Here is a 71,931-nt window from a genome sequence, read left to right on the forward strand (position 1 = left end):
CAGCAACACTGCCAAGATTACCTGGCAAGAGAAATTTTGCTAATATCCCAGTCGAGGAGGCTGGCTCCTGGGTTGGACACCTCATCAACCAGAGGCTATGATGTTCTGCTACATGGAGGCCCGTCCTGTCAGGGAAGAGCATAGTAGAGAGGCTCCTTGGAGACCCATGAAGAATTTACATGTGTGTCCAATGAAAAGATCAGTAATTTGGGCACTGCTACACAGATTGCATCTTCAGCCTGTCAGCATTAAAGAGGCAAGGTTAACCTCAGGGTTTAAGCTTTAAAGAGATTGAGGACAGAAGTATCTCAGAACCAGACCCTGCCTACACCTCCTAGCTCAAAACCCATAGTCAGCACTTCCACTCAAACCTCACCTGAGAATAAGGGAAAAAGATGAGATTTAAAAGAACTTTGAAATCTATACTTTAACTTGTACTAAACTTTAGTAACTAAACGTGGCCACAAAGCTATGGAGTCTTTATGGGATCATACTGCTCTACTGGAAAGGGAAGGTGCGTAAGAGAAGACAGTAATTGAAAACACTACAGCCACTTTAGATACCACCAAAGTCAAACTTTTCTATAAACAAGTTACATTATTCAACAAAGGATTGTCATTGTCTGCTAGGGCTGCCATTAAAAAATACCAAAGATTGGTTCACTTAAATAACAGAAATTTATTTTCTCACAGTCTTAAATGCTGGAAAGTTCAAGATTGAGGTTCTAGTAGGGTTCAGTTAATGCTGAGATATATCAGGAATTCCTGAGTCTTCACATACTGAAGAGAAAGAGAAAGTTAGGTGCGGGGATGGGGAGAAGGGATCTGTGGTGTTTCTCCCTCTTTTTTTTCTTAATTTAATTTTTTTTCAGTGTTCCAAAATTTGTTGTTTATGCACCACACCCAGTGCTCCATGCAATACGTACCCTCCTTAATACCCACCACCAGGCTCACCCAACGCCCCCTCTCCTCCAAAACCTTCAGTTTGTTTCTCAGAGTCCACAGTCTCTCATGGTTCATCTCCCTCTCCAATTTACCCCAAACCCCTTCTCCTCTCCATTTCCCCATGTCCTCCATATTATTCCTTATGCTCCACAAATAAGTGAAACCATGTGATAACTGACTATCTCTGCTTGACTTATTTCACTCAGCATAATCTCTTCCAGTCCTGTCCATGTTGATACAAAAGTTGGGTATTCATCCTTTCTGGTGGAGGCATAATACTCCATTGTATATATGCACCACACCTTCTTTACCCATTCGTCTGTTGAAGGGCATCTTGGTTCTTTCCACAGTTTGGCGACTGTGGCTGTTGCTGCTATGAACATTGGGGTACAGGTGGCCCTTCTTTTCACTACATCAGTATCTATGGGGTAAATACCCAGTAGTACAATTGCAGGGTCATAGGGTAGCTCTATTTTTTAATTTCTTAAGGAATCTCCACACTGTTTTCCAAAGTGGCTGTACCAACTTGCATTCCCACCAATAGTGTAAGAGGGTTCTCCTTTCTCCACATCCTCTCCAACACTTCGTGTTGACTGTCTTGTTGATTTTGGCCAGTCTAACTGGTATAAGGTGGTATCTCAATGTGGTTTTGATTTGAATCTCCCTGGTGGCTAATGATGATGAGCATGTTTTCATGTGTCTGTTAGCCATTTGTATGTCTTATTTGGAGAGGTGTCTGTTTATGTCTTCTGCCCATTTTTTGACATGATTATCTGTTTTCTGTGTGTTGAGTTTGAGGAGTTCTTTATAGATCTTGGATATCAGCCATTTGTCTGTAGTGTCATTTGCAAATATTTTCTCCCATTCCGTGGGTTGCCTCTTTGTTTTGTTGACTCTTTCCTTTGCTGCGCAGAAACCTTTAATCTTGATGAAGTCCCAAAAGTTCATTTTTGCTTTTGTTTCCTTTGCCTTTGGGGATATGTCTTGAAAGAAGTTGCTATGGCCAATGTCAAAGAGGTTACTGTCTATATTCTCTTCAAAAAAAGACTTTGAGGTCTTTTATCCATTTTGAGTTTATCTTTGTGTATGGTGTAAGAGAATGGTCAAGTTTCATTCTTCTCCACATAGCTGTCCAATTTTCCCAGCATCATTTATTGAAGAGACTGTCTTTTTTCCACTGTATATTTTTTCCGGCTTTGTTGAAGATTAGTTGACCATAGATTTGAGGGTCCATTTCTGGGCTCTCTATTCGTTCCACTGGTCTATGTGTCTGTTTCTATGCCAGTACCATGCTGTCTTGGTGATCACAGCTTTGTAGTAAAGCTTGAAATCAGGCAACGTGGTGCCCCCCATTGTGTTTTTCTTTTTCAACATTTCCTTAGCAATTCGGGATCTCTTCTGGTTCCATACAAATTTTAGGATTGTTTGTTCTAGCTCTTTGAAAAATGCTGGTGGAATTTTGATTGGGATGGCATTGAAAGCATAGATGGCTCTAGGCAATATAGACATTTTAACAATGTTTATCCTTCCGATCCATGAACAAGGAATGCTCTTCCATCCTTTTGTGTCTTCTTCGATTTCTTCCATGAGTGTTCTGTAGTTCCTCAAGTACAGATACTTTACCTCTTTGGTTAGGTTTATTCCCAGGTATCTTACAGTTCTTGGTGCTATAGTAAATGGAGTCGATTCTCTAATTTCCCTTTCTGTATTTTCATTGTTAGTGTATAAGTGTACAAGAAAGTGTATAGTGTATAAGAAAGCAACTGATTTCTGTACACTGACTTTGTATCCTGCCACATTACTGAATTGCTGTATGAGTTCTAGTAGTTTGGGGGTGGGGTCTGTTGGGTTTTCCATATATAGTACCATGTCACCTATGAAGAGAGAGAGTTTGACTTTTTCTTTGCCAAGTTAAAAACCTTTTATTTTTGTTGTTGTTGTCTGATTGCTGTTGCGAGGACTTCTAGTACTATGTTGAACAACAGTGGCAAGAGTGGACATCCTTGTGATGTTCCTGATCTCAAAGGGAAGGCTGTCAGCTTTTCCCCATTGAGGATAATATTTGCTGTGGGTTTTTCATAGATCGATTTTATGAAATTGAGGAATGTTCCCTCTATCCCTATACTTTGAATCATTTTAATCAGGACCGGATGCTGTATCTTCTCAAATGCTTTTTCTGCATCAATTGAGAGGACTGTGTGGTTCTTCTCTCTTCTCTTACGAGTTTGTTCTATCACATCGATTGATTTGCGAATGTTGAACCACCCTTGCATCCCAGGGATAAATCCCTCCTGGTCATGGTGGATAGTCTTTTTAATGTACTGTTGGATCCTATTAGCTAGGATCTTGTTGAGAATCCTGGCATCCATATTCATCAGGGTTATAGATCTGAAATTCTCCTTTTTGGTGGGGTCTTTGCTTGGTTTGGGGATCAGTGTAATGCTGGCTTCATAAAAGGAGTCTGGAAGTTTCCCTTCTGTTTTTATTTTTTGAAACAGCTTCAGGAGAATAGGTATTATTTCTTCTTTGAACGTTTTGTAGAATTCTCTGGGGAATCCATCAGGTCCTGGGCTCTTGTTTTTGGGGAGGTTTTTGATCACTGCTTCAATCTCGTTACTAGATGTTGGTCTATTAAGGTTGTCACTTTCTTCCTGATTCAGTTTTGGAAGCTTATAGGTTTCCAGAAATGCATCCATTTCTTCTAGGTTGCTTAACTTATTGGCTTGTAACTGTTGATAATAATTTCTGATGATTGTTTCTATTTCCTTGGTGTTAGTCATGATCTCTCCCTTTTCATTCATAATTTTATTAATTTGGGTCCTCTCTCTTTTCTTTTGGATTAGTTCGGCCAATGGTTTATCGATCTTATTGATTCTTTCAAAAAAACCAGTTTCTAGTTTCATTGATGTGTTCTACTGTATCTCTAGCTTCTATTTCATTGATCTCTGCTCTAATCTTGATTATTTCCCTTCTCGTGCGTGGGGTTGGCTTAATTTGTTGTTGATTTTCCAGTTCTTTAAGGTGTAAAGAGAGCTGTTGTATTCTGGATTTTTTCATTTTTTTGGAGTGAGGCTTGGATACCTATGTATTTCCCCCTTGGGACCACCTTTACCATATCACATAGGTTTGGGACTGAGGTGTCTTCATTATCATTGGTTTCCATGAATTGTTTAAGTTCTTTGATTTCCTGGTTAATCCAAACATTCTTAAGCAGGGTGGTCTTTAGCGTCCAAGTGTTTGAATTCCTTCCAAACTTTTTCTTGTGGTTGAGTTCCAGCTTCAAAGCATTGTGGTCTGAGAATATGCAGGGAATAATCTCAATCTTTTGGTATCGGTTGAGCCCTAATTTGTGACCCAGTATGTGGTCTATTCTGGAGAAAGTTCTAAAGTGTTTTTTTTTTAAATATATTTTTTATTTATTTGACAGAGTGAAATCACAACTAGGCAGAGAGGCAGGCAGAGAGAGAGGAGGAAGCAGGCTCCCTGCGGAGCAAAGAGCCTGATGTGGGGCTCGATCCCAGGACCCTGGGATCATGACCTGAGCAGAAGGCAGAGGCTTTAACCCACTGAGCCACCCAGGCACCCCAATTCTGGAGAAAGTTCTATGCACGCTTGAGAAGAATGAGTATTCTGTTGTTTTAGGGTGGAATGTTTTGTATATATCTATGAGGTGCATCTGGTCCAATGTGTCATTCAATGCTCTTGTTTCTTTATTGATTTTCTGCTTGGATGATCTGTCTATTACTGAGAGTGGCATGTTAAGATCCCCTACTATTCACGTATTCATATCAATATGACTCTTTATCTTGATTAACAGTTGTCTTATGTAGTTGGCTACTCCCGTATTGGGAGCATAAATATTTACAGTTGTTGGATCTTGGTGGATAGACACTTTAAGAATGATTTAGTATCCTTCTTTATCTCTGACTACAATCTTTAGTTTAAAATCTAATTTATCTGATATGAGAATCACTACCCCAGCTTTTTTTTGAGGCCCGTTGGCATGAAAGATGCTTCTCCATCCTTTCACTTTCAGTCTGGATGTATCTTTAGGTTCCAAATGGGTCTCTTATAGACAACATATGGACAGGTCCTGCCATTTTATGAGAGTGTTTAGGCTGTTCACCTTGAGAATGATTATTGAAAGATATGTTTTTATTGACATCATGTTGCCTGTGATGTCCTTGTTTCTATAGCTTGTCTCTGTAAATTTCTGTTCTATAACACTCTTGGGTTCTTTCTTCTTTTATAGACACCCTCCTTAATATTTCTTGTAGTGCTGGCTTGGTGGTCACATACTCTTTTAAACCTTGCTGACTCTCTTTATCTCTCCATCCATTTTGAATGTCAACCTTGATGCATAAAGTGTTTTTGGCTGCACGTTTTTCTCATTTATTGCCCTGAATATGTCTTGCCAGCTCTTTCTGGTTTGCCAGGTTTCTGTGGACATGTCTGACATTATTCTGATGGACCTCCCTCTATACATAAGGAATCTCTTCCCCCTAGCGGCCCTCAGAAGCTCTTGTCTAAAATTTTGATTCATCAGTCTCACAATCAAGTGTCTTGAAGTCTTTCTAGATTTGTTCATCTTGGGGGGTGTACTTTCTATCTCTAGGACATGAAGGCTTGTTCCATTCCCCAGACTGGGAAAATTTTCATCCAGAATTTGTTCATCTATATCTTCTATCCTTCTCTCTGTTTCCACCCCCTCAAGGATCCCAATAATTCTGACGTTGGAATGTTTCATGGCATAATTTTTTCCCTAATTCTGTTTTCATGGCTTCAAAGCTGTTTCTTCCATGCCTCCTCTTTATCCTTTTTCACTATCAGTTTGTCCTCTAGATCACTAAATCTATCTTCTGCCTTGGTTGCCCTAGCTGTTAGAGTATTTAGATTAGTTTGGATCTCATTGATAGCATTTTTAACTTCTTCCCAGGAGGCTTTCATTTCTACCCTTAGAGATTCTATGTTGTCACTAATCGTTTTCTCCAACCTAGCCATTGCCTGGATAATTGTTACCCTGAATTCCCTTTCTGACATACTATTTATGTCCATATCCAATAGTTCTGATGGAGAGGGCACAGTCTCTGAATTTTTCCTCTGTTGGGTGTTCCTCATCCTAGTTATTTTGGTGAGAGGTCATTGAGGGGCTGTATAGCTGAATATATCAGCCACAATCCAGGCAAGGTGCACCCAGGAATGCTTCTGAGCAATTGGAAGTCACCACCAAAAAGAAAAAAGAAAAAAGAGAGAAAAAAAATGAGAGGACTCAGCCAGAATGGGCCCAAAGTTAGATTTCTGAGGTATACAAACAAAAACAGACAAACAAAAAGACCAACTAAAGTAAATGACGAGAAAAAAAACCCAGCCAAAATGAACCCCAAGCATAACATTTATATAATACCAGAACAGAAACAAATACACAGAAACATGGACAGAAGAAAAAGATGGAAGGATGGTTATAAATCTTCGACATGGGTACGGAAGGTTATTTTGATGCTTCCTGGATGTATCTTGATATCTTTGTTAAAGGACTCAACTTTCCAGAGATACAGGAAGATTACAATTGGTTTATATATAGGGATAGTATTGATTAGGAAAGAGGATTACCTTGAATCTTATATCTATATGTATATTTTTAAAAATAGAAAAGAAAAATACAGGTATATGTATGAAAAAAACTTCAAGTTAAAAGATTATTATGGAGTATGTTGTATTAAACCTCTAGTTATACTGGTAAGTAGGTTAAAATATTAGAAAGAACAAGAATAGTGAGAACAAATTAAAAATAAAAGTTGTATCTATGAAATATACAGGTTTCAGGGCAATACAGGGAACTTAATATATTGTTTTCTCCTGATGTTGGGGTTTACAGTTTTATGGGGACCCTGTGGTGGTTGTCTTCTCATTCTTTTGGCTGGCTTTCTGGGCAAGGGGCCTGCCTCATTGTTTTTTAGTCAGTCTTGCTTGTGTTGAGTCCTCCTGCATCCTATCAAGGGGCTGGGCTCTGTGGAAACCAGTTTTTCAGGCTTTTGTTCTCTGGAGGTTTTTGTTCTTTGGGGGCTTTTTGCGGCTTTTGGGAGGTTTAGTGTAAAGCAAACTGCACCCACAGGCTCCGGGAACTCCATCTCAGAGAGAAGCCTTCCCTCTGGGTGGTCCAGACACACAGACTCCCCCTCTGCAAACTCCGCTGAGCTGTGCAACTTCCCACTGGCAGTGCATATCCCCCACCACTGTCTCAGGGGTTGCCCGAAGTGCCTGCTTGCCTCTGCACCCCCATGGCACTAAAACCACGAGCAATAGTGGTCCAGGGAGCCTGTTTCCAGTGGCTGCCTTTGCCATGACTGCTGCTTGGGGTCCAGACCTCACGGTTGCACAGGTTGCCACCTTGGGATCCCAACTGGAGATCGAGTGGAGTTCCTTTAGGCCAGGGTGGGAGAGTCCAGACCCTCAGCTGATCCTAGAGATCGCCAGCTAGCACCCGCAGGGAGCTTTCTCAGGCACGGCTGGGGAGTGGGTCAGACCCCGGTCACGCAGTGTATACAGAGTGCAAAAGTTCTAGGGAGTGCAGGCTGGCACCATCACCAGACTCCCTCATGCTGTGTCAGGAGTGCATCCAGCCGAGCGGTGGTGCAAGCCGTGAAACCCTGGGGACCCCAGGACCAGGAACTGGCAGCTCTGTCACACTCTCTCTGGCATGGGTGGTCACCGGTGGTGGCTGTCCTGGGTCCGTGGGCTTAGGCCTGTGCCCGTGACCACCCGATTCTACCAGCTGCCCCTTAAGATCTTTTGCTCTTTTTAAGTGCTTTTAACCAGACTCCAAGTTAGCACTGGTTCCCAACCACAGGGTACTTTCATGTTGGGGTATTACTTTCCACTGGGTTGGTTCTGGTGTCTCCCTCCCCCTTCTGTTTACCCTCCCATATCAGTCTGAGCACTCCCACTCCACTTTACCTCTCCACTGGTGTCTTCTGCCCCTGTAGAGATCCAGAAGTGTATAATCCCACATCTCAGGCTGATTTCATGGGTGTTTAGAGTGTTCTGGTAGATAATTAGCTCACTTTAGGGTACTGGTTGAAACAGGGTGTCCCCTACTTCTCTGCCATCTTGCCCATCTTCCTGGTGTTTCTCCCTCTTTTATAAGGACACCAGATCTGTCAGATGAGAGCTCCACCCTCACGACCTCATTTGATCTTAACTACCTTCTTAGGGGATTTATCTCCAATACAGTCACATGGGGATTAGGGCTTCAACATATGAATTTTCGGAGGGCACAGTTCAGTCCATAGTTAGGACCTCTTGACATGTGGCACAACTGTTTAGAGACATAATAGGATTGAGAAAACCAGGCTAGAAAATCATTGTTTTATGCCTCATTTTTTTTTGTCAGTCTTGCTTGTGTTGAGTCCTCCTGCACCCTATCAAGGGGCAGAGCATTGTAATTTCAAATGGAAGCAAGAACTTTTAGGCCTTCATTACATCTCAGTTGTAAGCAGAAGCCCACAGCTACAACCAGAATAGTAGGAAAACTTTAGATTGAACCTGATGAATTGGGGAAATTGGAGGGGGAGATGAACCATGAGAGACTGTGTACTCCAAGAAACAAACTGAGGGCTTTAGGGGAAAGGATGGGTTAGCCCAGTGATGGGTATTAAGAACAGCACGTATTGCATAGAGCCCTGGGTGTTATGAGTCATGGAACACTACATCAAAAACTAATGATGTAATGGCACCGCACGCTTCTCAGGCTGTAATGGCGCAGCACGGCGTGGGTCTAAGAGCAAGCATTGGGCTGGTGCCTGCCCGCACCTCTCTCAAGGGAGGGTGTGGGTTGCGCCGTCTCAGGCTGTACTGGTGGGGCCCGGTTCTGCCTTCTGGCGAGACTCCCAGCCCCTCACAAGAGCTGGACCCCATGCGTTCTCGGGCGCGCTGGCGGCTCAGGGACCAAGACCTGGTTTCTCCGCCGTACTCTCTCTGGCTCAGCACCAGGGGAGGCTGTCCTGGGTCCGGAGGCTTAGCCCCTGTCCCCAACCGCCCCGATTCCCACAATTTCCCTCTCCGATCCTTTGCTCTTTTTGAGTGCTTTCAACTAGACTCCAAGTAAATGCTGGTCCCCAGACGCAGGGCACTCTTGTATTGGGGTATTACTTTCCAACCAGTCACCTCTGGTGGCTCCCTCCCCCTTTTGTTTATCTTCCAATATCAGTCTGACGTTCCCACTCCGCTTTACCTGCCCACTGGTGTCTTCTGCTCCTGTAGAGATCCAGACGTGTGTAATTCTGCTCTCAGGCTGATTTCATGGGTGATCAGAGTTCTTTGGTAGGTAATCAGCTCACTTTAGGGTAGAGGTTGGAAACAACGCCTCCTCCTACTTCCCCGCCATCTCGTCTCCTCTCTGGGGGTTTGAAGGGGTGGGGGGTGGGAGGTTGGGGAACCAGGTGGTGGGTAATAGGGAGGGCACATATTGCATGGAGCACTGGGTGTTGTGCAAAAACAATAAATACTGTTATGCTGAAAAAAATAAAATCTTAAAAAAAATCAATTTGCATTATCAAAAAAAAGCTGAAAATGATAACAAAAGACTGTTTTTATTATTATAATAATACATTATTTGAAGTGCTTGAAATGAGCCTCAAGTAATACTAAAATTCATATTAAAGAAGATAATAGTTTAAAAAAACAAAAAAAATGGCAATATATGAACAAAAGCCACTATTCATCTAAAATGCAATGACTGCACTTTTCATATTGTCTATATGTTTCATGTAAAAAAAGGAGGGAATCTTTATTCGTTTACATCTCTTCATTAAAAAAATAATTTTGGGGGCACCTGGGTGGCTCAGTGGATTAAGCCGCTGCCTTTGGCTCGGGTCATGATCTCGGGGTCCTGGGATCGAGCCCCGTGTTGGGCTCTCTGCTCCACCGGGAGCCTGCTTCCTCCTCTCTCTCTGCCTGCCTCTCTGCCTACTTGTGATCTCTCTCTCTGTCAAATAAATAAAATAGAATCTTTAAAAAAATAATTTTGATCTTCTGCAAAAAAAAACCCAAAAAACAAAAAACCAATGATGTACTGTATGGTGACATAATAATAATAATAATAATAATAATAATAGAAACTGATGAATTGCTAGAGGCTCAGTGTAGAATAGTTTGAGAGAAACTCCAAAGGGGACTTTTCTTAGGAGCCTCCCCACCCTTTCCTGAGTTTTACCTCTAGGAGCCCTACCAAGTTCTCAGTGAAATCTCAGAAAAAATCCCTTCATACTTTAGGGAGAGAAAGAGAGGAAAGTAACACTTCTAAAACACCCCCAGAGCCCTCTGTTCTCCTTAACAAGGCCCTTTCTCAAGGGAAATTATTTCACTAGAGCTTAATCACCTAGAGTTATAACAAAGCCTAACTGACTTGGGGGAAGGGACATATGCAAGCCAACTCTCTCTAGCCTGCCATATGGTGGAAGGGTTCACTGAAAGGCTAAGACCTAACCACAGGACTATAGGATGCTTCCCCTCCCCCCACGCCTTACCACCATATCATTAGGGCTCATGTATAATAAGGAGGATTATAGCTAAAAGAACTGGATGCCTATTTAAGATGTTGCTAGGAAAACCCAAAGGAAATAAGGGAGAAAAAACAAGGACACTAAAGGAAATTACAGCCTCTGCCACCACAATTATAGCAAGCAGTAAACATAGTCTAACTCCTAGGCCGATAAACCTAAAACTCGCACTATCTCAGTTCCTTTTACCTGGTATATCATGTTTGGCTTTCAACAAAAAGTCTGTAAGGCATACTAAAAGACAAGAAGCACAGTCTGAATGGGCAAAGTAAGTATCAGAACCAGATTCATATATAGCAGAGATTGTGGAATTATCAGACTGGGAATTTAAAATAATTATGATTAATATGCTAAGGTCTCTGATGAGAAAAGTGAACAAAATGCAAGAAAAGATATGTAACATAGGCAGAGGAATAGAAACTCTGAGAAAGAATCAAAAGAAAATTCTAGAAATCAAAAACACCAAAAGAAATGAAAACTGTCCTTCATAGATTTATGTATAGACTGTAACCAGTCAAGGAAAAAAAGCAGTGAGCTTGAAGTTATATCAATAGAAACTTCCAAAACTGAAATACAAAGAGAAAAAATAGAATGAAAAAGGCTGAATAGAATATTCAAGAACTGTAGGACAATTACAAAAAGTGTAACATATATATAGTATCAGTATCAGAAGTAGAGGAAAGAGGAACAGAAGAAATATGTGAAGTTTTAATGGTAGCTAATTTTCCAAAATTAAACACAGACACCAAGCGACAGGTTCAGGAAGCTCAGAGCAGAAGCAGGATAAATACCAGAAAAATCGACATCTAGGCATATCCAAACTGTAGAAAACTCAAAAACAAGAGAAAAAATCCTAAAATAAGCCAGTGGAAAAAAAATGCTTGCCTATAAAAGATCAAGGATCAGAATTAGATAGGCCTTCTTTTCAGAAACCATGCAAACAAGAAGAGAATGAAGTGAAATATTTAGAGTATTGGAAAAAAAAAACAAACCACTAACCTAGAATTCTGTATCTAGCAAAAATCCTTCAAAAGTGAAGGAGAAATAAGGACTTTCTCAGACAAACAAAAATTGAGGAAATTTGTCAACAGTTGACCTGCTTGCAAGAAATGTTAAAAGTTTTTCAGAGAAAAGGAAAATGATGGGGGTCAGAAACTTGGATCTACACAAAGGAAGAAGGACTGTTAGAGAAGGAACAAAAAAAGTAAAATAAATTCTTTTATTTTTCTTATTTTTAATTGATCTAACAGATAATTTTTTCAAGATAGTATTAGCAACAGTGTTTTCAATGTGAAACCATTCAATAGTGAAACCATGAATGACAGCTATGTAGTAAAAATGGAAGAAGGAGCTGAGAATACTCTGTTATAGGGCACATGCTCTACCTGTGAGGGCATATTATGTTATTTGAATGTGCACTTGGATTAGCTGTAAATGTATATTTCAAACTGGAGGGCAATTACTGAAAAGTTTAAAATTTTTTTAGGTATAACTGATGACACTAAGGAGAGAAAATGGAATCATATAAAATGTTTAGTTAAAACCAGAGAAGGCAGAAAAAGAGTGGAAGACAAAAATAGAAGCAAACGAAAAAGGGCAATGAGTAGAAAACAATTACAAATACAATAGATATTAATCCAAATATATCAGTAATCACTTTCAATGTGAATGTTCTAAATATACTAATTAAAAGAGACTTTAAGGGGCACCTGAATGGCTTAGATGGTTGAGATTGTTGACCATCTGCCTTCGGCTCTGGTCATGATCTTGAGGTACTGGAATCCAGCCCCACATCAGGCTCCCAACTCAGCAGGGAGTCTGCTTCTCCCTCTCCCTCTGCCTGCCACTCCCCGTTCTTCTGCTCTCTCTCTCAAATGAATAAATAAAATCTTTAAAAATATATTTAATAAATAAATAGATAAAGAAGACTTTAAGAGTAAATAAAAACAAGGCCAAACTAAATGTTGTGTGCAACATTTGTGTGTCTTTATGTTAAACATAAAGACAGATGAATTTATTGTAAAGGGTTGGAGAAAGACATACCTGACTGGCACCCATCAAAAGAAAGCTGGAGTAGCTATAGTAATTTTAGGCAGAGCAGAATTTGTAGCAAGGAAAGCTACCACTGATAAAGAGGTGCATTACATAATGATAAAAGGGTTGATTTTTCCAATAAAACATAACAATATTTAATGTGTCTGTACTTACTAACAGAGCATCAAAATACGTGAGGCAGAAACTGATAAAATGCAGGGAAAAATAGGTAAATCTGCTACTATAATTGGAGGCTTCAATACCTATCAGTAGTTGACAGATATAACAGGCAGAAAATCAGTAAGGACAGAGCTGAACTGAATAGTACCATCAATCACTGTAATTGACATTTATAAAACACTTGGTCCAACAATGGTAGAATATACATTCTTCTCAAGTGCACATGAGACATTCACCAAGGTAGACCACATTCTGGGTCATAAAACACACTTTAACAAGTATGAAAGAATAGATACCATGAAAGTGTGCTCTCAGACCACAGTGGAATTAAAATAGAAATCAATGATAGATGACTGGGAAGTCACAAAATATTTAGAGTAAGAAATACAATTCTAAATAGATAAATCAAAGAACTCAAGAAGAAATTAAAATATTGTAACTAAATGAAAATGAAAATAAAGACCCTCAAAATTAGTGAGATGTGAAAAACCCAATGTTAGAGGGAAATTCATAGCATTGAATGCATATATTAAAAAAAAGATGATCCGGGGCGCCTGGGGGGCTCAGTGGGTTAAGCCGCTGCCTTCGGCTCAGGTCATGATCTCAGGGTCCTGGGATCGAGTCCCGCATCAGGCTCTCTGCTCAGCGGCGAGCCTGCTTCCCTCTCTCTCTCTCTGCCTGCCTCTCTGTTTACTTGTGATCTCTCTCTGTCAAATAAATAAATAAAATCTTTAAAAAAAAAAAGATGATCTAAAATCAATAATGTATCTTTCACCTTAGGAAAACTAGAATAATAAGGATAAAAGGTAAGCAGAAAACAATATAAAAATAAGAGGAAAAGTCTTTGAAATTGAAAAAAAGAAATCAAAATCAAGAAGTCAATGAAAATAAAATATCAAAACATCCAGTCAGGCTAACCAAGAAAAAAGAGATAAAATACAAATTAATCATTTTAGACATGAAAGAGGAGCTATCACTACTGATGCCACAGATATTAAAAGAATAATAAAAGGCTATTTTGAGTAACTTCATACCCACAAAGTTGACAACTTAGATGAAATGGGCCAATTCTTTGAAAGATACATCTACTAAAACTCACACAGGGAGAAATAATCTGAATAGGCCTATAATATTAAAGAAATTGAAACCAGTAATTCATAACCTTCTAAAGCAGAAAGCACTAGGCCCAGATGGGTTCATTAGTGATTTTTACCAAGAATCTAAGGAACAAAGGACACCAATTCCTATAGTCTGTTCCAAAAAGTAGAAGTAAAGTAGATACGTACTAACTCATTCTCTGAGGCCAATGTTATTCTAGTACCCAAAGACGCAGACGTTATAAGAAAGGAAAACTACAAACCAGTACCTCTCAGGACCATAGATGTGAAAATTCTCAGTAAAATATTTGCAAGTCAAATCCAACAATCTATGCAAAGGATTATATACCACAACCAAATGTAATTTATTTCAGGTATGCAAGGGCAGTTCAAACTATGACAATCAATTAACGTAACCCATTATATCAATAGACTAAAGAAGAAAATAATCACACGATCATATCATAGATACAAAAAAAGCATCTGACAAGATCCAACACTCACTCAAAATAAACTCTCAGTAAACTAAAAATAGAGGGAAGTTTCTTCAGCTTGATAAAGAACATCTACAGAAATAATACAGCTAACAGCATTCTTAATGGTGGGAAACTAGATGCTTTCACCCTAAGTTGGGGAACAAGGCAAGGATGTCCCTTCTCACCAATCGCTAACAAAATTTTACTGGAACACCTATCTAATGCACTAAAGATGAGACAAGACAAGAAAACTGGATGCAGATTGGGAAGAAGGGAATAAAACTGTCTTTGTTCATCTGATAAAGTGTTGTTATCCAAAATATACAAAGAACATTCAGACCTCAACAACAAAATGAACAATCCAATTAAGATGTTGGCAAAAGATCTGAGCAGATACTTCACCAAAGAAGATACAGATGGCAAATAAACATAGGAAAAGATGCTCCACATCATATGTCATTAGGGAATTGCAAATGAAAACAAGGAGATACCAATACTATTAGATTGGCCAGCTATTAGACTGACCAAAATCTGAAAGATTTACAACACCAAATGCTGGTGAGGATGTGAAGCAATAGCTGCTCTCATTCATTGCTGGTGATGATGCAAAATTGTGTGACCCCTTTGGAAGACAAGTTGCAAGTTTCTTATAAAACTAAACATAGTCTTACCATACAATATAGCATTTTATGCTCTTTTAGTATTTATTCAGATGAGTTGAAAACATATGTCCATATAAAAACCTGCACAGGGATGTTTATAACAGATTTATTTATAATTGTCAAAATCTAGAAGCAATAAATATATCTTTCAATAGGTGAGTGGGTAAACAAATCGTGATACACTCATACAATGGAATATTATTCAGGGATAGCTAGACATGGGATACCAAGCCATGAAAAGATACAGAGGAAATTTAAATGCATAGTGGTACATGAAAGAAGTAAATCTGGAAAAGGCTACATTCTCTATATGATATCTTGGAAAAGGCAAAATTATGGAAACAGTAAAAAAAAAAAAAAATCAGTGGTTGCCAGGGGTTGAGGAAAAGGGGAACAACGAATAGGTGGAGCATAGAGGTTTTTGTGGAGCAGTTAAGCTCTTGTCCGATACTGTAATTGTGACATTATCCATTTGGTAAGCCCCATGAAACTACACAACACAGAACTTTTCCTTAATGTAAACTATGAACTTAATAAGTTATCTCCCATCCAAGTACTAACCAGGCATTTGAAGGGGCACATGCACCCCAATGTTTATAGCAGCAATGTCCACAATAGCCAAACTATGGAAAGAGCCCAGATGTCCAACAACAGATGACTAGATAAAGAAGATGTGGTATATATATATATATATATATATATATATATATATATATATATATATATATATATATACAGTGGAATACTACTCAGCCATCAAGAAATGAAATCTTGCCATTTGCAATGGTGTGGATGGAACTAGAGGGTATTATGCTACACGAAATAAGTCAGTCAAAGAAAAACAAATACCATATGATCTCGCTCATATGTGGATTATAAGAAACAAAACAGGTGAACATAGGTGAAGGGAGGGAAAACATAAGAGGAAAACAGGGAGACAAATCATAAGATCCTCGTAACTATAGGAAACAGAGGGTTGCTGGATGGGAGGTCAGTGGAAGATGGGATAATTGGGTGGTGGGCAGTAAGGAAGGCACATGATGTAATGAGCACTGGGTGTTATATGCAATGGATGAATCACAAATTCTACCCCTGAAACTAATACTACAGTGTACGTAATTTAAATGGAATTTAAATTTTAAAAGAATGTATTAGTATTAGTTCATCAATTATAATAAATGTGGCACATCAATGGAAGATGTTAATAATAAAGTAAACTTTAGCAGGGATGGGGTATATGGAGACTCTCTGTACTTTCTATTCTATTTAAAGTAAATACATCACCCATACAGAATAATTTCCATATAGGGAGGAGGGTAGTGCATGCCTAGAGTAGTCACTAGAGCTGCAAACCAGGATCAGAGATTTGGTAGCTGATTCATCTCCTTCGTTGTAACCAGCAAAGAGAATTCGTCTTTGACTTGTGGCATGTTCCAGAATACACCAGGGTCTTTCCTCTCTTTCTACCTTTGCTGTCCTCTTCTCTCAGAAGGGCCTTATTATAGTGGTTTCCAAGATTAAGCGCCACCTTCTCATTGAAACTTTCTCTGAACAGTCTGAGATCTCTCCATGCTTCCATTTGTTCTTCCACTGAATTGCCATGAAGGATTTATTATGTTGTGTTGTTGTTATTTGTATCTCTATTTCCCCAGTAGTCTATGAACTTCTTGCTGACAGGACTCAGATGTTTTTTAAAATACCATGTTAACTTAGTAAATGTTTGGATAAAAGTTTGAATGAACAAGAAAGACAACAAGAAAACCTAACTCATGTGCTCCATATTATGGGTAAACAAGAACATTTTTAAGGGTGATATCCTAAATATGTACCAGTCAGTGTAGCATAACTTTTCTGTAACTTAATACTAGTACTTGTCTGTAAACTGAGGATTTATGTAATTGGATAGCCCATCAAAAAGATTAGAATAGTTAACATATGTGAATTGTCAATATATTCAAAGCATTTATTGAATGAGTTTTTCTAATAAAAATAAGCTGTGCAGTCATTGCATTATGTGCACACCGAATAGTTTATTAGCTAGACCAATACCTCCTTGAGAGCAGGGATCATTATGCCCTTGACACCACCAGTAGAGCTCGAATATAAATGGTCTAGCCCATTAGAAGTTGTCTAAAATATACTTATTAAAAGAATGGTGAGGGGCGCCTGGGTGGATCAGTCAGTTAAGAGTGTGCCTTGGGCTCAGGTCATGATCCCAGGATGCTGGGATCGAGCGCCCTGGGGAGCTCCCTGTACTCTCTGTCCCTCCCTCTGCTAGTGCTCTCTTGTGCGTGCACGCTCGCTCTCTCTCTCTCAAATAAAATCTTTTTTAAAAATGGTGATTAATTGGAGGAAGGAAAGAAAGAAGGAAGGAAGGTAAAAGGATTTGTATAGATCACCACTGTCCAGTAGCATTTTTTTATTTTTATTTTTTTATTTTTTATTTTTTATTTTATTTTTTATTTTTATTTTATTTTATTTATTTGACAGAGAGAAATCAAACTAGGCAGAGAGGCAGGCAGAGAGAGAGGAGGAAGCGGGCTCCCCGCGGAGCAGAAAGCCCGATGTGGGGCTCGATCCCAGGACTCTGGGATCATGACCTGAGCCAAAGGCAGAGGCTTTAACCCACTGAGCCACCCAGGCGCCCCAGTAGCATTTTTTATACTGGCAGAAATGTGTTTTATCTGTGGTGTGCAGTCCAGTGTGCGAGCCATATATGACTGCTGAACACTTGAAATAGGGCATGGTGCAGCAAAAGAACTAGGTTGTTCATTTTGTTGAATTTTGATTCCTTCAGATTTAAATTCCAGTAACTAAGTGTGGCTGGTGGCTCCTGTTTTGAATAGCACAGGTAGGTACACTTTTTTTTTTAATTAAGAAAATTCAGTGCTTTAAAAAAAATCTGTTGTGTAAGTCATTATTGAGAGTCTACTACATTTAAGAAATAACTTTGAATATTCTGGGTATTAAAGAAGTAGAATCTGTGCCCCTCCTCTTGGAAATTCATTTGAGAGAGAAGAAAAATGTCTATTGAACAATTAATTAACAACTGAAATGTACCCCCTACGCATAACCTGTAGACAGGACTTGGAACTGTAAGTAAGGTTACTTTCAAATGCAAGTGGAAGGCAATAAAGAAAATTGTACATATAGAAATGAAAAGAAGTTAACAACTATGTGGAGAAGTCTTTAAAAGGCATGGAGAGAGAAAATTATATGTGACCTAAACTCTGTTTTTATTCTTACCTACCAAAAATTTTGAAATATTAATAGTGTCTTAGCAAGGTTTCAAGTAATATCTTGAGCTGTTCTTACTTTATCCATCCTGACAGAATCTGGACAGTTTGAGGCCTATATTTGAATAAATGTCCACAGCCAGTTAAAAAAGTTCATTACCTAAGGAGAACTCAGCAGTTGAAAAAAAAAAAAAAAGATCACCAGACATTTTCATGGAAGTTCCAGGGTATTAATGGACTTCCGATTGGTATATTTGAATTTAAATGGAAAACACTTTCTTTTGTCTTCTGAGAAAGCCTTATTTTCCAAGAGTTTAACACTTGTTAATGAAGTGCTAACCAGACATCAGTGCGGGTAACAGTGCAGTTCCCAATGCAGCTCCTCATCAGAATCACCTGAGGCTTCTTGTTTTTAAAAATCTAGATTATGAGGCTCTTCTTAATTCAGGGGTTGTGGTGGGCCTGGAAATATGTATTCTTCATAAAGTCCCCAAGTGATTTTTATTACCAGGGGGAATGGGACCCACGGCTTTTTAAGAATGCACAAGTTCCTCTGTCCATTGCTTTCCCTCACCTAGCACTGTGAGACTGGAATGAACCCACCACTTCCCCAGTGCGGAGTCATGTTCTCCCATTCCCAGGGTTTTCATTTCCCATCGCATTCCCTCCTATCATACACAGATCCACTTTCCCCCTGTATCATCTGTGCGACTCTCTGCAGCATGACTGTGTTCCCGGACATGGAAATGGACTCAGAATTTCACACAGATCTCCTCTGATTTAAACAGAGCTCTTTTAAGTTCAGCTACATTTAGTTCTTAATTTACATTATAATATCTTTTGTACCTTTTGTTGATTGTTTGATATTGTACTGGATTTTGACTGCTTAGTGGTTTTTGTCATTAAAGAAGGATGGTCTTGATTGCTCTGAGTGGAGAGTCCATTTTGTTCTCCAGATAGCAGAACTGGGTCATCTTCAGTCACTGAAAGCCAGGGAAGTCTTAGGTCTACCAATTTGGACTTGGAAACACAGTCGATATAATTCAGAACCTAAGGCCCCGATCTCTCTAGATCACAGATACTTGATCTAGACCTCTAGCTTGCAGTCCCAAATAGCCCATTAAATCCAACTCATTAAATAAGTATATAAGGCATGTAGGTCACTTGGTCATTCAGTGTTTTGTGGACTAAAGTTTGGAGGAAAATGACATTCTATATTATGTGTTCTCCGTGAATTACTGACAGAGCCTCTTCATCTCCCCTTATTCTTGCTCTCTGAATATCCTATGCAATTTTAAAGCTATTTTCTTCATAGGGTTCTTTTTTAAAAGAAAATCGTTGTCAACAGCTTAAGCAAAGCCCTGCAGTAATCAAAGCAGTATATAGTCACTGGATACAGAAAAGTAGGGAGGAATAATTTAAAGAGCAGTATTCTTTTCTTGGGGCTGAATTTCTTCACTCATCTGCAAACTGAAAAGAACTAACTAGGTGGTAGGATTCTGCCAGTGTTCACCAGGTGGTTTGTGTCAGCCAAGCTGAGATTTTTTTTTTTCCAGAGTCCTTCAAAATTGCCTAATAACAAATAAAAAAATAGTTTGACAACAGCAGATGTCCCTGAGTAGTGGAGATCATATTATTGTTGTTGTTTTCCCTGTGCTTTTCCTATTTTCCTACCTCTCTACAATGACCATTTTAAAGATTAAACACGAATATTTTTGAATAGGCTTTTATGATAAAATGTACAAACCAGTTAGAAGAAACATAAGAATGATTCTCTAAAACAAGACTAGCACTTTGAAAAGCTGATAGCCCGCTTAAATATTAAGATGTTTTTATCTTGTCATGGTTTCTTGTTCTACAATGTAAGAATGGTATGTGGTAGCACATAATTATAAAGCTTGAAGTAGTCTTTCAATATCAATGGCTACTCTAAGGATGTGTTTTCAACTGGAAAGATTTTTTGTGAAGTCACAAAGCCCTGCTCCAATTCCCTGATGAAGAAATTTATATTTTAAAATCATACACCTACCCAAATATCCTAAAGGGAAATATTAAATATTAAAATCCCATTGAAGACGCATTGCTAAAATATATGGAGGCATGGGTTTCAGAAACGGTTGTATTTCATATCTGTATTAATTAGCTAGTACATGACCAAAACAATATATTAATGGCATTCATGAGACTTGTTCCACTGGGAGATGAAGGCACTAATGAATACTAAAATTACCCAGGAGAAGCCATGAATACAGCTCTAAATCTGTTACTCATATGCTGTTTTTTAAAGGCCAGTTATCTTGAGCCACTACCTCGTGTCTCTCTTACTGGAAAATGCTTTGAAATACAGCATTTCAGAAACCAACTTGATCAAATCAACATACTTCTTAATTACCTGTGTATATTAAGTCCAAATCACAAGATAAAGGCTGGGTTTGCTTTCCTGTCTTGCCCAGGAAATGGCTTTAGTTTTAAGATTTATTTGAATTGTAAAGAGGAAAGTGGATGTGTGTTTTCAGCAGTAGCAATCTAGACTTCTACAGGCATCTCTGAGTCATTGCTCTGAGCCGCCATCTCCATTCGCTGCCTTTGTTTTTCCCAGGTACCTCTATGTATGTCCTCTACAGGAACACGGCTTGCTCCGGTTTCTGAACGAATCATTACCAGAGTGGCAGAAAGAATATCAATAACCTCAGTCCCAATATCCAGAGGGGCCCAGAATTAAGTCTTTTGAAAGATGCAGAATCCTGTACCACTTGGATGAAATTTCGGCTTCCATTTTACCACATTCCTATTCCACTCACATTGTGTAAAACCATTTCATAAGAGGATTTTCACCTCTGCTTTCTAGACATATCCCTTCACCACTGAGGCTGAACATGTGCCCTGTACTTAGACCTTTTTTGATGAGGTTCTTTACAATTGCCTCGCTCTAGCCTATTTCCCTCCGTGGAGGTTTTGGGGCTGAGAAAATACGCATCTGCTCTCCTTTCAGTAGCCCTAACACAGTATCATTCCCTGGGAAATTCAAGGGTGACCCATATTTAACACAACCCTTAGACCATCTCCAGATATCAGGCAGTTCAAGCAAGTTGTGAATGTGGTCGAGTCCTGTTAACTCTGAGTTGAAATTTTGGAAAAATACCTAAAGAGCTAATATTTTGTGTCACTTACTAAAAGCGATGTCCTTGCACTTTAGATGTCATCTTTATAGGTACTAAAGCAGATACTTTGGTTTGAAAATGTCCCTGGACTATGTTCTTGCCCCATCCAAGGACCACTGTACTTTTGCTGAAAACATTCAGGAAAATAAGCCGAGGGTCTCCTAAGAATATCATAGACAGAATCTCCAAAATGCTCAGTGTTGAAATCTTAAGATTCAGTGTGAAAAAAAAATGGCAGGAGGACATGCTTTCCATGGTCAAACATATTAGGAAAACTCATTATGTTATATTATCCCCCTTGGAGTCTCTCAGTACTTACTGGTATACTGACAGTTCTGGGAAGTCCTGTGGTGAAAACAAAACCAGAAACTAAGACCTATTGGACTTTGTTTAAGCCAGCTTACTCTAAAATATATTTTTTTTAAAATAACACCTAATATTACCTCATAGGCTCTATTTTTGGAATGCTGTTGCAAACACCATTGCAGCACGGATTTGATTTGGGAGGTCTGTTTGATTCCCTGTAACAAAATTCTTGTAAGACCTGCAGGGGCAGTCTGCTGTTCCACCCTTCACTGCTGTCATTCCCTTCTCAGGAGGTCCCTTGTAGGCCCTCACACCTGCTTTTATCTGAGTACAATGATTTTGCAGAGTACCTCCCATATGAACTGAGAATAATATAACTCCAGAGGAGAGGGACCTCAGAATCCTGCCCCACCCCTGCTGTGAGATCTGGGAGGTTCAGGAAGAATATCAAGCCAAGGCACTTTACTTCCCCCTCAAGTAGGTTTGCCAAGCATCCTGTATATAAAAGCAAACAAACAAAGCAGGTCCTGTATGTCTTTGTCTTATGCTATTTTCTCCTCAGGAGACTCGTGAGGTCCCTGGTCAGAAGGAGGTGATCCCAGCTTGGCAGATGGAGGAATTCTATACTCTGCTAGGAGTCAAGGTAAGGAATCAGTGAGGGGTGAGCAAACCACCCCAGGAAAGAGGGGTTCTGCTGTCAACCCTGGGAGGACCCAGATAAGGATTGTCATATGAGATGTCCCCTGACTTGCTCATAAGGGTCTCAGAGAGGTGAAGGCCTTGATGTAAAGGGAGATGGCCTCAAGCAAGCAGAGTGAGTGTGTAAGGAGGTGCGAGGAGGCTTTCCCCGGGGCGCCTGGGTGGCTCAGTCCTTTAAGTCTAGGACTCTTGATTTCAGCTCCGGTCATGATCTCAGGGTGGTGAGATCCAGCCCTGCATGGGGTTTTGCCCTGGGAACGGAGCCTGTTTAAGATGTTCTCTCTCCCACTCCCCATTCCCACCCCGTCCCCTCCCTCTGAAGAAAACAAAACAAACAAACAAAGCCCCAAAACCAAAATGCCTCCCAGAGCCCTGCTCCTGCTTTCAGGCTCCTGCGGCCCAGGAAGGAGTAGCCCCAAGGGAGCAGCGGGACCAGAAATTCCCCTCTAAGAACTCAGGAGGTCCTGGGGCTGGTGAGGCTGGGCTAGTAGAGGGAGGAGCCACAAGCGCTGGGGGTCCCACAGAGCCCCGCCCCTACTCATAGCCCTCAAAGACCCCGCCCCTGCCCCTCGTACCTCCCCCCCCCCCCCCCCGCCCCGGATGCAGATCATCCGACTTCCGTTGTGGGTGGGACTTCGACCACTGGGCACGGCTTTCCTTTGTTCGTCGGCGTCTGGTTTCCCGGGACTGGTGTAAAGTTAAGGTGAGGACCCTGAGTGGGAACTGGACAGACTATTACCCCGACATAATGAAGTTGGCCCCCCAGTTGGTCCTGGCCGACTGGCAGGCCAAATTTGGCCTAGAAAGTCTCGCAGAGAAGGCCTTGGTCTGTGGGAGTAGGCCCGATTCTCGGGGTGGAGAGCTAGATCTTAACTGGATTCATGATGAGGTCCCCGAGTGCTATGAGCAGACCTTTACCCAATAGAGGGGGCCACACTGGCAAGCCCCCCGTACTCTGCTCTAGGAGGCTCCAAGAAGGGTAGACACATGTTGAGAGAGCCGCTTTCCCCTCTGGCAACTAAGGGAATTGGGGGCTCAACCTGACAACTCCCAAACTCAGCAGACGAGGCCCCGGGCAGAGCTGGCAGCCTGAGGTGCCCCCTCATTTTATCTGGAGGTGATCTTGAAGGGGAGGGCCTTGGTCTAATGGAGCAAGCTCCTTTCAGCAAAATAGACCCATTCCTTAACAGGAGTCGAGGTTCTGTTATCCAGTGAGGATGAAGGACCCCTCCAAGAAAGAAGAGGGGGTACGTAAAGCTGTGTTTTCACACCTGGGAAACTTGGGCATGGTGACATGATGCCTTACACCTACTTCTTTCCAGAACATCTCAGGGAGGTGAGGGACCAGGTCAAAGTGGCAGTCTCAGGCAGCAGAGGGAGGATTTGAGATTATGCCACCATGTCATAGTGAAAACCTTGAGAACTGTGGACATGTCCCATGCCATATCAGTGGGGCCCCAAAGAATCCTGCCTGTTATCAGCCCTGGGAGACCTCAAGGATAGATGTCAGGCAGAAGTGTTCATCACCTCTCACTCCACGATAGCAGGACAGTGAGGGGGGTCTTTTGTCTGAGGGGAGAAGTTCTAGGTCAGCAGAGGAAGAAATCTGGACCAGATTTAGAGCTTGATTTGGGATCCTGTCAGGGACCACCTACCATAGGACACAAACCTGCCCGCAGTAGCTTTTACTCTTGAGGTACCATGTTTGGTCAGATAAGGTTGTCTTCACTTTTTCCTCTTGGGACTCAAGGAGGGTCACTCTTACCAGGACATAGGCATCCATTTGAGAAAAAGTGGAGCTTCTCTACTAGGAGCCAAATTGAGGAACTCGAGTGAGGAATCAAGGGGTCATCCAGTCCTGAATAAAGGGGACATCAAAACATCCATATTAACCCTTTGATTTCAGTCCAACAAATCACAGGGAAGGGCTGTCAGGTTGAGCATCCCCTTCACTTCTTTATATCAGGTCTGAAGGCTGTGATAGTCTTAGTCTGAACCTGCAGCCATCAGTCAGTAAAGTGAAGTGGTGCCGAGCCCTTCAAGTAGCCAAGATGAGGACCTTAAAGGAAGGCTGAGGAGCCCGATGAACTTAGGACAGAGAGGACCTTACTGAGGTCCAGCACTGGGTATTCCCTAGCAGGGAGGTAGACTGAGGCACCCCTTCAGTTCCTTCTCCTGGGTCCCAGGGAGTTTGAGGTGTCATCTTTAAAGTAGCAGAAGGGAGGGTGCCCCTAGCTTTGCCAAGAATTGACATGATAATACTTAAGATAAACTGAGAGGACCCAGAATGCCAGAACAGAAGGGACCTTACTGCAAACACCTGCTCTCAGCTGAGTAAACCCAAGGCAGGGCTAGCAGGATGCCAGTAAGACACACTCTAAGGGTTCCATGGTTCCTCTCTGGGATTCTTAGGGGACAGGCTGACCAAGAGAACAGGAGCCTTTGTGGGGTCCTAAGCAGTACCCTGAATGACCCTGCAGAGGTGGCCTTTGATAAAGTCAACGTGAAATCTACCTGTTGAAGGTGATAAAACCATCTTACTCTCCGTCCTGCAGGGGCTCAAATCACCTGTTCACTGACTCACACCCTTACCTGCTATCTCTGATCACAGCCATTATGCCTCGTGGTCAGAAGAGTAAGCTCCGTGCTCGTGAGAAACGCCGCCGTAACAGAGGTGAGACCCAAGGTCTTACAAGTGCTCAGGCCACCACAGGAGAGGAGGAAAAGACCACTCCTTCCTCCTCTCCTGTTTCTGGGAATGCTCCTTCAGGCGCCCCTGCTCCTGGCACTTCTCAGGAGCCTCAGGAAGGCTTGGCGACCGCCAGTGCTGCTGCGCATGTTTCACGCCCAAGATCTAATGCAGCTGCCAAACGCCAGGTTAAGGAAAGGAAAAATTCCTTCCAAGCCTCAACTTCCATTGAGAGTGTTCACAGAGATCCTCTAACCAAGAAGGTGGGGATGCTGGTGCAGTTCCTGCTGTATAAGTATAAATTGAAGGAGCCCATTAGAAAGGCAGACATGCTGAAGATCATCCACAAAAGGTACAGGGAGCACTTCCCTGAGATCCTCAGGAAAGCTTCTGAGCGCATGGAGCTGGTCTTTGGCCTGGAATTAAAGGAAGTCAAGCCTGGCGGTCACTCGTATACCCTGGTCAGCAGCCTAGACCTCACCACTGATGGCAGTGTGAGCAATGCCTGGGGCTTTCCTAAGCATGGGCTTCTCATGCCTCTCTTGGGTGTGATCTTCTTGAATGGCAACCGCACCTCTGAGGAGGAAATCTGGGAATTCCTGAATATTTTGGGCATCCATGATGGAAGGAGGCATTTCATCTTCGGGGAGCCCAGGAAGCTCATCACCCAAGATTTGGTGCAGGAAAAGTACCTGGAGTACCAGCAGGTGGCCAACAGTGATCCTCCACGCTACGAGTTCCTGTGGGGCCCGAGAGCCCACGCTGAGACCAGCAAGATGAGAGTCCTGGAGTTTTTGGCGAAGATCCATGATACCGTCCCCAGCGCCTTCCCCCCGCATTACGAAGAGGCTCTGCGAGATGAGGAAGAGCGAGCCCGAGCCAGAGCCACAGCTGGGGCTGCCTCTACTACCCAGGCCGGTGCGCGTTCCCAGGCCAAGTCCGGCCTCTCCTCTCCTCCCTAGAGAGGGCTGAGGCAGATTCTTTGCTTTCTAATTGGAAAGGCCTGTTAACTAGTGTTCCTGATATGCACGAATAACTAGCTATCTTTTTTTTTTTTTTACATTTTTCAAGCAGTGTCCCTTTCAACAGAAAGTTTATTTAGATTCAGAATATAAGTTTATGAATAACATGGATCACACATTTTTTGCTGTTTATCAGGCTTAGGAGTAAGAATTTTTGTTTTTGTTTTGTTTTGTTTTGTTTTTGAAATACAAATTGGAAATCCTTAAATCACTTTTGTGATCCAGAACATATATATAGCTTTAGGACAGGAATATCCTTGGAACTGTAAAAGAATTCCACACTAAAACAGTTGTGACCAGAAGGTACATAGGTAGATAGAGTGAGTGAGTAAAAATTGGTTAATTCTTGGTTTGTCTTACTTATTGCTAATTTAAAGATGCATACCTCAATTTGTTTATGTTTGTTAAGGATGTTTGAGAATATAAGTCATAATGAATCAGATCTCTTTATTCGTGTCTCTTATTTTACACAGACATTGAGCATCTGTTCTTGGGAAGTCTTCATGCTTGTACTGGGGATGTTTAGTCAAAGAAGACCCAGCCACTGCCCATGCAATTATAGATTCTAGGCGCAGCTGTCCTTATGGAAGAGGGTGAGATAGTACTTCACAAAGAACAAGTGAAAAGCATGGTAAAGAGGGGGCGGAGAGAACATATTACTTAGTTTTCATTCCTAAGCAGAATTTTGGCTGATTGGGAGGTTTTTCTTGGCCAGAGCACTGCATATTCTCTGACATGTCTTAGTTGTAAAAAACAAAACAAAACTCAGCTGCATAGATGGTAATGTCTGAGGTCAAGATAATCATAGTAATAACTGCCATTCCCTCATGTCTCAGTAGAAGACAGGCCCAGCAACAGATGTTTTCTGTACATTACACATACTCCGTCAGTCCTACAAGACAGAGCTTATCAAACTTACTTCATAGAGAAGAGTCTGAAGTTCCTAGGGTTAGAGTTCGGCAATGTGCCAGAACTGATAGGGCTAGTAAATGACAGGGCTGGGACTGGACTCCTGGTCTAAATTATTTTTTAAATATTTTATTTATTTATTTGAGCGAGAGAGAGAGAAAGAGACAGCGCATGAGAAGAGAAAGGTCAGCGAGAGAAACAGACTCCCTGCTGAGCAGGGAGCCCAATGTGGGACTTGATCTTGGGAGTCCAGGATCATTACCTGAGCCGAAGGCAGTCACTTAACCAACTGAGCCACCCAGGCACCCCTCCTGGTCTAAATTATTATAGAGCCCTCACTGTTTTACTCCTCCCACCCTGAGACACACCCTGTGTTTCTTATTTCAGTTTTCTCCTCAGTACTTCAAAATTTGCTCCTCCCTCAAGTTGGCACAGCTGAGCCTCAAGAGAGACTGTGACTTCTCCGTGTGGGGGAAAGAGATTGAGGTAATGCCATGTACTGTTAGATGCTAATACTGTTAGAGCTAATAATACTGTTAGAGCTAATAAATGTATTTAGTTGCAGGATGCAAAATCAAAACACAAAAATTGTCTTAGGTGATAAAAAGAATGGCTTTGTGTCCAAACCACTGGATTGGAATATATAGCCAGAGCAAGAAGAATACCAAAATAATTGAGAGGCATAAATAAATAAATGACAGGATTAGGTGACAATATGACCATCTACATTTGTAATATTAAAGAACCTCAAAAGATCAGGGGCTCTCAAAATCAGCCTGGACAGTCTGTTACCTGTAAAAAGGAAATCTCGCAGAACAGACGTTACATGAGAATCCACCTGGCTGCTGAACGGAAGGAAGAGATCAGTGTATTTTTTCCCCTGATGGCCCACCACTGGGCCATTCCTGCCTTGTGCTACAGCTTCCCCATTTCACAGGATAGAGGCGTGTTCTCCGCAAAGTTCACAAGGCAGAAGCTGCTCCAGAGTTCGCAGAGCTTTGGAATTTCCCAGGAAGCCTTACGTCCTAGAGACAGAAACCAAGGTGAGGGCCCCTTGTAGGAGGCTTGGGGAGACCCACACCGCAGAATACAGGCGATGCCAGGAACTTCAGTCACATGTGTTCTTCAGCACAGGTAGTCTCAGATGCCGTTGTCAGGCTGAACACACCCTCACTTAGTCTTAAGGCTTCTCACGGGCATAAAACCTTCATCTAAGGGCACAAAGGAATATCAGTCTCAGAAATCATGGAGATCCACCTGAACGAGGACAATGAAAGGGCCCAGCCAGCACAGTAGGATTCCATAAAAATGCTGTCCCAGTTTTCGGCTCTGTGAGTTCAGAACGGTCCTGGCTGCTTGTAGCTAACACTGACTTTAACTCGGGTCCCGGGAAGGTGAGGCCTTTGTCCGAAGGCTTTATCTTCAGATAAGCAGAGAGGGTAGAGTCCCAGGAAGGGTGCAGGGTCCAAGTGAATACACTGTGTGTGGACATGGGGAATCACCAAACCCACAGCTGAGGGGGCTACACCTAACACCTTCTCTACTGTTACCCTGGGAGGCACAGGCAAGAGCTGGCAGTCTCAAGTGCCCCGGGACTTCTACCTGGAAGCTCTCATGGAAACGAAGGCTTTGGCTTACATGCTGGCTGTTCAGAAGCGGAATCCCAGCCATGACAACGTCAAGGTAAGAGTCCTATATGAGGGGACACCTGGGTAACTCAATTGGTAAAGCATCCGACTCTTGGTTTTGGCTCAGGTCATGATCTCATGGGTGGTGGGATTGAGCCCTCAATCAGTAGGATTCATCTCAATCAGTAGGGAGTCATCTTGAAGATTCTCTCCCTCTTCCCTCCCCCTACTCACAGGCTCACACTCTTTCTAAAATAAGTAAATAGATCTTAAAAAAGAAATTCTGTATGAGGAATGAGGCAAGCAGCTACTCTATACCAGATGTATTATGATATGCCAGAGCAGTAATAGTACTAAAATGAATGTGAGGTATGAATAAAGGGGGAAAAAGATAATACTTGCAGGCTATAGGATCATCTACATATGTGATTTCAGATAACCTTAAAAGATCAGGGGCTCAAAAAGTTATCTGACTCAACCACTTCCTTATAAAAAATAAACATATTAGAACCGAGGTTACATGAGACGGTAAAAGCCTGACCAGGAAAGAGAAGGAATAGACCAACATATTTTGTTTTTCTTACAGCGTGCTTACATGGGCCCCCTGATTTGTGCTGTTGTGGATTTTGCATCTCTTATCACTCCTAGGACAAGGCCCCATTCTCTGCAAGGTCTGGGTAGGGAAACTGCTCAAGAATTTTCAGGGATGTGGCATTTCCCAAGAAGCCTTTAATGGAAGTGACAAGAGCCTTTAGGAGAATACCCACGAACCAGAACTGGAGAAAGGAGAAAGCAACTTCGCAGAATATTGGGTGTTACAGACAGAGTAGCCCCTGCATTTCCTCAAAGCTAGAAGGCTCCAGGCAGAGCTGTTAGGCTGAGAATCTCCTCAGTTTTTCATCGCAGTTGTCAGGGTCTTGAGAGCTTTGGTCTAAGAAAGGCAATCTCAGGTCGGAAGAGGAAGTTGTAAGATGTAAATGTGAATTCCCTTAAAAAGAATGAAGGAAGCACCCACCGAGAACGCTGGTGGCCCATAGAGTCTAGTTCCTGCCGTCCGCCCTTGGCGGTCCTGAATTCCAGCACATTATGAAGTGTAAAAAGACTTTGAGATGTGTGAGAGAACCCGAGCCAGGGTTGCAGCCAGGCCTGGCACTGCTGCCAGAGCCAGGGAGTGTGCTAGGGCCAAGACCAGCAGCAACGCCCACATCTAGTGAAGCTGGGGGTGGGGTGGGGGTGGGGTTCATCTATGGTAAAAAGAGGTCAACATCCTTTCGTAAGTAGTTAAGCGCCTAGGTGGAGCTGAAAGGAACACATTGTCTTCTTTTTGTTCTTGCTTTACTTGAGTAAAGGGGAGAATTATCTGTTTTTTTTTTGTTTTTTTTTTAAGATTTTTATTTTTTATTTATTTGACAGAGAGAGATCACAAGTAGATAGAGAGGCAGGCAGAGAGAGAGAGAGAGGGAAGCAGGCTCCCTGCTGAGCAGAGAGCCCGATGTGGGACTCGATCCCAGGACCCCGAGATCATGACCCGAGCCGAAGGCAGCGGCTTAACCCACTGAGCCACCCAGGCGCCCCGAGATTTATCTGTTTTTATCTTAGAATTTCTTTTTGGTACTTTTAAAGTACTGTTCCTTGAAATAGAAGGTTTATTTGACTTCAGTATCTATGTTTATGAATAATATGTATCACATATATTGCTATTGATCAGTATAAGTATAAACGTTCTGGTATATCAGTATAAGTATATACAACAAATAGAAAATACTTGCATCTCTCTCTCTCTCTCCCTCTCGGAGAGAGAGACAGTGTGCACATGAGCAGGGGTTGAGGGGTAGGGGGAGAGCGATCGAGAATCTTTAAGCAGGCTCTGCACCCAGGACAGTGCCCAAGGCAGGGCTCGATCTCAGGACCTGAGTTCTGGACCTGAGCTGAAATAAAGTCAGATGCTTAACTGACCGAGCCCCTGATGCTAAACTGAAAGAGCCCCACCTTGCACCTCTTTTTGTGATCTAGAGCAAAATAACATGTCATATGAATGGGGATTTTCTTGCAAATGTGAATGAACCTTGTGGTAGAATTGTTGGTATCAAGAAATTTTAAAAAATGTTTTGGTATCTGCAAGAGGGTAGAATAAGAATTTCCAGCACTTATTTGCCCACAGAAGTACAGTTAACTATGATATAAGTAACAAACTCTTTTATGAAAGGTCCAGAATCTATTTAAGAAAATGTGATACTACATGTGAGCATAAAACTGAGATGAGCCACACTTGAGATGGTTAGGAACGCAATTAGACTTCACTGGCATCAGCCCCTCCCTCAAGTTGGCACAGCTGAGCCCCAAGAGAGACTGTGACTTCTCTCCGTGTGGGGGAAAGAGATTGAGGTAATGCCATGTACTGTTAGATGCTAATACTGTTAGAGCTAATAAATGTATTTAGTTGCAGGATGCAAAATCAAAACACAAAAATCAGTTGTGTTTCTATATACTAACAACAAACTATTTGAAAAAGAAATGAAAATAATTCTATTTAAAATAGTGTCAAAAAATAAAATCGGAATCAGTTTAACCAAGGAGGCAAAAGATCTATACACTGAAAACAATAAGACATTGATGGAAGAAATTGAAGAACGCACAAATAAAAGGAAAGCTATCCCATGTTCATTTATGGAAAGAATAAATATTTTTAAAAATCATACTACTCAGAATCCTAGAGGAGAACATAGGCAGTAACCTCTTCGATATCAGCCACAGCAACTTCTTTCAAGATATGTCTCCAAAGGCCAAGGAAACAAAAGCAAAAATGAACTTTTGGGACTTCATCAAGATCAAAAGCTTCTGCACAGCAAAGGAAACAGTCAACAAAACAAAGAGGCAACCCACGGAATGGGAGAAGATATTTGCAAATGACAGTACAGACAAAAGGTTGATATCCAGGATCTATAAAGAACTTCTCAAACTCAACACACACAAAACAGATAATCATATCAAAAAATGGGCAGAAGATATGAACAGACACTTCTCCAACGAAGACATACAAATGGCTATCAGACACATGAAAAAATGTTCATCATCACTAGCCATCAGGGAGATTCAAATTAAAACCACATTGAGATACCACCTGACACCAGTTAGAATGGCCAAAATTAGCAAGACAGGAAACAACGTGTGTTGGAGAGGATGTGGAGAAAGAGGAACCCTCTTACACTGTTGGTGGGAATGCAAGTTAGTGCAGCCACTTTGGAGAACAGTGTGGAGATTCCTGAAGAAATTAAAAATAGAGCTTCCCTATGACCCTGCAATTGCACTGCTGGGTATTTACCCCAAAGATACAGATGTAGTGAAAAGAAGGGCCATTTGTACCCCAATGTTTATTGCAGCAATGGCTACGGTCGCCAAACTGTGGAAAGAACCATGCCCTTCAACGGATGAATGGATAAGGAAGATGTGGTCCATATACACAATGGAGTATTATGCCTCCATCAGAAAGGACGAATACCCAACTTTTGTAGCAACATGGACGGGACTGGAAGAAATTATGCTGAGCGAAATAAGTCAAGCAGAGAGAGTCAAGTATCATATGGTCTCACTTATTTGTGGAGCATAACAAATAACATGGAGGACATGGGGAGATGGAGAGGAGAGGGAGTTGAGGGAAACTGGAAGGGGAGATGAACCATGAGAGACTATGGACTCTGAAAAATAACTAGAGGGTTATGAAGGGGCGGCGGGGGGGTGGGGGGGTTGGGAGGTTGAGGGACCAGGTGGTGGGTAATGGGGAGGGCACGTACTGCATGGAGCACTGGGTGTGATGCCAAAACAATGAACACTGTTATGCTGTAAATAAACAAATAAAAATAAATAAATTAAAAAAAAAATCATACTACTCAAAGTGATCTACAGATTAAGTGCAATAACATAATTCCAATGGAATTTTTTCATAGAAATAGAAAAAAAACCCTGAATTTCATATGAAATCATAAGAGGCCCTGAATACCAAAGTGATGTTGAGAAAAAGGAACAAAGATGGAGGTGTCATACCTCTTGAGTTCGAACTTTATTACAAAGCTATATTAATGAAGACAGTGTTGGGATGCCTGGGTGGCTCAGTCAGTTAAGCAAGCAACTCTTGATTTTTGGCTCAGGTCATGATCTCAGGATTGTGAGATCAAGCCCCACATCCGGCTCTATCTTGGGCGTGGAACCTGCTTAGGATGCTCTCTCTACCTCTCCCTCTATCCCTATCCCACCCCCCTGCTCGTGGGCACACGCACACACACACATACTCTCTCTCTCTCTCTCAAAACAAAACAAAAAGCAAAACTGTTGTACTAGTATAAAATCAGACACATAGGGGCACCTGGGTGGCTCAGTGGGTTAGAGCCTCTGCCTTTGGCTCAGGTTGTGGTCCCGGGGTCCTGGGATCGAGCCCTACATCGGGCTCCCTGATCGGCGGGGAGCCTGCTTCCTCCTCTCTCTCTGCCTGCCTCTCTGCCTAGTTGTGATTTCTCTCTGTCAAATAAATAAAATATTTTTAAAAAAATCAGACACATAGACCAATAGAACAGAATAAAGCCCAGAAATAAACCCATGCATAAATGGTCAAGTAATCAGTGACAAGGCCACCAGGAATATGCAATGGTTGAAAGGATAGTCTCTTAAGTTAAATGCTATTGGGAAACTGAATATCCACATGCAAGAGAATTAAATTGGAAGCTATTTACGTCATGCTCAAAGATTAATGAAAAATGGATTAAAGACTTAAAAATGACATTCAAAACCATAAAATTCCTAAGGAAGAAAAAAACAGGGAAAAATCTCTTTGACATTGATCTTGGCAGAGATTTTTTTAAATATGGCAACAGAAACACAGTCAAGAAAAGCAAAAACAAACAAGTGGGACTACATCAAACCAAGTCATCTGTACAGCAAAAGAAACAATCAACAAAAAGGCAATCTGTGGAATGGGAGGAAATATTAGCAAACCATATATCTAAGGGACTAATACCAAAATTATATAAGGAACTCATATAGCTCAGTAGCAAACAATTAAAAAAAACATAACCCCTCAAACAATATCACCTCAAACTTGTTAGGATGGCTATTACCAAAAAGACAAGAAATAACAAGTGTTGGTAAGAATGTGGAGAAAGGGGGGCGCCTGGGTGGCTCAGCGGGTTAAAGCCTCTGCATTCGGCTCAGGTCATGATCCCAGGGTCCTGGGATCAAGCCCCGCATCGGGCTCTCTGCTTGGCTGGGAGCCTGCTTCCTCCTCTCTCTCTCTCTCTGCCTGCCTCTCTGCCTACTTGTAATCTCTATCTGTCAAAAAAATAAATCTTTAAAAAAAAAAAAAAGAATGTGGAGAAAGGGAACTGGTGTACCATTGGTGGGAATGTAAATTCTTTTTTTTTTTTATTTTATTTACTTATTTGACAATGAGAGATCACAAGTAGGCAGAGAGGCAGGCAGAGAGAGAGAGGAGGAAGCAGGCTCCCCACCGAGGAGAGAGCCCGACATGGGGCTTGATCCCAGGACTCTGGGATCATGACCCAAGCCGAAGGCAGAGGCTTTAACCTACTGAGCCACCCAGGTGCCCCAGTGGGAATGTAAACTCTTATAGCCATTATGGAGAAACTGTTTGGAGGTTCCATAGCAAATTAAAATTAGAGCGAACCCACTTCTGAGTGTAGACCCGAAGGAAATGAAATCAGTATCTTAAAGAGTTATCTGCACTCCTGTTTTCATTACACCATTACTGAAAATAATTCCAAGGTATGGAAACAAGCCAAATCTCCATTGGTAGATAAATGGATAAAGAAAATGTGGTATATAGATAACAGTGGCCTTAAAAATATTTGGCCTCAAAAATAAAGGAAATCCTCTTACACAGGACAACATGGATGACTCTGGGTGACGTTATTCTAAATGAAATAAGCCAGTCACATAAGGATAAATTCTTCAGGATTCCATTTATATAAAGTATCCAAAATAATCAAACACATGGGAACAGAGTAGAACAGTGGTGACCAGGGGTTGGGGGTCAGGGAGAAATGATACATTGCTGAACTGGTATAGTTTCAGTTATGCAAGGTGACTAGGTTCTAGAGATCTGCTGTAAAACATTGTGCCTAAGTGATGAATCACTAAACTCTACCTCTGAAACTAATAATACACTATGTGTTAATTAATTTTTTAATTTTAAATGAAATTTAAAAAAAATTTTAAAAAGTGTGCTTAGAAAAAAATGTGCATATATTTAACAATATTTTATTGTGCACTTAAAAATTTGTTAAGAGTGTAGTTCTCACATTTAAGTGTTCTTAGCACAACAACAATCAAAAAGCTTATTGTCTTTCTCTCTCCCCAAGTAGAGAGTAAGCTGAATAAGTGCAAGTATTAGTGCAAGACGACTCTTTTAAACTGTTGATGGGAGTGTAAATGGCACAGCCACTATGGAGTAGTATGGGGGTTCCTCAAAAAATTAAAAGTAGAGCTATCATATGATCCAACAATTCTCTTTCTGAGTCTATATCGAAAAGAATTGAAATTAAGATCTTGAAGAGGTATCTGCACCCCATGTTCATTGCATCATTCTTCACAATAGGCAAGACATGGATGCAACCTAAATTTTCATTGTTGGATGAATGTACAAAAGAAAATATGGCATAGACATACAATGGAGTATTATACAGCCTTAAGAAGGAGGAAACCTTGCCATTTGGAACAAAAGAGATTAACCTGGATACCATTATGCTAAGTGAAATAAGCCAGACACAAAAGGACAAATGCATGTTATATAAGGAATCTAAAATAGTCAAACTGACAGAGTCAGAATCGTATGGTGGCTGCCAGGTGCTGAGAGGAGGGGTATTGGAGTGGTACTAGGTGAGGAATGCAGAGTTTCAGTTGTATAAGGTAAATAAGTCCTAGAAATGCACTGTGTAGCATCTATAGATAACAATGTCATACTGGCTATTTGAAAGTTTGCTGAGAGGGTAGATAACTATGTTAATTGTTACTGTACTCCTGAAAAATAACAAAGAGGGCAGGGGAAAATTTTGGAAGTAACGGGTATGTTTATGGCATTGGTTGTGGTGGCGGTTCACAAGGGTATACTTCCCTTCAAGCTCATCAAGTTGTAGACATTAGATATGTACAGCTTTTGGTTATGTCAGTCATACCTGAATAAAGTAGTTTTTAAAGAAGCAGATATTTTGTCCTATTTGGGGTTGTAGCCTCAGCACAGTGCCTAGTACACTGTAGGCACTTTATAAATATTTAAGCATTAAGAGGAAAAAAAGTATAAATAAGGAAAAGATTGTCAATTCTTGGTTTGCCTAGTTCCTTCTAGTGTTTCTTCCATAAAAGTAGAAGTTACATACATGGACTTGCTTAGATTACTCAGGTGTATAAGAGAAATGAAATGTTGGTGAGTTAGGCCTCATGCTCACTCTCATTTATTTCCAGTCCTTAAGTGAAAATGAGCTCTTTGGAAGGCTTCAGGCTAGTACTGGGGATGCTTAAAAACAAACAGGGGCACCTGGGTGGCTCAGTGGGTTAAAGCCTCTGCCTTCAGCTCAGGTCATGAACTCAGTGTCCTGGGATCAAGCCCCGCATTGGGCTCTCTGCTCAGCAGGGAGCCTGCTTCCTCCTCTCACTCTGCCTGCTTCTCTGCCTACTTGTGATCTATGTCTGTCAAATAAATAAATAAAATCTTTAAAAAACAAACAAACAAAAACAACTCAAAACAGCAACAAGATCTAGCCCCTGCTCATTGAAATTTAGCATCTGGATGCTGCTATCATATAGAGATGGTGATATACTCTCTGTGACCTAAAGAACAAGTAAAAGAGAGGGAGGGGTTTGAAGAGGGGAAGAGACTTGAATTGAAAGCAGTCACATACCAAAGTCCAGGGGCAAAGCCGTGTGCAGCTTTAGGAAACTGCATCCCTTCAGCGAGGGGCAATTTCAAGTAAGATTGCATGGTAGGTGAGATGAGACTTATGGGAGCGGTGAGCAGGGGCCAGACCCTCACATGGAGGGCCTCAGAGATGAAAAACTAAACCTGCAAAGGAAGTCTTTCCTTAACATATTCTGTGGGACTGTGGCTAAACTGAGAAAATCTCCACGTGTAGAGGAGTGTCTGTGCTCTTGCCCAGGGCACCAGGACACAGTGCATGGACTAGATGTTCTACAGACATCATCACCAGGGAGTTTCTGAGCAATAGGGATGATATTTCTTTGAGGTGGAGTTTCCAGAATCCCCTGGACTGGCAGTCTTTACCCCGATGATTGAAAGAATGAAAATAATGGTGATTTAAATGGAAGGGCAGCTGGATGTTAGGGAAAATACAGGTCATTGACAAAAATTCTGAGAACTTTAAGTTATATCCAACTAGGAAAATCTCTCCCACAAACACACTGTATATTATATCCTCCAATGAGGATATATTACATAACTGGCATCGCTAAACAGCATTGTGGTTGATTATGATTTCTTTGTCTTGGAGTTTGGCAATACGCTCGACTTTACAGGGTCAGTAAGTGACAGGGCTGGGACTAGACTCCTGGTCTGAATATCTCTCGAACACACGATGATCATTCCACTCTTCTCTGCCTAAAGCCAACCTTGTGTTCCTTAATACTTCAAAATGTACCTCAGGGGAGGAAATAAGGATTCTATGTGCAGAGAACTGGATTGGAATGCATAGCCAAAGCAGTTAAAAATACCACAGTAAACCAAAGACATGAACAAAGAGGAGAAACAGATCATACTCAGTGACAAGATGATGATGTACATATGCAGTGTCAGATACCTTCAGGATTGGAGAATCAGAAACCCATCCTGGACAGCTCCTTCCTGTTAGGAAGTAAATCAACTGAAACAGAAATCACACGGTAGGCTGACTACTGAAAAAAAAAAAAAAAGGATAAATCAGCATCATTTTCTTTGTCCACTCTCTCTTGGGTCCCCTGTTCTATGTTGCATTTTTCTATCTCACATCAAGTCAGGGACAGGAACCTGCAAGGTTTGCATTAGGGACACTGCTCCAGTTTGCATGGATGTGGAGTTTCCCGGGAATTCTTTGATCTGAGAGGACCCCGATGAAAGAGACTGCAGAGACAACCACCCCACATTATAGGGGGTCATTCAGAGAACTGCCAAGCCTGGTCTCAGGCCTAGATGGCCCAGGCAGGGCAATCAGAGTGGGCATCCCCTCTTCTACTCCTCCGAGTTTTCAGCAAGGTCAGAGCCCTAGCCTAAGGAGAACGGTCACACTTTGGTAGAGGAAGGATCCTGGGTTGGATAGGTAACAAGTTGAGGTCCCTGGGTGATGAATGTGGGGACCACCAACTCCAGAACAGTGGTATTTCAAAGAGACTTGACTCTGCCATCTGCCTCTCAAGACCCAAACATCCCTGGCCTAATGTGGCTCACTCTTCCACCTGGGAGGTCTCAGGAAGGAGCAGCCCTTCATCTCAGTAGAGTAACTTCATGTCAGAGAGGATAGAGTCACACAACCTGCCAGGAGCAAGGTCAGGTCCCTGAGTGAGTAAAGAGGACATTGCTAGACCCACAAATGAGGGGGCTTTACAACCCCCCACCCCCATTCCTAACTGTGGGAGGCTTCAGGCAGAGCTGTAAGCCTTAGAATCCTTTTTGTTTCTGCCAAGTGAGTTTCAGGGAGGGAAGTGCCTTGTTTAACAAGATGGGCCCCATTTCTGCAGAGAGAGAAGTCTTGGCCATAACGGGAGTCAAGGTGAGAACCCACAGTGCTAATGAGATAATCTCTTCCCAAAAGAGGGAGGCTCACAGAGTCCTGTCCCTCTTTTCAAGTCTCTGGGGCCTGAGGCAAGGGTAGGCAGAAGCAGTGCATCCTGACTTCTCACTAGGGGCTCAGGAAGGTGAGGGCTGGCTTTGGGGGCCGGCTGACTTGGGTCAGAAGGGGGAGGAGTCACAAGTTCGTGGGATTGCAGTCTTCTGAAGTTGGTGGTCCCTAGGTTCTCACTCAGGATCCTCACCTTGGTATCTGTCACTGCGATCCCACAGAGCCTCATCCTTGCTCTCAGCCCTCAGAACCCCAGGCAGCCGTAGCCGGATATGATTCACCTGAACTTCCGCTTCAGAGATCGGGACATCGACCAGTGGGCGTAGCGTTTGTTCCGCCGAGGGTGGGTTCTCAGGACTTCTCTGAAGTCAAGGTGAGGACCTGAATGTGAAGTGAAGGGACCACTTCCCCTCCTTTAACAGAGGTGGTCCCACAAAATACTGCCCCTGGGTTCGGCAATGGAAGCTCCTGACACGGCTGTTAGGCTGAGTTCTGCCTGGGAAGTCTTAGGGAAGAAGGTTTTGGTCTTAGAGAGTAGCCCTGATTCTCCAGAGGAAGGAAACGTAGACCCTAATGAGAGCCAAGGGGAGGTTTGTGAGGGCTAATGAGGGGATCTCTTCCCTGTAGAGATGGCAACAGAAAACTCTACCCCTACGTATGGTTCTGGGGGGCTCCAGGCAGGCCCTGACAACCATTCACTCCCCACTCCCCGAGAGAGCTCCCGGAAGTGAAGGCTTTGTTTGGAGCTTGGTGAACTCAACTTAGTGGAGGGAGGAGTCCCAGGCTCTGATAGATACCAAAATGAAGACTCTAAGTGAAGACATAGAGACCACCGGCTCCAGAACAGTGGTGTCTCACAGAGCCCTGCCCCTGCTTTCATCCCTTAGAGACCCTGGGCAGTTGTGGCCGGATATGACTCATCTTTACTTCCGATCCAGTTTCCAGGAAGGGAGGACATTTGTCTGTGGGTGAGGGCCTCTGGCCCCCGAGGGTAAGTTTTCAGGACTAGCCTGGAGTCAAGGTGAGGACCTTGCGTGGGGACTGGGGGAAGCATCCCGATCCATAACACATGGGGCCCCACTAAGTCTCAGTACTGCTGTTGACTCTGGTAGGACCCAGCAGAGCTATCGGATTTTCTGCCTGGAAAGTCTCAGGTAGGGAGGGCCTTGGTCTAAAGGAGTAGCCTGGGTCCTGCAGATGGAGGAGACCTAGGACCTGTCTGCAGTGAAAGTGAGGTCCCTGAGTACTAACGAGGGGCCTCTCCCCAGTTAAGGAAAGCAGCATCCTCGTACTTATTCCTGGAGGCTCTAGGTGGGAGTAGTCCTATGTGGAGGACCCTGACTTTCCCCTCTAGGGACTTGGAATTGAGGGATTTGCTCTGAGGCAGAAGGCCCAAGTCTTACCAGTGTATTGGAGGCAGGAGTCCTAAGTCCTACCTGTAGTTAAGGTCAGAGACCTGAGTGAAGACTAAAGGGAGCACCAACTCGAAAAATTGTATCTCACAAATTCTGACCCTTCTCTCAGCCCTGGGAAAACCCCAAATATTTCTTAGACTGAGGCACCCCCCTCATTTCTGTCTGGAGAGCCCCAGAGAGGTAAGGCTGTTGGATTAATTGAGCAGCCTTAGTTCTGTGGAGAGAGACTGTGGGCTTCACAGGCATCAGAATGAGGACCCTGAATTAAGAGTGATGGTACTCACCCCCAAAAAGAGACAACAGAGAGCACCCCCCCCCTTGTCTACAGCACTAAGGAGCTGAGGCATGGAAGTCAGGGGTGTGTGAGCCCTACTTTATTTTTGATGGCATCAGGTTGGTGAGAGCTTTTGTCTGAGGGGAGAGACCAGACCAGTGGAGGAAGGTGTCCCAGGCTCTATCTAGAGCCAAGATGAGGACACTGAATGAGGACTGAGAACCCCAATGACTCTAGAATAGAGAGTCCCACAGAACTGTCAGCAGTTGGTGACAGTAGTGGGTGGAGGCAACAGTAATGGGCCAAGGTGCCCCTTTCGTTCCTCCTGAGGGATCCCAAGAAGTTGAGGACCTGGGTTTGAGATGTAAATTTAGAGCAGCACAGAGGAGAGGGCCTGAGCCTTGACAAAAGTGGATATGATGGTCCTGAATATGAACGGAAAGGATCCTCACACTCTAGAGTAGAGAGGATCTCACAAGGACTGGACCTGCCTCTGCTGCTTTCAGCACCAGTAAGCACCAACCAGGGCTGGCAGGCTGCACCCTGAGGCTCACTTTAATTATTTCCGCAGGATTCTCAGAGTACAGGTTGATCATAACAGGAGCCCTGTGGTTTCCCAGAGCCGTGCCCTCACAGAAACCTGCAGAGGCAGCCTTGGTTAAAGCCAAGGTGGTCTCTCCCTGTAGAAGGTGCTCCCTTTCATCCTTTCTTCTCTCATGCCCAGATCACCTCCTGTCCTACCCACACTACTACCTGCTGTCCCTGGCCACAGTCATCATGCCTCGGGGACAAAAGAGTAAGCTCCACACCCGTGAGAAACGCCACCAAGCCCAAGGTGGGATCCAGCATCCGAGCAGTGCTCAGGCCACTGTAGCCAAGGAGAAAGCCTTCCCCTCCTTGGCCCCTCCGCCCTTTGGTGTTCTTACTCACAGAGAACCTGCAGCTAGGTCACGTAGCACTCTCAAGGGGTCTCAGAGAGCCCTATCCACCAAGCCTGCAGGCGTTTCTCCCTCAAGATCATATAAAGGAGCCACCTGCAAAATTGAGAAAAAGCCAAGTTCTTCCCAGGCCCCACTCACCATTGTGCAGTCTCAAGGAGACCCTTTAACCAGAGCAACGGGTGTTTTGGTGCAGTTCCTGATGCATATGTTCAAAAGGAAAAAGCTCATCACGAAAGCCAATATGCTGAAGATTGTCAATGAAAAGGACAAACATCGCTTCCTTGAGATCCTCAGAAGAGCCTCTTTCAATTTGGAAGTGGTTTTTGGTGTTGACTTAAAGGAAGTTGATTCTACCAAGCATTCCTATATCCTGGTCAGTAAGATGGACCTCCCTAACAATGGGACTATAAGCCGTGGCAGAGGATTTCCCAAGACCGGTCTTCTGATGAATCTTCTGGGTGTGATCTTCATGAAGGGCAACTGTGCCACGGAAGAGAACATCTGGGAGTTCCTGAATAAGATGGGACTCTTCGCGGGGAAGCGGCATTTCATATTTGGGGAACCCAAGAAGCTCATCACCCAGGATTTGGTGAAGCTTAAGTACCTGGAGTACCGGCAGGTGGCCAACAGTGATCCCGCACGCTACGAGTTCCTGTGGGGTCCCAGAGCCCACGCCGAGACCAGCAAGATGAAGGTGCTGGAGTTTTGGGCCAAGATTAATCATACCGTCCCCAGTGCCTTCCACTCCTGGTATGAAGAGGCTCTGCGAGATGAGGAAGAACGAGTCAAAGCCACGGTTACACGACAGGCTGAGACAGGTGCCATGGCCCGTGAATGTTCCAGGGAATGTCTAGCAGAACCTCCCACACCTAATTAAGTTGAGGCAGGTTCTTCATATTGTGGCTGAAGGGAGCAGTCAGTGTTCTAAGTAGTAGAGGACAGGGCGTGACTGAGGGAACATGGTGTATAATACCTCCGTGCTCCTGTTCTGTATGGGTAATTTGGAGATTTATCAGCATTTTTATTTTTTGCTTTTTTCAAATGTTACTTCAAAATGAAGCCTTATCTAGCATTATAAACGAAATTCATGAGTTACATTGGTCTCACTTATTGTTGTTTATCGGGTTTAAGAGTTAAGAGTATTGCTGTTTTATAGAACAAATTGGGAAATTTTCCACCTTATTTAGTAATCTGGTACAATGTAACATGGCGTTGGTGCCTGTGTTTCCTTGAAAACGTGAAAAAAATAAGTAGTAAAATATATGAAATCGATATGGAGGAAAATCATAAGATGGTTGGTATTTGACATCCTAATCCTCTTTACTCTGTGTTTTATAAAGTTCTAAATAAGAGTATGTGCTTCACTAACTGAAGAGTGTAGAATTAAACCTTCATGAATTAGATGCCATGCTTCAGGCTCATTTATTCCCCAAACATTGCCTGAGCATCTGCTCTCAGAAGGCTTCATACTGGCTCTGGGAGAGCTGAGAAAAAGACTGAGACACTGAGCATAAAGTTATAGAGTGGAGAAGCATCTATCGTATAAGGGAAAATGGTAATATAAACTCTAAGACCGAAGGGATTCGTGGAAAGATGAGATAAAACAGGAAAGCGGTGGTTCCAGGTGAGAGCAGGAGTTAAGTGTCAGTGCCCTGAAGCAGGGCCCCTTTGGGCCTTCGGAGCTTGCAGGTCCCTCAGGGGGAGGCAATTCTAAGTTGGCTGCACAGAACAGGGCCCAGAATGGCAAACTGCCCTTGCCAGTTACTTTGGGATGGTGGGAAAACCAGAGAGAAATCACCTGGGGAGGGGATGGAAGGTGTCCTGTGCTCTTGCCCCGGTGCAGGCAAAGGCAGTGTGCAAATTCGAGGTTGTATTTACATCATCTCTGGAGAGTTTCTGAGAAATAAGGGAGTATTCCCTTAGTGGATGCCCAGAATCCACTGGACTGGCACCCTTGGCCCTGGGCTGGGGGAGCCAGGACCCACTCCACTAACACAGCATTCGAATTAGGTTACCTTGTTTGTCATTTGGCAAACTCCAGGCAAGGTCTAGTTTTCTACTGGTGGTTGAATGAATGAGAGTCAGAGTGGTTTGGAAAGAAGGGCAGCTGAGAGGAAGGTGCTTTTGGCGGCCTTGAAACATGTTTTAGGAGCTTCGTGTTGCATCCACTAAGGAAGTCGACCTTATGCCGACCATTGGGTGACATACTTGAATGGGGAACTATTACTTAGCATTTCTTGCTAAGCACTGCTTTGTCTGATAGAGTTTTCTTTGTTCTAGAGCACTGCATAGTTCCTGACATCCCCGGATTAAAATTAAGTATCTTCGTAGTGAGTTGAAACTCCAGGGCACAAATTAGAGTAAGAACTGGCATCCTTTAAAGTGCAATCCTGGCCAGGCAATGTGCCACGCACGTTTTTTAAAAATTTTTTTAAATTTTTAAATTTTTTATTAACATATAATGTATTATTAGCCCCAGGGATACAGGCTTGTGAATCACCAGGCTTACACACTTCACAGCACTTACCATAGCACTTACCTTCCCCAATGTCCATAACCCAACCACCCTCTCCCTCCCCCCTCCCCCCAGCAACCCTTACTTTTACGTGCATTATGGACACTCTACCAGTCCCCAGGACAGATGCCATCCATCAAACCCACTTCACAGATGAAAAGACAACCTCACAGAGTTTGGTCTTGTGCCCAATTTCTCTTAGCTGCTAAGTGACAGGTTTGGAACAAGACCCCTGGCCTGAATTAGTATGAAGTCCATACTTTTCTATTCCTCCCAGCCTGAGGCTGATTTCACATTCCTTATTTCCCCTTTCTTCTCACTACTACAAAACTGTCTCAGGTACTAAAAGGGATTCTGTGCCCAAGACACTGGATTAGAATACATAACCAGAGCAATTACCATATCAAAATAATTGAGAAGTGTGACTAAAGAAGAGAAAGAGATAATATTCAGTGACAATAAGATCATCTATACATACAAAGTCAGAAAACCTCAGACGATCAAGGCTCACAAAATCATTTTGGATAGTCCCTTCCATAAAGAAGGTTACACCTATTCAAACAGAAGTTGCATAAAAAGCCAAGTCTGGTAGCTAAAGAAAAGAAACGGATTAAAGTATTTTTTGTCCTTTGACAGCGCATGTGTTCTGGGGTCTCTGCCTTGTGTTACAGCTCCTCTGTCTCACAACACTCCTGGGACAGGGACCCAGTCTCTGAAGTGTTTGCAATAGGGATAATGGTCAAGAGTTTGTAGGGACATGGCCTTTCCCGGGAAGCCTTCCATCAAGAAGAGGAGCCATAATGAAGATCACTTTATAATCGGACTGGGGAGAGCAACATGCCAGGCAAAGTTGTCAGTTGGGGCATCCCCTCTCTTATTCTTCAGGATTCTCAGGGACAAGTGAGTCCTACCTTAGGAGGAGCCTCGGGTCCCTAGGGGGAGGACTCACAGTCTCTGACACATGCGAAGGTGAGGACTTGGAATGAGAAGTGAAGACAGCAGCCCCCCAGAACACTGTGGCCCATAGGCTCCTGACCCTGCTCTCAGCCCTCAGAGTCCCCAAACAGCCTTGGAAGGATGTGGCTGAAGCTGACTTCCACTTACCGGGTCAAAAAGGTGACGATCTTGGTCTGAAGTTGATTGACTCAGGTCAGTAGAGGTAGTGCTCAAGTGTGCTCAGGAACCACCAGACCTACCTTGGTGGAGACTCTCAGACGCCATCCAACTGCCGTGAGGGCTTCTGGCAGAAACGTCAGGCAGAGCTGGCCTCATCCTCCTTGGGGGGTAACAGAAGTGTAGGGAAGTTCCAGGTCAGCAGAGAGAGGAGACTTGGGGCTTCACATAAGTCAGATTTAGGGTACTGGGTTCAAACCCTGAGTGGGATTCACCATCATAAGGCCTCAGGCTGCCTGCCACAGCTGTCACCTGTGGGAGATCTTGGCAGGTGTGGCCAGATAAGGCCACTCTCGCCTCTTCCTCTTAGATCTCAGGGAAGGGAAGTGTAAGTGTTTCTCTGGGGAGATATCCTCAGACCAAGAAAGAGGGGACCTTCAGGCCCTGCCAGGAGTCAAATCAAGGAAACTAAGTGCGGAACAAGGGGACAACCTGTCCCTGAATAGATGGGAAAAGTAAAGTCTGGCCCTGCCCTTGCATTCAATACTGAAAGCCCCAGGGGCAGGGTATGAGACTGAGTGCTCCCAGCATCACTTGTTTGAAAAAACTGACTTCATCCTATAGAGCAATTTTAGGTTCACAGCAAAACTGAGCAGAAAGTACAGAGAGTTCCCATGTACCGTCTTCCCTGACACGCACACACAGTCTCCCCTACTCTCAGCATCCTGCCTCAGAGAAGTCCATGTGCTAGAGTCTCTCAATTTCCAGCCACACGTCATAAAGCTCATCATTACATGAGGTTGATTATTGATGTTGTTATATCCTGTCCGGTTTGACAAATCTTTGATGACATGTATCCCGTGTTACAGAGTACATAGTAATTTCACTGCTCTAAAATCCTCTATGGTCAGGGGCGCCTGGCTGGCTCAGTGGGTCAAAGCCTCTGCCTTCGGCTCAGGTCATGATCTCAGGGTCCTGGGATCGAGCCCCCGATTGGGCTCTCTGCTCAGCGTGGAGCCTGCTTCCTCCTCTCTGCCTGCCTCTCTGCCTACTTGTGATCTGTCAAATAAATAAATAATAATTAAAAAAATAAAATAAAATTCTCTATGGTCTGCCTGTTCATCCCTCCTTCCCCTGGCAACCACTGATCTTTGCACTTTTTCTGTAGTTTTTACCTTTTCCAGACTGTCAAGAGAGTTGGAATCATACAATATATAGCCCTTTTCAGATTGGCTTATTTCACTTAGTAATACATATCTAAGGTTCTTCCATGCCTTTCCATGGCCTGATAAGCTCATTTCTTTTTGGCACTGAACAATACAGGCATGCCTCTGACATACTGTGAGTTTGGTTCCAGACCACAGCAGTGAAGTGAATATCACAATATAGTAAGTCAGAGGAATTTTTATTTTTTTGGTTTCCCAGTGCATATAAAAATTATGTTTATACTTTACTATGGTCTAGTAAGTGTGCTATAGTATTGTGCCTAAAAACTATATGCATACTTTAATTTTTTAGGAGACAAAGGGGGGGTGCAAAGGGAGAGAGAGAGAATCACAAGCAGGCTCCATGCCCAGGGTAGAGCCCAACATGGGGCTTAATCTCACAACACTGAGATCATGCCCTGAGCCGAAATCAAGAGTCAGACAGTTAACTGACTGACCCACCCAGGTGTCCCATATATATTAATTTAAAAAAATCCTTTATTGCTAAAATGTGCTAGTCATCCTCTGAGCTTTGAGCAAATCATAATCTCTTTGCTGGTGGAGTGTCTTACCTCGATGGTGATGGCTGCCCACTGATCAGGGTGGAGTTGCTGAAGGTTGGGGTGGTTGTGGCAATTCCTTAGAGTAAGACCACACTGAAGTTTGCCGCAGTGATTGACTCTTCCTCTCACAAATGATTTCTTTGTGGCATGCAATGCTGTTTGATAGTTTTCACCCATAGTGGAGCTTCCTTCAAGTTGGGGCCAATCCTCTCAAACTCTGCTGCAGCTGAATCAGCTAGGTTTATGTAATATTCTAAACCCTTGGTTGTCATTCCAACTACCTTTAAAGCATTTTCACCAAGAGCAGTTTTTATCATAAGAAACTGCTTTTTTAAATGAAATTTTTTAACATTTTATGTATTTATTTGATAGAGAGGGAACATAAGCAGGAGGATCAGCAGGCAGAGGGAGAGGGAGCAGGCTCCCTGCTGAGCAAGGAGCTTGATGTGGGGCTCAATCCCAGGACCCCAGGATCATGACTTGAGCTGAAGGCAGATGCTTAACTGAGTGAGCCACACAGGCGCCCCAAGAATTTTTTTTTTTTTTTTTTTTGCCTATCCATTGGAAGCAACTCTTGATTCATTAAAGTTTGATCATGAGATTACAATGATGCAACCCATCTTCAAGCTCCATTTGAAAGTGTAGTTCTCTTGCTCTCTCCACCACATCTACCATTACTTCCTCCCTGAAGGCTTAAATCCCTCAGTCACCAAAGAGGGTTGGTATCAACTCCTTTCAAGCTCGTTTTCATACTGATATTTTGATCTCCTCCCATGAATCATGAATGTTGTTCATGACATTTAGAATGGTGAATCCTTTCTAGAAGATTTTCGGATTGATTTTGCCCAGATCCATCCAAGAAATCACTATCTACAGCAGCTATAGCCTTCAAAATATATTTCTTAAGCAATAAGAATTGAAAGTCAAAATGGCTCCTTGATTTATGGGCTGCCAAGTGGATATTGTGTCAGCAGGCATGAAAACAACCCTCATCTCATTGTCTGTCTCCATCAGAGCTCTTGGGCGACCAGGCACATTGTCAGCAAGTGGTCATATTTTGAGAGGAATCTTTTCTTTGAGCACGTCTCAAGAGTAGGCTTAAAATATTCAGAAAACCATGTTGTAAACAGATGTCCTGTCATACAAGCTTACGTTGTTCCTTCTATAGGCAGAGGCAGAGTAGATTTAGCATCATTCTTAAGGGCCTTAGGATTGGGCGGATAGGAAAGGAGCACTAGCATCAACTTCCAGGCACCAGCTGCATTAGCCCCTCACAAGAGAGTCGGACTATCCTTTGAAGCTTTGAAGCCAGGCATTGACTTCTCTTTTCTATCTATGAAAGCCCTAGATGGCACCTTCTTCCAGTATAAAGCTGTTTTGTCTACACTGAAAATACAGTCAAGTGCGGCCCCCTTCCTCAGTGATCCTGGCTGGATCTTCTGGAGAACTTGCTGCAGCTTCTCCATCAGCACCCGCTGATTCACTGGCATGAGGATGTTATAGAAACAACTTTTTCCCTAAATTTCATGAACCAACTTCTGCTGGCTTCAAACTTTTCTTACATAGCTTCCTTGCCTCTCTCAGCCTTCATAGAATTGACAGTCAGGGCCTTGCTCTGGATTAGCCTTTGGCCTCAGGGAATGTTATAGCTGGTTTCATCTTCTGTCCAGACCACTAATACTTTCTGCGTATCAGCAAGAAGGCTTTTTCGCTTTCTTATCATTAGGATGTTCACTGAAGGAGCACTTTCAATTTCCTTCAAGAACTCTTTCTTTGCATTCACAACCTGGATACCTGTTTGGTGCAAGAGGCCCAGTTTTTAGCCTTCTTGGCTTTGGACATGACTTTCTCACTAAGCTTAATTATTTCTAGCTTCTGTTTTGTTTTTTTTTTATTATGTTCAGTTAGCCAACATATAGTACCTCATTAGTATTTGATGCAGTGTTCGATGATTCGTTAGTTGTGCATAACACTCAGTGCTCATCACCACAAAACAAACACCTTAATACCCACCACCCTGTTACCGCCTCCCCCTTCCCTCCCCTTTGAAACCCTCAGTTTGTTTCCCAGGGTCCATAGTCTCTCATGGTTCATCTCCCTCCCTGATTTCTCCCCACTCAGATTTCCCTCCCTTCCCCTATGGTCCTGCATGCTATTCCTTCTGTTCCACATATGAGTGAAACCATATGATTATTGTCTCTCTCTGCTTGAGTTATTTCACTCAGCATAATCCCCTCCAGTTCCATCTATGTCGATGCAAATGGTGGGTGTTCATCCTTTCTGGTGGCTGAGGAATATTCCCTTGTAAATATGGGCTTCTTTATCCATTCATCTGTTAAAGGACATCTCAGCTCCTTCCACAGTTTGACTATTGTGGACGTTGCTGCTATGAACATTAGGGTGCATGTGCCTCTTCTTTTCACTACCTCTGTATCTTTGGGGTAAATACCCAGTAGTGTAATTGCTAGGTCATCAGGTAGCTCTATTTTTAACTTCTTGAGGAACCTCCATACCGTTTTCCAGAGTGGCTGTACCAGTTTGCATTCCCACCAACAGTGTAAGAGGGTTCCCCTTTCTCCATATTCTTACCAACATTTATTGTTTCCTGTTTTGTTAATTTTTGCCATTCTGACTGGTATAAGGTAGTATCTCATAGTGGTTTTGATTTGTATTTCCCTGATGGCTAGTGATATTGAGCTTTCGATTTAAAGTGAGAGATGTAGGACTCTTCCTATCACTCAAACACATACAGGCCACTGCAGGGTTGTTAACTGGCCTCATTTCAACATTTTTTGTACCTCAGGGAACAGGGAGGCCTAAGGAGTGGGAAAGAGATGGGGAATGGCTGGTGAGTGGAGCAGTCAGAACACATACAGCATTTATCAACCAAGTTCACCATCTTACATGCGTGCAATTTGCGGTGCCCCAGAACAATTACAATAGTAACATCAGAGACCATGGGTCACAGATCATCATAAAAAATATAATAATGATGCAGATTTTGAAATATTGTGAGAATTACCCAAATGTGACACAGAGACACAAAGTGGGCACACGCTTTTGGAAAAAATGGTACTAAGAAGCTTTCTTGGTGCAGGGCTGCCACAAACCTTCAATTTGTAATAAGTGAAATAACTTGTGAAGTGCAGTAAGGCGAATCACAGTAAAATAAGGTAAAGCTGTATTCCATTGTCGGGTTGTCATGGTTTATTTATCTATGTACCTGCCGAAGGACATCTCCATGGCTTTCAAGTTTTGGCAACTATGAATAAAGTCGCTATAAACCCCCATGTGAAGGTTTTTTTGAGGATATCAGTTTTCAACTCATTTGGGTAAATACCAAGCGACATGATTGCTAGATAGTATAAGATGTTTAGTCGGGTTTTTTTTTTTTTTTTTAAAGATTTTATTTATTTATTTTGACAGAGAGAGATCACAAGCAGGCAGAGAGGCAGTCAGAGAGAGAGGGAAGCAGGCTCCCTGCCGAGCAGAGAGCCCGATGCGGGACTCGATCCCAGGACCCTGAGATCATGACCTGAGCCCAAGGCAGTGGCTTAACCCACTGAGCCACCCAGGCGCCCTCGGGTTTTTTTTAAAACCACTTTATTGAGGTATGATTGACAAAGAGCTGTATATAGTTGATGCGTACAAATTGATGAGTTTGTAGATTAGTATGCACCCATGAAACTGTCACCACAATTTATGTTATGAAAATATCCATCACCTCCAAAAGTTTCCCCCACCTTATTTATTTATGTGTTATAAGAACACTCCCTGTAAGATCTACGCTCTTAGCAGGATGTTAAGTATGCAATACAGGATTGTTAATTATAGGCTCTGTGCTGCCCAGTAGACCCCTAGGATTTATTTATCTTGTATAACTGAAACTTTGTTACCTTTAATTAATACCCCTCTGTTTCTTCCTCCTCCTAACCCCTGGCAACCACCATTCCACTCTCTGCTGCTGTGAGTCTGACTAAATGGTACCATGTAGTATGTGTCCTTCTGTGTCAGTTGTATTTCACTTAGCATAATGTCCTCTATATTGTTGCAACTGGCAAGGTTTTCTCCTTTTTAGGGGTGAATAATATTCCATTCTGTGTATGTTTCACCCTTTCTTTATCCATTTCTCCATCAATAGACATTTAGGCTGCTTAGCTATATGTCATAGCTATTATGAATAACACACTGCAATGAACATGGGAATGCAGGTATTTCTTAAAAATCCTGATTTCAATTCCTTTGGGTATATACCCAGAAGTAGGATTGCTGGACATATGATAATTCTATTTTTGATTTTTTGAGGAACCTCCATACTGTTTTCCAAGTGGCTGTACTAATTTACATTCCTGTCAACAGTATAGAATATGTTTAGTGTAACAAGAAATTTCCAAACTGTTTTTGCAAAGTGACTGTACCATTTTGCATCCCTACCAGCAATGAATGAGAGCTCCTATTGCTCTTCACCAGCATTTGCCGTTGTCAGGGCTTTGAATTTTGGCCTTTCTAGAAGGCATGCAGTGGCTTTGCATTTTTATTTTAATTTGCAAGTTTTTAGTGATGTATGATGCTTAGCATCTTTTCATATGCTTATTTGCCAACTATATATCCTTCTTGGTAAGGTATCTGTTCATATATTTTGCTCATTTTATTTATTTATTTATTTATTTATTTATTTGACAGAGAGAGAGAGAGATCACAAGTAGGCAGAGAGGCAGGCAGAGAGAGAGGGGGAAGCAGGCTCCCTGCTGAGCAGAGAGCCCGATGTGGGGCTCGATCCCAGGACCCTGAGATCATGACCTGAGCCGAAGGCAGAGGCTTTAACCCACTGAGCCACCCAGGTGCCCCTGCTCATTTTTTTTTATTGGGTTGTTGGTTTCCTTCTTGTTGACTTTTAAGTGTTCTTTGTTTATTTTGGCTAACAGCCTTCATCAGATACATCCTGTGCAAACATTTTCTCCCAGTCTGTGACTTATCTTCTTATTCTCTTAATGATTTTTTGCAGGGCAGAAGCTTTAATTCTAATGATATCTAGCTTATCAAGTATTTCTTTCATGGATCCCCATCACTTTTTATATCACATCTAGAGGAGGTGAGATTCTTGGTCCGAGGATCTAGTCACCAGTCAGCAGAAGGTGGGGCGGGCACCACAACCCTGTGTAGTGTCCAAATGAGGACCCCGAATGGATACTTAGGGCTTAGCAAGCCTGATACAGAGAGGTCCCCACAGACCTATAAGCACTGAATGCCTCCTGGTAAGGGTGGTAGGCTAAGGTGTCTTACTCACTTCTTTCTCTCATGGGTCCCAGGGAGCCTTATGGTATCAGTTTTACCATAGCAGAGACAAAGTGTTCAAAGCCTTGTCAAAAGTTATTATGGGGGCATCTGGGTGGCTCAGCCATTAAGCATCTGCATTCTGCTCGGGTCATGATCTCAGGGTCCTGGGATCGAGCCGTAGGTCAGGCTCTCTGCACAGCAGGGAGGCTGCTTCTCTCTCACTTCCACTTCCCCGGCTTGTGTTCTCTCTCTCTCTCTCTCTATCTCTCTCTCTGTCAAATAAATAGATAAAATCTTTAAAAAAGTTATTATGATAATTTGGAAGGTAAACATAGAGGACCCCTTGCCACACAGGTGGCCTCATTGCTAGCCATGTTTCACACTAGTCAGTGAAAGGCAGGGCTGGCCGGCTGTAGCCTAAGGCTCATTCTGTCTCCAGTAGCTTCTCAGAGCAGGCTGACTAGGAGAACAAGAGCCTTGTAGGTTCCCAGATAGTATCCTCAAGAAAACCTAGAGAGGTTAAAGCCAAGGTCGAATGTTCCTGCTATAGGTTTACACACCATCCCATTGTCCCTCCTCCAGGTGCCCTCATTACCCACTGTCCAGCCTGCAGTTCATGACCATGGAGTCATCATTCCTCAGTATCTGAAGAGTAAACCCAACAACATGAGAAATGCCACTAGGCCTGAGGTAAGACCCAGGATCTCGAGGGGGCTTAGGCCACTGCAGCAGAGTCCCCCCCCCTCCCCGTTTTGGGGCTGCTCCATCAGATTGCCTTATTGCTGGCATTGCTAGGAGCCTCAGAGAGCCCCACCCACTATCACTACTTCTGTAGCTATTTCATGCATGAGGTCTGAACAAGGTGTCAGGAGCCAGGATGAGAAAGTGAAAGTTGCTCTGAAGCCCCAATCCCCACTGAGAGCTCAGCAAAACATGCCCTAACCAGGGCGGTGAGCATGTCAGTGCACTTCCTGCTGGAGAAGCGTGCAGTGAGGGCGGCCGTTATGCAGGCAGCACGCTGACGGGTCGTCAAAAAAAGGTACAGGGAGCACTTGCCCGAGATCCTCCTGAGGACATGGAGCACATGGAGCTGGTCTTTGGCCTAGAATTAAGGGAAGTCAAGCCCTGCAGTCACTCCAATACCCTGGTCAGCAGCCTAGACCTCACCACTGATGGCAGTGTGAGCAGTGCCTGGGGCTTTCCTAGGAATGGGCTTCTCATGCCTCTCCTGGGTGTGGTCCTCTTGAGTGGCAACCACATCTCTGAGGAGTACGTCTTGGAGTTCCTAAATGTGTTTGGGAATCTGTGTTGAGATGAGGCATTTAATCTTTGGAGAGCCCAGGAAGCTCATCACAGAAGATTTGGAACAAGAAACATACCTGGAGTACCAGCAGGTGACCAACAGTGATCCTCCACGCTACGAGTTCCTGTGGGGCCTGAGAGCCCACGTTGAGACCAGCAAGATGAGAGTCCTGGAGTTTTTGCGAAGATTGTGGCTTTCCCGTGCCATTAGGAAGAGGTTCTGCGAGATGAGGAGAGAGCCTGAGGCAGAGCTGTAACCTCTAAACCTCTGCACCTACCCAGGCCACCTACCCAGTCCAGCCACTCTTCTCCTCCCTAGAGAGGGCTGAAGAAGATTCTTTGCTTTGTCATTAACCAAGGCAGTCAGTTGGCTAACTAGTGGAGGGCCCAGGTAGGGTTCATAGAAACACAATGTGTAACATACTTGTGTTCCTATACAACATATAAATTGGAGACGTATATTTTCTTCCTATTTTAAATGACTTTTCTTTCAATTAAAGGTTTATTCACCTTCAGAATCCAAGTTGATGAATGACATGAGCCATACATTTCTTGAAGAAACATTTTTTCAAGTTGAAAAATAAGAATCTTAGTATTTTGTAAAACCAGTTGGAACCCTTGAATCATTTCTTGTCACTCAGAACAAGGTAATGTTTAATTTAATATTCTTTAACTGCCCAAATATTAATTTAGCGCCTGCTCTTTGGAAGGCTCCTGGCTAGTACTGGAGATGATAAGAAAAATAGGCCCAGCCCCTGCCTACAAAACTGTAGAGTCTAAGAGCAGTGGTGAGATACTCCCCAAGACAGAAAGGACTAGTAAAAATAAGGAGCAAAAGGGAGGGAAGGGGACTCCAGATGAGGTGTTCTAGTGTAAAATGCCCGAGGCAAGGCAGCTTGAGCCTTTGGGCAGCTGAAAGCCCTGCGATGGGAAGTAATTTTTTAAAAAACGTATTTGTTTGTCAAAGAGAGAGAGAGAGCGCGCGCGAGCGAGCGCACAAACGGGGAGAGTAGCAGGCAGAGGGAGAAGCAGTCTTCTGATGCAGAACAAGGATCCTGATGCAGAACTCGATCTGGGGACCCTGGGATCATGACCTGAGCCAAAGGCAGACATTCCACTGACTGAGCCACACAAGCGCCCATGATTGGAAGTAATTTTAAGTTAGCTGTATAGTGGGCTAAAGTGGCTGTGGAACTGGTGAGCCAGGTGGTAGGTCTCTGAGTTGAGAGATTTGAGTCTGGAATGGAAAACTCCCTTTAACAGTTACTTTGGGATTGTGAGTAAATCAGAGAGTATCTCTACCCAGGGCATGGGTGGAACATGTCCTATGGTTCTGTCCCCAGTGCAGGTGAACACAGCACAAACTAGGTGTTTTATGTGAGTCATCTCCAGGGAGTTTCTGAGACATAAGGGCAGTACTTTTTTGAGGCTGGAAACTCAGAAGACACTGTGCAGGTACTCTCTCCTCTAAGTTGGGGAATCAGAACCCATTTTATTAAAAGAGCACTCAAATTCAGTGTTACTGTTTTTGTTCTGTTTTGTTTTTTATTTGGCTTCTAATTCTGCAAACTCTAAGGGAGTATAGATTTTAGATGATGGTGAAATTAATGAAGATGGGGTACTTTGGATTAAAAGGCAGCTGAGAGGAAAGATTTAGTCTTTGACTCCATTTCTGGAAAATTTGAGTTGCATTCAGGTAGAAAAAACTCCCCCATGTTCAAAATATGATTTATTTGGGGGGGGGGGGTAATTTACTTTAGTCTTTCTGTAAGAAGCACTTTGGACTGATTTGGTGTTCCAGGTCTTAGAGTGGCATATACTCTCTGATATCGTCTATATTAAGACAAATATTCCATCAGGGTGGGTGGTATCCTCTGGGGTCAAAATAATCATAACCATTGTAATAACAGACATCGTATAGTCTCAGTGCATTCCAGGCATCTTTCCAGGTCCTTTTTGTATATGAACCGTGGCCCACCAGGCCCTGCAAGACAGGATTTAAAAAACCCACTTCTCAGATGCAGAGCCTGAGGCCCACAGAACTTGCTAATGCACCCAGTTCACAAAACAATAAGTGATAGAGCTAGGGGAACACACTTGTTCTGTCCAGACCTCACAATTTTTCACTCCTCCCAGCCTAAGGCTGACCATGCATCACTTAGTTCACTTTATTCTATCACTCCAGAATGTATCTCAAAAGTTAAAAAGGAGGACTATGTGACCAAAACTTTGGATTGGTATACATAATAAGTGCAATAAGAATACCAAAATAAATATGAATAAAGGAGATAACAAGACAGTGACAATATGATCATCTCCATGTATAAAATCAGCTATCCTCCAAAGATCGGGGCTCACAAAATCATCTGGCTCTATCCTTACTGTAAAAAGCAAATCTTTTAGAGCTACCCTAAGTGAAGAGAAGAAATAGATCAGCTTTTTTTTTTTTTCTTTTCCTCAGACACCACACCTGTCTTGGGCTCCCTGATATATGCTGCATTTTCCTAATCTTATATCACTTTTGGCACATGGACTCATTTTCGGCAAGACTTGCAGTAGAGAAACTGGTGGAGTGTTTGCAGGAACATGTTTCCCAGGAAGCCTTTAATAAAGAGACAGGCCAAGATGAGGACCTCCGTGAATGAATACTGAGAAGAAAACTACCCCAACATATTGGGGTCATCGAAAGACCTAAGGATGGTGACCTTAGCTCAGTAAAAGGAAGCCCATGCTCTGAAAGATATGGTGAAGACCATGAGTGAGAAATGATGGAAGGACCCAGCCAAAAGAGCGAGGTCCTATAGCATCACATCCCTGCTGTCTGTCTTTGGAAGCACCCAAGGACCATGATCAGACAAGGCTCACCCTCATTTCCAACTTAGAATTCTCAGGAAAGGAGGACCTACAGGTAAGATGAATAGCTACGGGAAAGCACAGAGAAGGTACAGGATCAGTCGTCTGTCAAGATGAAGACCCAAAAGCAGCACCCACAGCATAAAAGGAGACCCCATAACATCTCCACTGCTGTCATGCCTGGAAAGCCCTGAGCAGAGACGTCAGGCTGATTTCAGCCTGGAAAGTCTCAGGAAGGCGAGGGCCTCCGTTTAATGAAAGCTGCCTCAGTTTTTCAGAGGGAGGGACCTGGGCCCTAACAAGAATTCATGTGAAGGCTATGAGTGTTACGAGAGGATACCAAAGCACAGGAGGCTCAATAGAATCCTGTACCATTCTTAGCCCTGGGGAACCCAGAAGCGCTCTGAGGAGTCCCCTTATTCTGCCTGGTGGGTCTCAAGGAAGGAATGGCCTTATCTAACAGGATGGGTCCCAGCTCTGCAGAGGAAGAAGTCTTGGCCATAGCTAGAGTCAAAGTGTGGACCCTCAATGCAAATGTATCTCCCCTTAAAGAGGAAGGCTCACAGAGTGTGTGCCCCCCCGCCCCCCAGTCAGGCTTGTGCGGCCCAGAAAGGAGTAGCCCCGAAGGAGCGAGGGAGCGGCAGGACCAGAGATTCCCCTCTAGGGACTCAGGAGGGTGGGGGCCCCGGGGGCTGATGAGGCTGGGCCACCAGAGGGAGGAGCCGCAAGCACTGGGGTCCCACAGAGCCCCGCCCCTGCTTATAGCCCTTGGAGACCCCGGTGCCCCCGCCCCCGGATGCGGATCACCCGACTTCCGTTCTGGGCGGGACCTCGACCACTGGGCACGGCGTTTTTCTGGGAGGCGGCCGGTTTCCCGGGACTGGTTTAAAATTAAGGTGAGGACCCTGAGTGGGAGCTGGAGAGGCTACTCCCCCGCCATAATGAAGTTTGGCCCCCAAACGTGCCCCTTTGGTCCGGCTCTGGGAGGTCCCAGCAGACTGACCAGCCGAGCAATCCCGTCATCCTCGTTGCCACATGGGCTGCTTCAGGGAGACGAGGGCCTTTGTCTAAAGAGGGCAGTCCCGGAATGTCCTGGAGTAATTCAGGCTGATGTAACCCCTCATTTTTTTTTTTTTTTTGTCTAGGGGGTGATTCAGGTAGAGAAAGGCCTATATCTAAAGGAGGCAGCCCCATGGACCGAGCGAGGAGTTCTGACCCCACAGTAAAGATAGAACCGTCAGTGCTGATAAGGGCTCCTCTCCTCAAAATAGGGAGCTGCGCAGAACAGTACCCAGCTCTCGTATCAGGGAGTCCTCTGGTGAGGTACCCAGATGTGCAGCACAGTGACTTCTTTTCTAGCTACTCTGCGAGGTGAAACCTTTGCTTTAAGGCTTGTAGACTCAGGTAAATGGAGGAATACCAAATTCTACCTGGAATCAAGTTCAAAGTCCTGAATGAGGTCTGAGGGAGACACTGCCTCCAGAACAGTGGGGTTGAAGGGTCTCGCCCCTGCTGTTAGCAGGCATAGGCCCCAGTCATCTCACTCTAGCTGTCAACTCAGGCCCTAGAAATGTGAGCACCTTTGTCTAAGGGTCATGGCCTCAGATCAGCAGAGGGCAGAGCCCCAGGAAGAGTTTAGAGTCAAGGTGAAGATCCTGAATAAGGAAATGGGAGAACACTCAATACCCAATTGAAAAAGTAGCGGAAGGCACCTGGGGACTCAGTCGGTTGTGTCTGCCTTCCGCTCAGGTCGCGATCCCAGCGTTCTGGGATTGAGCCCCAAATCAGGTTTCCTACTGAGTGGAGAGTCTGCTTCTACTTCCCTCTCTCTGCCTTCTCCCAACTCGTGTTCTCACTCTGCTCTCCCTCTCTCTCAAATAAATAATCTTTAAAAAAAAATAAAAAGAAAGGGTAGCCCATGATGCCAACCCTGCTGTAAGTCCTGGGAGTCCTAGGATTACTGTGACTTCATCCACTGGGTTCTCAGGACACCTGGCTGAACAAGAGCAACAGCGTTGCTGGGTCCTAGAACCGTGCTCTCATGGAAATCTACAAAGGTGGCTCCTTAAAAGCCAAGGTGGTCTCTCCCTGCTGAGGGGCTCACACTCTTATCTTCTCTGCTCCAGGTGCCAGCATATCCTGCCTTCCAGCTCACTCTTGTGCCTGCTGTCCCTGACCCAGTCATGCCTCGGGGCCAGAAGAGTAAGCTCCGCGCTCGTGAGAAACGCCGCCAGGCCCGAGGTGAGTGCCAGAGCCTTGAGGGTACTCAGGCCACTGCAGCAAATGTCGAAGAGTCCTCCGACTCTCTGGTTTCTGGGGATACTCTCCCGAGTTCCCCTGCTGCTGGCACTTCCCAGGAGCCTCAGGGATCCCCAGCCACTAGCTCTCCTACTGCAGGTGTTTCACGCCCAAGATCTAATGTAGGTGCCAAGAGCCAAGCTGAGAAAAAGAAAAATTCCTCTCAGGCCTCAACTTCCCCTGAGAGTGCTCGCAAAGATCTTCTAACCAGGAAGGTGGGGATGTTGATGCAGTTCCTGCTAGAAAAGCATACAATGAGGGCACCCATTTTGAAGTCAGACATGCTGAAGATCATCCACAAAAGGTACAAGGAGGACTTGCCCGAGATCCTCAGGAAAGCCTCTGAGCACATGGAGCTGGTCTTTGGCCTAGAATTAAAGGAAGTCAAGCCCGGCGGTCACTCATATACCCTGGTCAGCAGCCTAGACCTCACCACTGATGGCAGTGTGAGCAGTGCCTTGGGCTTTCCTAAGAATGGGCTTCTCATGCCTCTTCTGAGTGTGATCTTCTTGAGTGGCAACCGAGCCTCTGAGGAGGATGTCTGGGAATTCCTGAATATTTTGGGCATCCATGATGGCAGGAGGCATTTAGTCTTTGGGGACCCCAGGAAGCTCATCACCCAAGATTTGGTGCAGGAAAAGTACCTGGAGTACCAGCAGGCACCCGGTAGTGATCCTCCACGCTTCGAGTTCCTGTGGGGCCCGAGAGCCCATGCTGAGACCAGCAAGATGAGAGTCCTGGAGTTTTTGGCCAAGGTTCATGATACTGTCCCCAGCGCCTTCCCATTCCATTACGAAGAGGCTCTGCGAGATGAGGAAGAGCGAGCCCGAGCCAGAGCCACAGCTGTGGCGGCCTCTACTGCCCAGGCCGATGCACGTTCCCAGGCCAAGTCCGGCCTCTCCTCTCCTCCCTAGAGAGGGCTGAGGCAGATTCTTTGCTTTGTAGTTGTTGAGAGCAGCCAGCTTTGAAGTAGTGAGGCTAAGGTGGGGTTGGAGAGGCCATAATATATATCTTCTTTGTTTTCCTTTTGTATATTGGTAGCTTATAAATGTTCCTTTCAGGAAGAATGTTTATTTCGATTTAGAATCCAAGTTTATAAATGACATAGATCACACATTGCTGTTTATCAGATTTAAGAGTAGTATTGTGTAATGAAGCTAGAAAATCCTTACATCTTCTTCGGGTTCCACAACAACATAATATGGCTTTGGAATGGAGATTTTTCTTAAGAGTTAGAGTTTTGGTGTTGTGTAATAAAGCTTGAAAATCTTTGCCTATTCTTTGGATTCCAGAATAACACAATATGGCTTTGGAATGGGGATTTTCTTAAGAGTAAGAGTTTTGGTGTTGTGTAATAAAACTTGAAAATCCTTGCTGCTTCTTTGGGTTCCAGAACAAGATAATATGGCTTGGAATGGGGATTTTTCTTGCAAGTATGAAAGAACTAGCAAAAATATAGCTGTTAGTTTTAAAATAGAAACAAAGATAAATATTGGTTTGTTCTATTCACTTTAGTCTTTCTCTTTGTAAAATTCAAGGATATATACCTGGATGTTCTTTACTTATTCAAGAATGCAGACAAAATTAAATGTCAATAAATTACATTCTTTGCTCCATGCTCCATTTATTCTTATCATTAATTGAGGATCTGGTCTTTGGAAGGTTGTATGTTAGTAGTGATGATGCTAGGGATAAAGAAGACCCTGCACATAGATTTTTAGAGTGTAAGAGCAGTTTTTATATAAGAATGATGGTGTGATGAACTCCAACATGTAAGACAAATTTGGAAAAAAAAAAAAAAGCAATGAGAGGGGTGCCTGGGTGGATCAGTGGGTTAGGACCTCTGCCTTTGGCTCAGGTTGTGGTCCCGGGGTCCTGGGATCGAGCCCTTCAGTGGGGAGCCTGCTTCCTCCTCTCTCTCTGCCTGCCTCTCTGCCTACTTGTGATCTCTGTCTGTCAAATAAATAAATAAAATCTTTAAAAAAAAAGCAATGAGGAAGAGGGGCAAGTGAGAACAGTGATGTATAAATTCTCTGAAGCAGGACACTTGGGAGTTCTTCTCAGTAGCATAGCTGCCATTCAAGAAGGTAGCAGTGCAGTCTCTGACATCTCCTGGGTTAAAAAAAAATTCCCGAAGATGAGAGTAGTTTCTTCTGGTGTGAAAAAAAACATAACAATAACTACCATTTATTAAAGACCCAATATTTGCCAGTCACTGTGCCAGGTACTTCACATACATTATATATGTTCCAACATTCCTACAGGATAGGCCTTTTCCAACCTGGGAAGGGGAAGAACTTGAAATATTCTCCAGTTCACATAGTTGGTGGAGTGGCAGAACCAAGGGTAAAGCCTGGTCTGATTCCTCTGGAGCCCACGCTGTTGCACTCCTTGCAGCCTGAGGCCAACCTTCTGTCTCTTAATTACTTTCTCTTCTCACTATTCCAGGATGGCTTTGAGGTAGTGAAAGAAGGACCCTGTGGCGGGAGTACTAAAAGCAGGTCTAAAGAAGGAAGGTGCAAATGAAAATCAAACACAATTTGGGGGTTGTTCATGGGATTCATTTTCCTAGGATCCTCCTGCCCCTCATCCCAGGGTCTCAAGAGCTGGCTCTGCCCTGGTCTCAGCACTTGTGCCGAGTCCCCAGTCCTGGCACTTTCCTGCATGACAGCTCTCTCCACTGGGACTTCCCCACTGGGCCTTTGTGTCCAAACTAGGATCTGACCTGCTGGCCAGCTCTCCTCTGTGTCCTCTGGAGGCTGCACCTGCTTCTGGTGGAAAGGATGGCTGCTGTCCCTCGGCCTCCCCTGACTCAGAGCATTCCAACTCCCTACAGCTCCCATCTCTCCCCCTGGCCTCCCTCAGACTGCAACTGATGCTGACAGTGAGATTTAGACACCTCCTTATCTCCCCTATGTGCTTCCACTTCACTCTCAAAGTGCGTGTGTGTGTGTGTGTGTGTGTGTATATGTGTGTGTGTGTGTGTGTTGCCAAATCAGCTATTATATAAACTCTGATTTGGCATGAAATCTACAGGGCCTTTGTTTATAACTCTGAGGCTGGAGAGGACTTTTTTAGGACACAACCTGATATTTGCAATAGGGTTTTGATGGAATATCTTACTTGAATGTGGCCATGGAATCCACATACTGATGAGTGAGATTAACTAAGTGGTCAAGAACCAAAACCTCCCTCCTAGGTGGTAGATGAGGAAGGACCGAGGAAATCACTGTGTAAGTAAATGTTTACTGAGGGTGAATTTTTTTTTAAAGATTTATTTATTTGACAGATAGAGATTACAAGTAGGCAGAGAGGCAGGCAGAGAGAGAGGAGGAAGCAGGCTCCCGGTGGAGCAGAGAGCCGGATGCGGGGCTCGATCCCAGGACCCTGGGATCATGACCTGAGCTGAAGGCAGAGGCTTTAACCCACTGAGCCACCCAGGCGCCCCCTGAGGGTGAATTTTTTTTTTTTTAAGATTTTATTTATTTATTTGACAGAGAGAGAGATCACAAGTAGGCAGAGAGGCAGGCAGAGAGAGAGGAGGAAGCAGGCTCCCCGTGGAGCAGAGAGCCCGACGCGGAGCTCGATCCCAGGACCCTGAGATCATGACCTGAGCCGAAGGCAGTGGCTTAATCCACTGAGCCACCCAGGCGCCCCGTGAGGGTGAATTTTTAAAACCCATCTTGGAGTCCTTAGCAGACATGCTGACTTTCAATAAAAAGGAAGAAGAATTCACCATTCTTCCAGGGAATCTTGTCTGTATCTGTCTCAGGGAAATGCTGTTTTCACAGTATGCTTAATGGCACCTGTTCCGGTGTTCAGACAGGCTCAGTCACGAGTCATGTGGTGGTTAGTCATGATTTTGATCATGCATCAAAAGGTAGGAGAAAATCCTCAGCCTACTGAGATTATATAGGCTATTATAAATGGCTATGCTGAAGGATGCTATTGAGGGACAGGGGGCGAGCCCTCCCTGCTAAGATTTATAGGGAAGATTTACAGGGTGCTCTTAATTGAGCACCTACAATTTGGTAGGAATGATTCCATTCCCAGTCCACTTATAGTTAGGAAGGGCCATTTGGCTAACCCCTACTACGGATGTATGAGTAGAAGCATGTTTGTCCCCTCCAGGCCAAGGCACAAGACAGCCAGTATGCCACTTCAATGTTCTCTCTTCTATTCTGCGGCAAACATGGGGAGCCCATGTGATGATGGAGACACCCTGGATGCCTGGTCACCTGAGAGCAGTGAGTCTCTGCCAACCTCCATCAGGTTTTATGTGCAGAAGAAAGTTCTTGTGTTAAGCCACTCAATTTTCAGGTTTTCTCTGTTGTATCAAGTAGCAGTAACTTTATCTGAGTAAAATACAGCTGTTTTTTCTTTTGTTAGCCTCATTTAAACATTTGTCATGAGACCAAACTCTGTCATTAGACAAAGCTATTAGTAGTGTATATATTCTTGTTATACAAAGTTCTAACACAGGTCAATCATAGTCTGCCTCCCCCCGCTTATAACATTTCTCCAAATTTCAACCCCATTTTCAAAAGTAACCACAATGAACAGTCTGCTGTGTGTCATTTTAAAGCTGATTTGAGGCTTTTTTGTGTATAGATGTACTGTAAAAATATAGAGTTTTTAATCATACATAGGCAACAATATGCATATTGTTCTGTAACTTACTCTTGTAACTTAAGTAAATACAGGATCTTTCCATGACAGCTCATATAAGACCGGCCTCACTTTCTAAAACTGCTATATCACTATTAGAAAAAGTCCCAGCCTTTCCTCTCTCTGGTCTTGGCAACCGACAGCGTGAAGCAAGAACCCCTTAGCCAGCCTGTAGATCTACGGGAACAAAGGGCTGCTGTGTCAAGATGCTGAGTTTTGCAGCTGTTCATCAAGCACAAGAAGGTTACTAATCAGTACATGTAAGGTTAGCAGTGGTTACAAGCCATTCATATTTGAATTTTTTTTATCTTCTTTGTTTTCTACACGTAGCACATATTATTCTTAAAAATACTATAAAAGGTTAAGAAAAATTTTAAAAGGCACAAGAAATTTCAATTATAGATGTTAGGGAAACCTTTAAAATGGGAAAATAATTTATGAAGTAAAAGTTAAATGACAATTTCACCTATAAAATACCAAAAAAATTGCATTACTCATAGACAGTTCTCTCTCAAGATGGCAGATTAACAAAGAGAAAATTTGTATCAGAGGATAAAGTCCCGATAGTTCACAGCTTCCTGCATAGTTCGTGGAGCATATTTATTTCACACCATCAAGAAAGGCAATATGCAGTATGTAGGAGCATGGGGTTCTAGAGCTAGATAGCTGGTGTTTGAATCCTCGCTCTACCATTTACTAGTTGTGTGATCTTAGATAAATTACTTAACCACTCTGTGCTGGTTTTCCTCCCTGTAAAATTGGGATGATAATTGCATCTCACTATTTTGAGGATTAAATGTAAGGCATTCAGAACAGAGCCTACAAATTCATAAACATTATATATATATATATATATATATACATATATATATATATAAACTATTATTATCAAAGCATTTTGCTGAGTTTTCATTTTGTATGTTGAGGAGTTAATTAACCTTTACTACAGTGAGAATATGAACCCTATAGATAACCTTAACACTTAAAAACCAACATGTAGGAGTATAACCCCTGAGAAGTATCTGTCACATCTGGAGTCCCTAAAACACTATACAAGTATTCTCTCATTAATACTGTCAGTAAAAATAATGACATAATGTTTACGTACTAGCTGTGGTTATCAGAAAAATTTATTAACCTTAGTATTTCATTCCCCATTGGATAGGATAAATGAGGTAAAGTGGTGACTGGGTGGCTCAGTTGGTTAAGTATCTGCCTTTGCCTCAGGTCAGGATCTCAGGGTCCTGGGATTGAGTCCTGTACTGAGCTCCCTGCCCAGTGGAGAGGCTGCTTCTCTCTTTCCCTCTGCCCCTCTCCCCCAGCTCATTCTCTGTCTCTCAAATAAACAAAATCTTAAAAAAAAAAAAGATAAGTGCGGTGCATTCAATAGATAGACATTTTCTTTTCTGTCATTAGTAAATAGTTAAGAAGAACTGAGGAACTTGGCTTTTACTGCATCTTGGACTAAGTAAGACTTAAGGAGAGTTTGTATCCAAGGATACTTCTGAATGCGTTTTTTTTTTTTTAATATAAATCTGAGAAGGTTTTGGTGATCTCTTTTGAGAGTAATATGGAAGAAGGACTGGAACACATTGGAGTGCTACATACTCAGAGCCTCGTTTTCATGGATATATTATATTTTAAGTGATTTTTAAACTTAATTTTTCCAAGCTGGAACATTTTATTTTTTTATTTATTTTTTTAAAGATTTTATTTATTTGACAGACAGAGATCACAAGTAGGCGGAGAGACAGGCAGAGAGAGAGAGGAGGAAGCAGGCTCCCTGCCGAGCAGAGAGCCCAATGCAGGGCTCGATCCCAGGACCCTGGGATCATGGCCTGAGCCGAAGGCAGAGGCTTTAACCCACTGAGCCACCCAGGCACCCCAAGCTGGAACATTTTAATTATTGGCCTCATAAGATGTTTCATTTTTATTTATACAAATATTTGGAATCTGTGATTAGATGTGTGTATTTGAGTTAGTTGGACTTCCATTATTATGCATCAATGTACTTTTGGAATTTGGCATTCTCCTTTTTCAAATCAAATGCATATATACCTGGCACAGCTTCCTACTTGACTCTACCATTGTGCCTTATGTCAAATGACATTTAGTTTGTTTCTCCTTGGTTAGAATAAATAAATAAGGTAAGTCGTATTTATGTCCTGCAATAATATGTATTTTTTTGCCTAGCCATATTGTAGGTTAAATAGGCTGTAGGATCTGGCCTAGGAAACTAATCATCCTTTGTTATTTCTTTCTAGTCAGGAAAGGGCAGCCAGAATTCTAAACAATTAACTTTAGAACTAAATACATAGGATAAAAGTTGTTTGGAAATTGAGATCTCTTGCACATAGGGAAAAGTATTAAGACTTCTCTTCTTGCAAAACAAATGGAAAACTCAGGCATTTGTATCATCATTTGTATCATCATCTCAGATTTCAAGTCAAACTATGAGTATAATATATTGTAATTGTGTATGTGTGTTGTAATGTCAATTTCCAGTTCAAGTTAACTCTACTGACTTTATTAATCCGAAAAACACATTTGTTAGCCAAATTCTAAAGACATTGCAGAATCTGTCAGACTGTTATAACTGTAACCCCCTAAATTGTTTGGACTTACTGGCTCGATAATTCCACATCTGGAAATCTGTGGAAAGTTCTCTTTTCTGGAACTCTAGAACAGAGTGGATGACACTGTTGTGACTATTCTCTCCTCTGCCAAATGTGCTACTGTCTTGGCTTTTGTATTAGTCATGATAGGCTAGGCTATGTTAGAGGGTCCAATTAATCCTGAAATCACAACAGAGGTGTTATTTTTCGAGGACACTACATGTTCGGTGGGTATGGGGGAGAGAAGCCAATTAGGGGTTGTTCTGGGACTTGCCTACTCCCTGAGGCAGGGGAGAGTGGTCAGAAATTCTCTAAGGGGCTTTTCTCTGATTCAGGAAACCTATTACTTCTGTTCCTATTCCATCGCCTAAAACTGGTCATATGTCCTTGATTAGCCTCAAGGGGGTCTGAAAAATGGAGCATTCCGTGTGCCTAAGGAGAAATAGGGAATTGGATTTGGTGAGCATAGCATTATCTCCACTAGAGCTTTCAAGACACCACCCCATCCTGGTTTATTTTCTCCCTCTCAGGCTTTTTTCCCTCCATCTTCTCCATGGACTTCTTCTCCACATCACCCTTTACACATTGGTGTTCCTCAAGTTACCATTTCCAGTCCACTATTTTTTCTCTGTGTAACTGTCCCCAGGTAATTTCATTTACTCTGTCAATTCTAACTACCAGCTATGTGATATGCTAACTTCCATATCTATTATCCCAAGCTCTGACCTCCCCACAAAGCTTTAAACACAGATCTAACTATGATTGGTTCATAGATACCTCAAATTCAGTGTGGCAAAACCTAAACTCATTATTTTCTCCCCAAACTCCTCCACCTCCTCCTATAATCTTTGTCCCAGACAGTGGTAGTGCCAGATCTCCAAGTCTAGATTCCCCCCTATCGTTCCTATTCCTTAACTGTATATGCCACCTTGGCTAGACTGTGGTGTCCAGTTGTTTGGTCAAACATCGATCTAGATGTCACTGTGAAGGCATTTTTTAAAATCTTTTTTAAAGATTTTACTTATTTATTTGACAGAGAGCTAGCAGAGGTAGACAGAGCAACAGGCAGAGGGAAAGGGAGAAGCAGGCTTCCTGCCGAAAAGGGAGCCCAGTGTGGGGCTCAATCCCAGGACCCTGAGATCATAACCTGAGCTGAAGGCAGCCGCTTAACTGACTGATTCACCCAGGCACCCCATGAAGGTATTTTAAAGCTATAACTAGTATTTAAATCCACAAGCTCTAAGTGAAGCAGATTACCAACTGTAGTGTGGTTGGGCCTCGTCCAATCAGTTGAGGACTCCAAGTACAAAGACTATGGTCTCCCAGATGAATTCGGCTTTGAGATTAGAACACAAAATCCCTTTCTCAGTTTCCAGTCTGCCTGCTCTACTCTGCAGATTATAGACTTAAGACTGTAACATCTGAATTTCTAGCCCACTGGCTTGCTCTTTGGATTTCTGACTGGCCAGAAACAGAAATACATACATTCCACTGGCTTGTCCTACTGTATATATCCCTCCTATTGGTTCTGTTTCTTCAAGAACCCTGACTAATACACCACCGTACACACTCTGGGAGCTTAAAACCCAATATGTCAAAAAGAACTTATGGGCTCTTCCTGAAACCTGGGGCCTTCAGGCCTCATTTCAGTAAATGTTCCTACTACCTACCATGTTGCTAACATCAGAAACCTAGGCATCGTTCCTCTTCATCACCCTCCCAAACTATAACCAAGAATCAAACCCCGTTAATTCTATATTAAATATTAGTTACAACCTTCCAAATTCTCTTCCATTTCACTAAAATACTCACCCTCATCCATCTTTGATTTCTTTGTCTTCTCACTACTGATTTCCCTGGATCTGCTTTCATGCATCCTTTCCAGTGCTTTCTTCTTCAAGCTTTATGACCTACATTACAGCACCACTTTAATGATGCCATTTTGAGCTCATTTTGCATAAATTTTCAGTGGTGGTTTAGATGGTCCTTGAGGTATTTTCCAAATATTCCATTCTTATTTTGTGCCATAGCACTCTGTTTTGTTGAGGGTACTGTAGGAATCTTCAGAATTCCAGAAATCTACTTAGAGAATCCTGAAATTCGGGAGTAGATTGACTTCTGAAGGATTTGGTTAGAAAAGCATCAGTGTCGTTTCTTGATCTTACACAGCCAGGTGGCAGTGTTGCTTCTTGGAAGATAGTCATCGGAGGTCTGTAGGTTTCGAACTGGGTTTGGGGCTTGACCCTGGACATTTAGTTTATTCTGGTGGATCCAATCTAACAGCAACTTACTTCTCCCCAGTCATATCACTGGAGCAGCAACACAAGCTTGATTCCTTACTTTTTTCAAGTATCTTTTTTTTTAAAAAACATACCTCTGATTCCCTGCATGAAAAAAAGTTTTCCCTGAAAGAAAGATGAGATGAGGAACAATTAAAATCCAGTTCCCAGTTGTCCTTCCTACAGAAAGACTCATTATGGGGGAAGCAATTGTAGTACTATTGCAACAGACTTAAGAAAACTGATTTGAAACTTACAGCAAAAAAACATGTAAAGCCTTTCAGTTCAATCCATGTGGCTACAGGGTAATTAGTGAAATCCAGATTAATCAGAAACTTGCTAGGCATCAGGGTGATTTGACTAACAGCCTGGAAAGGTACAAAATAACTGGGTAATGAAGTGGATCTGACTATAATGTGCAGGATTGCTCCTGGGATTGTACAGAAAATCATTACTCAGACAGATGCTGTATCTTGTGGATCTTCAAAACTGGAAATACGGCATCTTTCCCATCTGACTCTGCTTCATGCCCCCATGCACCAAGGATTGAAGGGCAATCTTAGAGAGGGAAGTATTTTAGTCAGTTCTTTCCAGGTCTAATCTGATATGTCATCCAAGGTGGAGGGTGTGTTCTTTGTTATTCTAGGGCTTTGTCACACACCATTGTATCTGACTCCCATAAAAAAAAACCCTGTCTCAAGGAGGAATAACAGTTAACTCCCTCATTATTTCATTGGAGATGAACTTGAAGTTTCAAGATGTGAAATGCTAGATTTGAATGTGGTTACCAAAAGCACATAAAGACAAGTTTTCTTTCATCAGTGATGCCTCTGGGCATTGCCAGGTATCCATAACCAGGCTGCAGCTGAAAAATCCTCTGTGACTTTTCTCAGACAGAGTGGAAAACTACATGCACACATTATTGGACAAATCATCAGCCTCACAGATGACATGAGCGCGTTTCTGTCCAGGTGAAGTTCTCAGTGATAAATAAGTGCAAACAGCATCCACTGCTTATTAAAAAGGAGAAGCTTCACTCTAACAAGAAAAGTTAGCCTTAGGCATGAGGAAAATAGGTGTCTGCATATGTGGCAAGATTCAGGAAGCATCTGAATAGCTTCTTGTCCTACCCTACAATTCAAATCGATCTCTATCCCCACTCCTGCCATTCCTCCAAGGGGGAGGGCAGGCACAGGGCCAGACGTAGATGGTACTGCCCTTAGAGCACAGTGTGGGTATGCTAGACCAAATGAACATGTGGGACATTTGGTAAAAGGAGAGGCAAAGAGACAGAAAGCAAGTTTCTAGGCGTTGAGACTCGAAACACAAGCAGAATCTAGTTCAACTTCCCTGTGAGAAATTAGCAAGTAGAAAACAATCAACAGCAGCAATAATAAAATTGGTTCCTTAGAAATTGCAAGGCTCTATGGTGGGTAATAGGAAGGGTAGAAATAAAGAAAATACTGTCCTCAGGGAGTTTCCAGTTTACCTTGAGAGATAACGTATATGCGTATAAAACCACACGTAACTGTCCAAGGCAGTACATCACGCTTATGAAATGACTGATCTTAGAGTGAAGGACTTGAGTCTGGTGATTAGAAGTCTCTCTTTCTTTGTTTTCTTTATGTTTATCTTGTAAGACTTGGGGTCATGGGGGAATTTTTCTGTGGTTACATTTAATATTCCAGAAGGGGATAGATGAAAGGTGACAGGTGTTATTTATTTCTTAAAACCAAAACAAAGATAAAATGATAATCTGATTCCCCTCTCGTTTCTCCATGCCTAGCTATAAAATGCATCATTCAATCAGCAAGAATCAATTGAATGCCAGTTATTGGTGAGATGCCCTATATTTGTGTAGCATTTAAGAAATGACAAAAACAGAGGTGCTTGGGTGGCTCAATTGGTTGGGTGTCTGACTCTTGGTTTTACCTACGATCATGATCTCAGGGTCCTGAGACGGAGCCACACATCAGGCTCTGCACTCAGCAGGGAGTCTACTTATCTCTCTTCCTTCCTCCTTCTCTGCCCCTTGGCCCTTTAAAAATAAATAAATTTTTAAAATCTTTTAAAAAAGAAAAAAAAACACATGCATGTTTGTGTTTTCCATGCATCCTCATAATTTCTCTGCACGGATCAGTGGGGCAGAGATTATGCTGGCACTTCATGGTTGAGAGCCCTGAACACACTGTCAAGGTCAAAGACCCATTCATCCACGATGATGATCAGTGGATGTTTCTGCCATCCAAGTTCCTTGCCCCCATAGGGGTGGAAACATAAGTCATACACATGGCGAAAAGGTATGCTATAGGGAGAGAGTAAAATTAAAAGTCACTTAACTATGAATTAGAAGATTCTAATTTGTGTCCTGATGCTGATTACAAGTGAATCTGTAGAAGTTACTTGACTTCTTGGGACCCTATTTTTTTCATCCATAAAACTAGGCAATAGCTTGCTTCAAAGTGCTGCTCAGAGGTTCACATCAAATGTATGCAGACAAGCTTTAGACAGAATAAAGGATAAAGTTCTATTCTATGTATGTATTCTATTCTATGTAAATATATAAATGCATATATTTATATATAACATATATTTACAATATATAATATAGAAATGTACACAATTTTAGTTAATCTCCAAAGAACTTTTCAAGTAGTAATATTATTCCATTTTACAGATGAAGAAAACTGAGATTTAAAGAGGTTTAATCAGGAGCACCTGGGTGGCTTAGCCAGTTAAGCATCCCACTCTTGATTTCAGCTTGGATCATGATCTCAAGGGTGAGATCGAGCCCCATGTTGGGCTTCATGCTGGGTGTGAAGCCTGCTTAAGATTCTCTCTCTCCTTCTGCCTCTCCCTGCTTCCTCTCTAAAAAAAAAAAATTAACAAAAACAAAGAGGTTTAATCAGTTGTCCAAGTTTACATACTTATATATAGCAGGGCCTGTATTCATTCTAAAGCATTTTTTACTTGAAAGCCTCTATGCTTTCTTATGCTTCCCTTTAAAACACACTATACTTACTAGATCCTATTTAATTCTATTTTTAATTTTTTGAGGAACCCGTGTACTCTTTTCCACTGTAGCCACACCAGTTTGCATTTCCATTAACAGTGCGTAAGTCTTCCCTTCTTTCCACATCTTCACCAGCACTTGTTGTTTTTTGTTTTTGCTTTTAGCCATTTCTGATAAGTGTGAGGTGATAACTCATTGTGGTTTTGATTTGCATTTGCCTGATGATTAGTGATGTTGAGCATCTTTTCATGTGTCTGTTGGCCATCTGGATGTCTTTCTTGGAAAATGAATCTTCAGGTCCTGTGCCCATTTTTAATTGGATCCTTTTTTTTTCGTGGCGGCGTCTGTAAGTTATTTGTATATTTTGGATATTAACTCCTTATTTGATGTACCATTTGCAGAGATATTCTCCCATTCAGTAGATTGTCTTTTTGTTCTATTAATGTTTTCCTTCACTGTGCAAAAGCTTTTTAGTTTGGTGTGTCGTAACAGTTTAATTTTTCTTTTGCTCCCTTTGCCTAAGAAGGCATATCTGAAAAAAGGTTTCTACAACTAATGTCAAAGAAATTACCACCTATTTTTTCTTCTAGGACTTTTATGGTTTCAGGTCTTGAATTTGGGTCTATAAGCCATTTCGAGTGTATATTTGTGTGTGCTGTGAGAGAGTGGACCAATTTCATTCTTTTGCCTATAACTGTCCAGTTTTCCTTAATTGTGATACCTCCAGCTTCATTTTGTTTTTCTTTTTCAAGATTACTTTGGCTGTTTAGTACACCTAAAACTAATATAACACTGCATGTTAATTGTACTTCAGTTATATATGTATAACTGAAGTATACATATGTCATTATGATAGGAGTTCGGGGGAAACTAGAAGTCACGGGCAATCAGAAAGCCTACTTTTCCAATTCCGGTTCTATCAAGAAACCACTTACCTATTTCACTTACTTAGTTTAGTCACTTAGATGCAGTTTCCAGGTCAGTAAGTTGAGAAGGTTGATCTAGATAATTTCTAGGTTCTCTTCTAGCTCTTGAGTGACTGATTTTTCTCATTTTGTCTGGGATTGTCCCAGTTTCAACACTGAAAGTTCCATATCCCAGGAAATCCCTCAGTCCAGGGGTTTCTGTCAACATTCTGTGATTCTATATTAGGGGAAAGCTCTGTGGAGG

General features: G+C 42.8%; 3 protein-coding genes across 3 annotated transcripts; all 3 read left to right on the top strand.

Annotated features, from left to right (window-relative positions):
* Window positions 1-23,540: 23,540 nt before the first annotated feature.
* On the top strand, window positions 23,541-26,003 carry LOC123935210 (melanoma-associated antigen B2-like). Its single transcript, XM_045995775.1, has 2 exons — window positions 23,541-23,599; window positions 24,908-26,003. The coding sequence occupies exon 2, from the start codon at window positions 24,969-24,971 to the stop codon at window positions 26,001-26,003; it is 1,035 nt and encodes a 344-aa protein (XP_045851731.1). The 5' UTR covers window positions 23,541-23,599; window positions 24,908-24,968.
* A 2,590-nt stretch (window positions 26,004-28,593) lies between these two features.
* LOC123935099 (melanoma-associated antigen B4-like) lies at window positions 28,594-59,100 on the top strand. The gene is made up of 2 exons (XM_045995553.1): window positions 28,594-28,655; window positions 58,015-59,100. Exons 1-2 carry the CDS (start codon window positions 28,611-28,613, stop codon window positions 59,098-59,100), a joined length of 1,131 nt encoding a protein of 376 aa, XP_045851509.1. The 5' UTR covers window positions 28,594-28,610.
* MAGEB3 (MAGE family member B3) lies at window positions 40,897-41,937 on the top strand. The gene has a single exon (XM_045995554.1). The coding sequence runs from the start codon at window positions 40,897-40,899 to the stop codon at window positions 41,935-41,937; it is 1,041 nt and encodes a 346-aa protein (XP_045851510.1).
* Window positions 59,101-71,931: the final 12,831 nt, after the last annotated feature.

Source organism: Meles meles, chromosome X (genome assembly GCF_922984935.1).
Source record: "Meles meles chromosome X, mMelMel3.1 paternal haplotype, whole genome shotgun sequence".
Lineage (NCBI taxonomy): Eukaryota > Metazoa > Chordata > Mammalia > Carnivora > Mustelidae > Meles > Meles meles.

What these genes read in the sequence shown, in the direction of transcription:
- MAGEB3 (XM_045995554.1), top strand. Translation starts at nt 40,897, where the DNA reads ATGCCTCGGGGACAAAAGAGTAAGCTCCACACCCGTGAGAAACGCCAC.
- LOC123935210 (XM_045995775.1), top strand. Translation starts at nt 24,969, where the DNA reads ATGCCTCGTGGTCAGAAGAGTAAGCTCCGTGCTCGTGAGAAACGCCGC.
- LOC123935099 (XM_045995553.1), top strand. Translation starts at nt 28,611, where the DNA reads ATGCTGGCTGTTCAGAAGCGGAATCCCAGCCATGACAACGTCAAG. An exon ending in CCAGCCATGACAACGTCAAG is followed by an intron (nt 28,656 to 58,014) that starts GTAAGAGTCCTA and finishes TCTCTGCTCCAG; the next exon opens with GTGCCAGCATATCCTGCCTT.